A 72,089-nucleotide genomic window follows, 5' to 3' on the forward strand; every position below is an offset into this window, starting at 1 on the left:
TACAGGGATGTGATGCTGGAGAACTATGGGAACCTCAGTTCATTGCGTAAAGGTGGCTTCTATGTATTTACCTAATCTGCTCATTCGTAATCTCTTCATCTTCTGTTAAATACTGTAGGGCTGCTGAAGTGATTTGGGTTGAGGTTCAGGTTTCCTAATATCCTTTGGGCACAATAGCAGATTTTCTTGCTGTATCTGGTTGAAAATCCTTTTAGTGGTACAGTTAGAATACACAGGTGTGGTGATTCTAGCCTAATCTTTCAACAGCTCTTAGATTATTATGTTGGGATGGACTTACTTTTCCTATAAAAATGTCTGAAGTGTCATGTATGTTTGTTTTTGTTTGTTGTTGTTGTTTTCATTTTCCCCATGAACAGAGTTTCTGTTTGCCAAACCAGTTGAGGATAAGAACCCGGAGTCAGAGAATAAGAAACAAATATGGATAATGGAGCAAGAAATTCCAAGAATAGCTGTATTTGGTAAGAAGCAGGCAGATATGAGGCATTTATAAAAAACTTCTGTTTGTTAAACTGACATTGTACAACCCAGTCTTTGACTGATAGTTGGGGAGATGACGAGAAAACCACCTAAACTTTAAAGAAAAAAGTCATTATTGCTTTTCGTTCACAGATTGTTTCTTGTGTGGACAGGCAAAATAGTGTCATGGGTTAGAAACACAGCCACTTAAAGCTCTGTGGCCTGTCTGCTAGTTTCCTAATCTGTAACAGAGAGTGAGTAATAGTATCTACATTTTACTGTGTAACGTACTTAGAGCAGTACCTGACACCTGGAAAGTGCTATATAAGTGAATGTTAGCCAACATAACATTAAATAATACTCTTTCTTTTAAAGAAAACTCTGCTTTATCTTAGAGTGGCTTTACTATTTTTCCTTTTTTTTTCTCCCTTCTTTAACATAGAACTCCTTAACTTATGACTCAAAACCCTACCCTCATCATAATCTCTTTATTCTTATTAACATTTTGTTTCTCAGAGATTATAAATTATTGTGGGCTTAATATACATTTTAGTAAGTATAGAAAGTATGAAAAGGAATATAACCCATCTTATTACCTCACTACCCAGAGCTATGTAGTATTAACATTTGCTTTGTTTTCTTAAGCCATTTATTTTGTCTGTGATGATGTATTTCTGTGGCTTATGACAATTTCTTTTTTCTAAAATTGGGGTTATCAGGAATGAAAATGTAGTTTCTAATTTACATAGAACATTCCATCACATACATCTATCAATATATTCAACCTGTGCTCCCTCCCACCCCAACTATTGGACATTTAGGTTATTGTCAATTTTTCAGGCATATCTGATAACTTTAATAGGATATAGAAGAGGAACTTCAGCATTGGGGGGGGGGGTGTATGTATGTACATACTTAGGGAGATGTTCAAAGATGCATTTTGTTCATTTAACAATTTTTATTCAATTACAGCTGACATTAATATTATTTTATGTTTGTTTCAGGTGTACAGCATAGTGATTAGACATTTATATAATTTAAGAAGTAATACCCTAGCCCTGGCCGGTTTGACTCAGTGGTTAGAGCATTGGCCTGCAGACCAGAGAGACCCAGTTTTGGTTCCCACTAAGGGCATATACCTTGGTTACAGTATGTTCTCGGACCCGGCTAAAGTCGTGTGGGTGGCAACCAGTTGATGTGTCTCTCTCACATCAATGTTTCTCTCTCTCCCGCTCTATCTGGAGATAAATGCAAAAGAAAGAAGTGATACCCTGATAAGTCCAGTACCCACCTAGCACCATACATAATTATTACAATATTATTGTGTTTCTGTTTTCTTTTCTTTTTCTTTTGGTACGTGCCCCACGCAGGAACCGAACTTGGGACTCTCTGGTCTGCAGGCCAATGCTCCAACCACTGAGCCAAACCGGCCAGGGCTGTTTCTGTTTTCTTTTATCACCCTGGCAAACACTAGGTATTTTTTACCTGAAATCTTTATTAATGTGATAGGCAAATTACTCTGTTTCTTCCTTTCTGAGGTAAATCCTCTCCCTCAGTTATCTTTTGGATCCCATTTCAATAAAAGGCTCTTTCTTCCATTTTTTGCCTTGTTGGTGTCAGAACCTTCTTTTTAATACTTGTATCTCATTTATTTGTTCTGTAATTCTCCTTTTCTAGTCTCACCTTAAATTTCATTCTGTATTTAAGATGCTTAAAATATGCATATCCTCTTACATGGTTTAGCCTTCCTTTTCTAATTAAACCATTTCTCTAGTTTGTGTCATTTTTTTTTTTTCTTTCTAGACAGACAGAAAATTTCAGAAAATGAGGATTCAGTTTCAAAGCGGAGAATTTCTGGAGAAGCATCATCCCATGGAGTGACAATGACAAGACTGACCCAAAGTGGACTTCCTCCTGTAGCTGCCTGGAAAAGTGGTGATTGGTTCTATGGGAACCAGGAACTCTGGGACAGAAATCTGCCACAAGAAGCTTTCATTCATAAGACAACCTGTACGGAGGGGGGCGACTTTGAATGTAGTGAAAATAAGAAAAGCTTTGATGTTCAGTCAGTTAATTCAGTTTTTGATACTCAACAGGGGGTTCCTATCAGGAAGGGGTCCCCAAAGTGTGATATGTTTAAAACTAGCTTCAAATTTAATTTTGACGTAGTAGGTAAGCAACATTCAGAAAATAATGAATATGGGACTGCCTTGAGCCTGAGTCCAGATATTCAGCACCCAGAAAGGCATACCACAGTGAATTGCTATGAGTGTTTTCAGTGCGGGAAAGCCTTCAGCCGGAGTTCATCCCTTGTTCGACATCAGATCATTCACACAGGAGAGAAACCCTATAAATGCAGTAAATGTGGGAGAGTCTTCAACCGACAAACAAACCTTGCTAAGCATCAAAAAATTCATCCTGAAGTAAAGGCCAATGAAGGAAATAAATGTGAAACAGCCTTCAGTGAGAGTGAAGACAGTAATAAAAATCCAAGTCTCCATCCTAGAGAGAATGCCTATGAATGTGTTGACTGTGGAAAATCTTTCAGCAGGAGCTCCTCACTTATTCGCCATCAAATGATTCATACAGGAGAGAAACCATTTAAGTGTAACAAATGTGAGAAAACCTTCAATAGGAATTCAAACTGTATTAAACACCAAAAACTTCATACTTGAGCAAAGCCCTATTACAAGTCAATGTGGTATTACCTTCAGTCTGAGTGCCGAACTCATTTAACATCCATGAATTTATACTGGAAGGAATCCTATGAAAATAGTAAATGGGAAAAAAAACTGTCAGATTATTCTTTTTTCTTTTTTAATCTTCACCCAAGGATATTTTTTCTGTTGATTTTCAGATAGAGTGGGAGAGAGGGAGAGAGGGAGGGAGTGAGGGAGAGAGAGAGAGAGAGAGATGTGAGAGAGACACATTGGTTGCTTCCTGCACAACCCCAACCAGGGCCTGGGATCGAACTGCAACCAAGGCCAGAATCAAACCTTGGCCAGAATCAAACCTAAGACACTTTGGTCCTTGTGTCGGCGCTCTAACTGCTGAGCCAAACCGGCCAGGGCAGAGATTACTCTTTAATTGATAGTGCTGGAATTAATATTGGAGGGAAATATGTTATTGGATAGAACTCTTAGGGAGATTTCCCAGGCTTCAAGATAAAGCCACAGAGTTTGGAGCTAGACATATCACCATACAAGTATTATCTATCATTATTCTGATGATCATTACCATTATCTTTCTCTAGTTCATAAATAGGACCAATTCACCTGATCTATTGAGGAAGTCCATATGAGGGAGAAGCGAAGCAATACCCTTGGAGTTGATATTTAATAAAACTCAAATTTTTAGTTCTTATAAGAAGGTCACAAGAAATCAGGAGCTCATGAGTTTACAGATGGACATTTTTAAGAACTGAACCCTCTGAATTAAAGGCAAAGACCACAGGGACAGCCAATTACTCCACCCTGATTAATATTCTTGGCTGTCCTGGTGCCCAATGGACGCTACAATTGTAAAAGGGTTATCAACTGCAATGGGAGGTGGATGTGTCATTAATCAAAGTACTCTGGGATCTAGGCTGGAGAGACATCCATAGCCCTAGGTCTATCATTTATCATAAACATTAAAGGTCAGTAAAGTGTTCTAATTCTCTGTGCACCAGAACTCCCTCCTTGAATAAATGGAAAGATGTTTCTGGATGAGAAGACTGTTGTAGAGATGTTGAATCTTCCCACATTAAACTATAAAAAATGTCTAATCAAGTATTTCATTGAGAAAACTATTTCACAAATTGATTATAAAGTTTATCTTGTAGTTGCCATTTAGTGAGAAAAACCAAGAGATGACTCTAAGTATATATGACAATGAGATTGGTGGCTAAAGAACAAAGCTAAGAAAGAAAAATAAAATTATGTTTATTTGTGTGTGTATGTGTTTTATGAAAATGCTTCTTATAAAACACCTAAAAGAGTTTCAAGACATATGGCAAATTGAACTAGGTTTTAATCCTGGATTTGCCAGTAATTTGTTCTATAATTAGTTATTTAACTAATATAGTACTCATTTCTTAAATACAGGAATTGCAAATTAAATACAAATGTATGATTTTAGTATTACTAAAGCTTAATGATTGCCCTGGCCGGTTTGGCTCAGCAGTTAGAGCATTGGCCTGCGGTCTGGAGAGACCCAGGTTCGGTTCCCGCTAGGGGCGCATACCTCGGTTGCAGTTTGTCCCTGGCCCTGATTGGGTCGTGTGGGTGGCGACTACTCGATGTGTCCCTTTCATGTCGATGTTTCTCTCCCTCCCTCCCACTCTATCTGAACAAAATATCAAAAAATGTCCTTGGGTGAGGATAAAAAAAAAAGCTTAATGATTTAACACAATGTTTGGCTCATAGTAAGTGCTCAAAAATCATAGCCATCAGTTATAATTACCAAAGAAGCAATGGGCTGGCTCAGCAATTAACAACCTTCCAAAACATCAAATACAGTAAATTCTAGTTTTAGGGATGAAGGACTCCCCAACTATGCATGCTCAATAGGTTTTCTAAGTCAAAATTATGATTTTGTGAAAGAAATTTCAGCACCAGAATTAAGCATCACTGTGAACACTTTTAAACAGGAATAGATCCCACCATACCCCCACCATTTAGGTTAATATGAAATGGTTACTTTTCCTATCCTTAAACTGGAAAAGAAAGGTAACAACTCTTGGAGATCTATTCAAAGATAAATATAAAGTATGGAACAATCCATTCACAAATCCTGTGGTAACAAATACTCAAAAATCTGGATGCATGTGAGTGTCTATGTTTATGCATGTGAGTGCAGTCTTACCAAGTATAGCAGATAATTGACCATACCAAAGCAATGTTTTTATAACAAAATCTAGCAAAAACTAACACGAGCTATATTCACCAGTTGCCTAACAATCTAAAGGTGAGTACTGATTGGCATGTGCTGTGGGAGACTACAGGAGAACAAAGGGGCTTTTGCCCACTGGAATATAAAACCAAAGATAATTGGTCTGATTGTAATATGCACATCATACAGGAAACCAAGTAATAAGAAAAGGAAAGGAGTTAGAATGGTTGAGCGAAGAAAGGGGAGAGGCTATCGGAAGATTAAGCTTCCAAGAATAAGAATTTTCTTTACATCTTCAAGGATGGAAAATGGTAACATCTCAGTGGTTTGACTTCTGAATGAGAATATATAAGTTTGGAATCAATGAAAAATCTAAATATTCTGCACCAGCCTCTGGCCAGGTTAGAGCGTCGTCCTGATATGCCAAGGTTGCAGGTTTGATCTCGGGTCAGGGCACATACAAGAAGCAACCAATGAATGTACAAATAAGTGGAACAACAAATTGATTTCTGTCTCTCACATCAATTAAAGAAGATTATTCTTCACCTACTCTTTATCCCTTTGATTCCAAAATAATTTGTGTTCACTAGTAGTTAATAAGTGGAGAAAGCTGACATGAGGACTACCTGGAGAATGTACAAGACTTGCTTGATGTTTTAAAATTTTATTGTCAGTTTCATTAACATAGTAATTATTAGAGTTGTATAGTTTAAAGAGGGGACTTTTTCAATCAGGTTCTCTTCCTGTGATGAATCAGTTTTCATATAAAAGCAACTGAAAATATTTCTGAGTGGGACACCTGTAAACTTTTTAAAGGATTATTTGCTCCTAAACCCCAAAATTCTAAAAATAAGTAAAAAAAATTCAATGTATTTGGAATCATCAGAGCCTGTGACGTTATGGCGATGCTGCCTTTTCAACTTCCATCCCTTAAACATTTACATCATGTCAATACTGCGCTAGAAGCTGGAGACACTCCAGGAACTACTATTTAAACTTTACACTAGGTGTCAGGTCCTAGACAAATTGATGTGGAGGCACAGGATTCCGGAGACCAAATTTGGCAGACTTGAAGCCCTCGGCGTGGAGGCAAGATATCCGAGACGACTACGACGTAACTGCATTTCGGGAGGGAGAACAGGCGCCTATTAACCTAAGCCCTGGCTGTGAGGGGCTCCCTGTCCATCCTCCTTTTCCCTGCGCCCCTCCTGGGGAAGGGCAAGAGGAGAGGAGTCCAGGGGCAGCCCCTTTCCTCCTCTGAAGAGCTCGCCTAGGAGATCTTCAGAATGTGCGTCTTCAATATGCAGCTTCAGTCTATTAACAAAAATAAATCAAGTCTAACCCTCTGCTCGCCCACGGGAGCCCCTTGGATTTTAGGAGGCAGGGCAGGCTGGGAGGCTGGAAAGCCTGGCACTGCAAGAACGAAGCCGGAGCCCATCCCTAGGGAACTCCTACTCCAGGTACCCAGGAGCTCCTCCTAGTGGAAAGCACCCCTCCAAGTGGCGAGCCGGCTGGGGAAGTGGGGGCGCGCGGAGCCCGTGGAGTAATCTTGGGCTGAGGCTTTCCTCCAGCGTGCGCAGCAGGGTTCCGCCAGCGGGGTAGCCTCACGGATTCTTTTTTTTTTTTTATCCTCACCCGAGGACATTTTTCCATTTTTTGTTCAGGTAGAGTGGGAGGGATAGAGAGAAACATCGATGTGAAAGGAACACATCGAGTGGCTGCCACCCGCACGACCAACCAGGGCCGGGGACAAACTGCAACCGAGGTACATGCCCTTAGCGGGAACCGAACCCGGGTCTCTCCAGTCCACAGGCTGATGCTCTAACCGCTGAACCAAATCAGCCAGGGCTAGCCTCGGGGATTCTGACTTCCTGTGTGCTCAGCCGACAAGGAATGCACAAGCTTTCTCCCAGGACACCGGGTAACCGTTCTGTCTTTGGGGCTTCTCTTCAATGGGTGTTGTAAGGGCACAAAACCTGTAGTCCCCAGCACCTGGGAAAACGCTTGGCACTTGGTGCCCGAAGACGTGGTGAGATTTCCCGCGGGGCCTCGTCGCTTGGTGTCTTGGGGCTAATTGTGAACCTTCCAGAGCCAGAATTTCTCTGGATGTAGTGTGCGCTTAGTAGGCCCTTTTTTGAAGTGATTGTGAGATTAGAATGACATTAGACTTTTGAGAAGTCTTCTTAGAATCGGTGTGTTGTGAAAATTAATACTTTATTTTGTGGTAGGCAGTTTTTTTCTAGGTAAAAGATGGAAGGACCTTAGAACTCCTATTTCAGTCCCTTTAATTTACAGCTAAGAATGCTTGAGCTGAGATGTCAAATGTTTATCCTAATTCTATACCATCAATAAAAGACAAAAGGCCAACAAGTTCTCAAGATATTTCAGCCACTGTGCTTTTCACTGCTCACCAGGACACTTTTGCAAAGACTTAATGGGCTAATTCATTTGCCAATTAATTTTAACGTTTGGTGAAAGATACCTGCACACATGGTGGTCTGTATGTATTCTAAATTCTAGTGTCTAAGATGATGAATAAAAATACACCCCTGTGTTACCATTCGGACTGGATTGTATAATATTTCAGCCTCTGCATACCCTACGATTTAATCAGTTAATTTGGTGGGCATATCTGACAAGATCTGCCTGACTCTGATACCAGGATTGCTGATGACAGTCTGCATTACTCCAAATTTTTATTGACCCAGTGATTATAAAGTTTTTTGACATTAGACGGAAATAAACTCTGTCTTCATAAAAACTAATCTGAGCTCAGGCCGCCTAGCTCTTAACCACTAGGCTGTACTTATTCCCAAAACTGCTGGAAATACCCAGGTCCACCTACCGCCCCCCTTATTTCAATTTATTCTGGGCTAAGATTAGAACTACTCCTTCTGGAAAAGCTCCCCCCACCCCCAGCCACTCCTCCCAAGGTTGGGCTTGACCCATTCCATGGCACAATTACAGCTTTATATTATCCAGATGAAAAAGCCCTAGACCTTGAGGAGTAACTCAAATCCCAACGTGAAATCATTAATCTGAATAGACGGATTTCACTGTCCCTAAAACACTGTACTCTACTACAAGTTTTTCCTCTTGTCAACTACAAGCAGTTTTTCTTGTCTGTAAACTATTTTTGGCCTTCTTTTTTATCTATTAAAATACTATCTAAGCCCTGGCTGGTGTGGCTCAGTTGGTTGGAGCATTATCCTGTGCATTGAAAGATTGTGGGTTGGATTCCCTGTCAGGGCACACACCTAGGTTGTGGGTTGGGTCCTGGGTTTGGTCAGGCTCCTGCTGGAAGTGGACCAATCAATGTTTCTCCCTCCCTCCCTTCCCCTCTCCCTAAATCAATAAGCATGTCCTCAGGTGAGGATTAAAAATAAAATACTATCTAAAATCCAGTTTTAATACTACCTTCTGATATACTCAGTATACTCAAAATCTGATGATTTTTCTCATCTGCATTATTAATACTATGTAAACACCTTATCTTTCTTAGGAATTACTGCAGTAGTTCCTCAGTAGAATCCCTTTGTTGCTTGCCTCTACCTTCAGTCAATTCTTAACTCAGCATTCAGAGTGAGCCCTTTAAAATTTAAAGTTATATCCTATGACTTAAAACCCTCCAATGGCTTTTCATATGACCTTTAACTTCAGTATTTTAGTGAATATATTTTCCAGATTTACTCTGGTGAGCACACTAATTAAGGGGAAAAAATAAAACCAACAATTTAAAAAAGGAAATTGCCTCCTACTATCAAAACACATTGATCCCACCGTAGTTGTCTACTAAATGGTCTGATGCGCTCCATTCTTGATCATTCTCTTCCCCTCACTTTCCAATATGTCCAATATGTCCAAACTCTTGTTAAAGTCATCTTTTAAAAAATGATGCCCCTTCATTTAAGCTTCATTAATTTTTAGCTTGGCGTGGGAAGTCCTTTGTGATCTGTCCATCTTCTAACCTCTCCTTCCACTTTTATACTTGATACTCAGTGTCAAGCTACTTGTAGCTAGCTGTATACATCATATAATTTTATTATTCCATTTATTTGCACAAATCACACCTTCTGCCTCCTATCTTTTAACCTAATAATTTAATATAGAAAATTATTATAAAAATTACCTAACAAAACTAACATAATGACATTTATGGCAGTTCGACTTATGATATAAAGTGAAAAGTCTAAATCCTGATAAAAGATAATTATAGTACAGCCACACAATGAAATATCATGTAATGTTTTAAATAAGTTATATGTAAAAAGGTGATTTTTATTTTTTATGAAAATAAGATACCAATAAAAATACAAAAAAATACAAAAAAGTTTGAAGAAAATAAAGGTAACCACAATCCATTTTATCAAAGAGGCACACTAATAACATTTTTTAATATACCCAGTATTTTCCCTATGGAAATATCCATATAAATATATGTAAATATAATCTTACCCTATATGCAGTTCTATATTTTGTATCTTTACTACCATAAGTATAGTTTTATTACAATATTCTTGGAAAATATGTTTTAATGACTGCATAACATTCAATCATATAAATACATCATAATTTATTTGACCTTTCTCCTATTTTGGGGAGAGGGCAACATAAAAAATACTGCAGTAAGTATCTTGAACATTTCTCTTTGTGTGTGTTCTAATTTGGTTTAGAGTGCTTGGCTCAAACCAACCACTTTCTGGGGAAACCTATTTGAACATCAGTCCTCAATGACCATGTTTTATGCCTTATCACCCCATGCCTGAGCATGTCTTAAGGGACAAGAGTGACAATTTGATACAAAGATAGCCAAAGGCTTACTAGTACCCTGTGGTTTAGCCTGGCCTCAAAGGCTTGTCTAGAGGTAGTAATTATAATCAGTTAATCATCTTCTCCCATTCAGAAATCTGAATAGCGACCCTGAAGGAAGTTCCAAGTTAGTAGTGGGCAACAAAAAGAAAAAATATATTCAGGCATGTGATGGCAATGATAAGCATACACAGAGTGAATAAACAGGAGGTCAGTCTGTAGAGAGAAAAGAGAATACCCAAAGAGAAATAAGTCTTGAAAGAATAGCCTTATTGTCTAATGGCTTTGTAGAGTAAGTTCCCATAGCGAAGCTTCTGTCCTTGGACTTTTTTGGTGGTATTTTAAACCATAATATTTTATAACTATTTTATAATGAGATAACCTAAGTAGATCACTGTTCTCTGCAAATAGATGTTCCTTAATAGTGTGTAACTCTATTTCCATAGGACATATGCCTAGATATGACTCTATAGGAAAGGCTATCGACAGTTTTAAGACTCATAATTTGCCAAATAGCTTTTCCAAAAAGTCTGTATTAATTTGCCCTCAACATAAGTAGTGTATAAATATCCATCATGCCATACTCACACTGAAAATAGCTTATAATTTTTAATAAAAGTGGTGTTTCATTTCTTTAATGTTGATATCCTTTGCCAAATTTTTAACTAGATGTCCATGTTAATTTATAAAAGTTCATAACTGTCATAATCATGAAATATTGTTTCTATTATTGCCTGACTTCCATATGTTCTTAAAATTAGTTTAAAAAATTAAGTGGTCAAATTCCTAGGTATTGTTTCTGGGTTCTTCCATTTCACCTCTCATAAAATGCATGTGTATTCTTGTGTTTTCAACTATAAAAAACAAACAAACAAACAAAAAACCGTCCTGGTCGGTTTGGCTCAGCGGTTAGGGCGTTGGCCTGCGGTCCCAAGAGATCCTGGTTTGGTTCCCGCTAAGGGCATGTACCTTGGTTGCAGTTTGTCCCTGGCCCTGGTTGGGTCATGCGGGTGGCAGCCACTCGATGTGTCCCTTTCACATCGATGTTTCTCTCTCTCTCTCTTTCTCCCACTTTACCTGAACAAAAAAATGGAAAAAATGTCCTCAGGTGAGGATAAAAACAAAACAAACAAAAAAAACTTTAGCGAATTTTAAACATTTTGACTAAAGTGGTAGAACCTCCTTTAAAAAAATAATCTGTGCTAATCTTGTATATGAATCATATAAAAATGAGGTTAAATTTAAGGTTCATGTTTCTGATACACATGGAGGTTCTTGGAACACAGCTTGAAACTTATATGTATATACATGTATATGTTTGTATATATATACATATATATGATGTAAGTCATGAGATGAAAGCTTTTATTTTTCATGAAAGAAATAATTTTCTTAGCATTATTTACTGAATAATCCTTTTCCTAGTCATTGGTCTTTATCATATGTAAAGTATATAAGCATATGCACTAAGTGTGTTATTTCTAAACTATTTAGTGACTGAGCATTCTGAACATTTTCTCAAATGTACAGTCAAGTTCTCTATTATTTTAACTTCAACATGTCATTTATTATAAGGCCATCTCATTATTCTTTCTTATAATCGTCTCTGCTATTCTTCAATGTCTATTTAAAGACTTTAGAATCTCTTTTTTATTTTAAATGTCATTGAAATTTAGATGAGATGTTAAATAAATCTATACATTTACTTAAGAACATTCCCTCTAAAACAAATTAAGACCTCTACTCAAGTCCTCTTTCAATTTCATGTTTTGTTTTTTATTTTCATTCTACATTTTTATATGCTCCTTAAGACATTTTAGTATTTTTAAATCATATTTTTTTCTACCCATTATATTTCTGATTATGGCAAGAATTTAAGAAACTATTGATTTTTTTGTATTTTTACCTGCACTAAAATAAGTTTAATTAGTTCACTTTAATTTATAAAGACACATCGCAGGCACTCCTTTATGTTTGCCTAATGAACGTTACTTTTTTATATTAATAAATCAATATCGATCAATTAATAATAAATTAAGGTCATTTTGCTGTAATATTTTCATTTGTAATAGCTATAAATAAAAATTTTAACCAAATCAAGGGTTTCAAAACTTTTTAATGGAGGATTTAACCTATTTTGATTAATTTGGTTTTCTTTTGATTCATATTCTCTAATGCTTTAGGCCATCTTCTTGGTTTTTTTGGAATTTTTGTTGTCTTTTGCTATAGGGACTGAATATTCTATTTTCTCCTGTTTTGAAGGTCTATTTGTTTTTAGTAGTATTAGCTGAAATTTCTAACGTTGTAAACATATATATATACATTAAACTTTATTTCTTGAATTATTCAAGTCAAGAAGAAAATGTAATGAGTCCCTGCTACTTAAGATCAGAAATGTAGCACACTTTCTTGTGCTATCCTTTCCCCATCAGTTCTGGATTTAACAAATAAAAACACAGGATGCCTTGGTAAATTTGAATTTTATATAAATAATTTCTTAGTATAAGTGCCATGCAATATTTGGAACATATGTATACAAAACAAAATTACTCATGTATACCTAAAATTTGAACTCAATGGTATTTTATCTGACAACTCTACTCTCCTACCTAAACTTTATATTCTGCTTTTATACATAGCATTGGTATTTTAAATATTTTCTTGCACAACTATTTTAAAAATTTGAAGTTTTGCAAACAAATGAAGTTATTCAGACTTAATGGCATATTTAACTAGTTTTAGTGCTCATCACGTCCTTTTATACCATAATGTCACATTCTTGAGTTCTTTAAAAAAGGCACACGTGTTTTCTTGTTTATCTAGTTTGTTACCTACACATATAATGTAGTTGGTTTAAAAGAAAACTGTAGTAATAACAGATTTTTTAATCTCACAGTTCAGAAGGTGGTGTTCTTGTCTTTTGACATTTACTATCGCTGAGGTCTTTATCCATCCTTCCTTTTTGGTTTTGTAGATAACCAGAATTTTTCTTTCTGCATTGTTCTTTTTTTCCTAAGCTGTTTCTAAGCACGGTTTTTATACTTCTTTTACCAAAAAATCTACAATTTCTTTGATCATTGATTCTATTGCAAATGTTCTTTTCTCTTCCTTAGAAACACCTTTCTTACATTGGAATCTTCATTCTCTATGCTTTGTATGTTTTTTGTTTTGTTTTTTATCCTCACTTTTGCATTTATCTTCAGATAGAGCAGGAGGGAGAGAGGGGGGAAGAGAGAGAAACATTGACATGAGACACATCGACTGGTTGCCACCCACACAACCCCATCCGGGGCTGGGGACGAACTGCAACCAAGGTACGTGCCCTTAGAGGGAACCCAACCTGGGTGTCTCTGGTCCACAGGCTGACTCTCTAACCTCTGAGCCAAACTGGCCAGGGCTTTTTCTTTTCTCTCATTGTTCCCATTTTACTTATTTATACATTTAAGATCATCTCAAGTTTATTCATTACAGCATTTGATATTCTGCAATGTCAATTCTGCTCCTTATTGCCTTTTACTTTTACTTTGGTATAGTATTTTAAATTTCCCTGTAGTCCTTCTTCAATTTTATATATTTTTCTTTTTATCTTAGAGGTCTTTCTATACTTATGGATTTCTACTCTAGTTTTACTGATTTCAGGTTTTCTGACAGACTACTAAGTATACCTTTTTTTTTTTTTTTAATTTCTTCAGATCAGAATAGCTCATTTTTAGGGTAATGCAATTCTAAGTCTTTACAACTATATTCCCTTCTTTGGTACTACCGTTTCCTCTTATTTCCCTAAACAACGAAATTTTTCTTGGGAAGTGATATCCAAACATATTTATATATTAATAGTTAAGACTTGTATATTCTTATTGAGTCTACTCCATTTTTATAATGGCCAAATTCTCTCCTTACATAATTAGCTTGATTCATATTTGATATATCTTTGAGTTCAATTTTGTTTCTAGCATATACTTATTACCACTCTATTCTACTTAGATTAAATAAAATTCTACTGCTTGGATCTCTAACTCTAAACTGATAGGAGTTACCTTCAGTTTCTAACATTCACTTCTATCAGCTTTTGCCCACGTCTTTTACAGCATTCTTAGAGAACTAAATCTTATATTTCTAGTTACTTGGTGTCTGAACCTATGAATAAGTATGGAAAACTGGGGAGAGAAATGGGTGAGAATGCACTGTTGTAACCTCAAAGTGCGGCACCCCTGTAATAAAAGGATGGTTCTTGAGTTTTCTGGTTGACAGATACAACATCTCTAAGACATCCTATCTCGGATCAAGGGCCATACACTGTTTTTCCTATCTGTTGTCATAAGCAATTGAATTTTACTTACCCTATATTAATTCTTCCACATTTGAGCAAATAGGCTGTCTACCAGTTTGAGTTTCAAGTTTTGTGTGTTTTCATTTTTTTTCCTGTGGCCTCCTAGGGATATTACAGGAGTTGAGATGCTATTTCATAGCTAGCTAGTCAATTTCAGTTCAAATCAAAATATAAGTGAATGTTTTGAAGTCAGTGAAAACATAAAGCTGAACATACAGTATGATTTCATGCACATGAAAATGCACAGAAAAAAAATGACTAGAATGAAACAAGATGAAGAATTTTGACCTTAAATCTTTTATATATGACTATGTATAATATTTATAGTAGTACAAAAGGAAAATACACTTTAATTTTAATATATAAGGAATCCTCCTAAAGATCTCCTCTTGAAACAAATTATTCTTAGTGGGTATTAGGGGAAACTGTAAATGTTGCTTGGGTTACTTATAGAATTTTCTTCCCAGAAGCATTTATTGGGCTTAAGGTTAAGCTTTGATTAAAGTTAACTAAATGAACAGATTTATAAGTTTTCTTTTCTATGGTTAATGTGAACATGTGAATTCTGATCAAATCCCCTATAATACTCATGGCATTTATGGAGTTTCTCTCCTGTGTGGACTTTTTGATGAATTCGAAGAGCTGAGCTATGACTGAAACCCTTACCACACTTAGCACATTGATAAGGCTTCTCTCCTGTGTGGACTCTCTGATGAATGTGAAGATTAGAGCTGTGACTAAAACTCTTTCCACAATCATCACATTTATAGGGTTTTTCTCCTGTATGAACTCTCTGATGGATGAGAAGATGTGATCGCTGACTAAATCCCTTACCACACTGTTCACATTTATAGGGTTTCTCTCCAGTATGTACTCTTTGATGAGTGTGAAGCTTTGAACTCTTGCTGAAGCCTTTCCCACATTCATGACAAATATAGGGTTTTTCTCCCGTATGGACCCTCTGATGAATGCGAAGATCTGAGCTGTGACTAAAGTCCTTCCCACAGTCGCCACATTTGTAAGGCTTCTCTCCTGTATGCACTCTCTGATGAATTTGAAGATTGGAGCGCTGGGTAAAGCCCTTACCACAGTCATCACATTTATAGGACTTCTCTCCTGTGTGAACTAACTGATGAATGCGAAGATTTGAGCTCTGACTGAAGCCCTTACCACACTCATCACATTTATATGGTTTCTCTCCTGTGTGGACTCTCTGATGAACATGAAGTACTGAACTCCGACTAAAACTCTTGCCACATTGATCGCACTTAAAAGGCTTCTCTCCTATATGAAGTCTCTGGTGAATGTGAAGTAATGAATTTCTACTGAGGTCCTTACCACACTCAAGTTTATAGAGGTTCTCTTCTGTGTGGACTCTTTGATGACGGTGAAGACTAGAGATCTGACTGAAGCTCTTACCACACACATTACATATATAAGGAACCTTCCCTGTGTGGACTCTCTGATGAAAGTGAACACCTATGCTCTGATTAAAGTCACTGTCAACTTCACAACTGTACAGCTTCTTACCTATATGGATTCTTGGCTGTCTGTATAGGTCTGATCCCTGAAAGACACATGCTGTGTTGATGGAGCACTGATAAAACTTATCTCCAAGTTGATTTCTCTTGTGGAGAACACACTGTGAGTTCCAATAACAAATTTCCTTACATTTATTACATCCACAGTATTTCTCTTCCACAGAATCTTTCAGAGGGTCATTTTGGCATATCTCCTCAATGTACTCTGGAAAAGCTTCCTCCACTGGGACATAAGAATGCTGAACTATGAGCTTCTGTTCTTTATCAGTGGAGAGATTTTTCCTGGATATTCCAATATGGTATTTGCTTCCTTGAAAACCATGTAGATCACTCACATAGATTTCTCTACCACTGTCTTGAGTGTGTTTTGTTTCTAAGGATCGCCAAGGTATAAACTTTGTATATTTTAAGTTCCTGGGACTTTTGCCTTCAAAAGTTAGTTCATAGTTCCCATAACCTGGTACTTGTGTGGAGAGTATTAACCATTCCTGACAGTGTAAAAGGTCTTTAGAATCTATCCCTTGAATGGTTTCCACATAGTTTTGGTTCTCATATGTCTGAGGGCTAGCATTCTTCCAACTTTGCCAGCAGGAAAGATTTTCTTGTTCTAAATATCTGAATCTTTCTTTTTGGGAGTTGTAGCTCTCTTTCCAGTTTCCTAGAAGAATAAACAGATAATCCAGTGGTAAGATAAAGGCTGTATTTAAAAATTTCTAAGTATCTCAATCAATGACCTTCAGAATAGTGTCACAGACTGTGTTTTCAAAAAATGGCTGCATTAACTCTCTACTTTATCTACAGCTTTCAGTGTTCTCCTTCCACACTGACTTTAGTCTTGCCTATATGGTCACTGGGACAATAGCAAAAGTGATATAAGCAGAGACTTGAAAAGTCCTTGTGCACTGCTGCTTGCCCTCTTTCTTGCTGGCTTTGAAAATACTGTGACCACCAGTATGTAAACGAGCCTGAGCTAACCTGCTTGAAGAGAGACCTATGTTCCACCGATTCCCATTATCCCCACTGATGCTGAATGTGAGTCAGGCTATTTAACCTAATCTTAGACCATCCACCCTCAACCAAGTCACTACATGAAAGGAGATCCTCTAACCATTTTGAATCATAAAACATAATAGTTTGTTAAGTCACTAAGTTTGGGGTAGTTTGTTATTTAGCAAAAGCTAACTTATACAAATAGTATAAAGCAAGAACAAATTTAGGAGCACACAAAATTGATTAAGTGTGTGACAATCTGTGCTATAAGTGAAAACCATAAAATCAGTAAGAATAACAATCACAAATGCCTATAAATTACATAGCCTAGGTAGGTGTCTTGGAAGATGACTTGCTTTTGTTTGTCTTCTATTTGTCATCGGATTTAAGACCCATTGTTGAGACTATTTCTTCTACCTGAATACAATACCCAGATAAAGAACCAAAATACTCAACAAAACTGATCCCAGAAGAAACAATTCCCTGAGAGCTGGGATAACTTTACCTACTGACATGACATTTGTGTAGTTCTCCCACATGACTTCTCTGTAGAGCTTTTTTTGAGAAAAATCCAGGAAGTTCCACTCCTCCCAAGTAAAAATAACAGTCACATCTTCAAATGTTACTGCCATCTGGTCAAAGATCAGGCTTTCCAGGAAGAAGAAATCTAAATGAGAAAATGGACAAAGAAAAAGACATTTATCAGGTAACAAGTGGCAAATCAAACAGAAAAAGAAAGAACTTCAATAATGAAGAAAAACAAGAAAGGTAAGAGGAAACATAATAATAGTAGTCAATGTCTAAATAATGTATCTAGTCATTGAACCCTATCACCATCATAAGAAACATTTATATAGCATTTGTCTGCTAACCATTGGGCTAAATACTTCACATATATTTCAAGTAATCCTCACAGCAATCCTATCTTGTAGATACTATTATTATCCCAATTTTGCAAGTTAAGAAACAATGGTTGTAAATGATTAAATTCTCAAGATCCATACCTAAACAATGAAACATTAATCACAAATAACTAAAAAAATTAGAAAATTCAGTGTTATTTATGTTTAAATATTAAAGGTAAGTCTACTTGAACACAAATGAATATATAAATAAGAAAATTTGGATGTTCAGAAACCCAGACTATAGGACTGAAAACTGTCAGTGTGGAAAATAAATGAACTTGTGGTCCCTTATTTTGTAAAAAGTACAGAAAAAAAAAAAAATGAAAATTTAACATTATGCTAAAGAAACCACTGACAGAATACATACAGTGATTCCATTTTTATAATGTTCAAAAACAGGCAAACTAAACAATTTTATTTAGAGATACAGACACAGGTAGTTAACACTCCAAAAAAAACCCACCAAGATTTAAAATAGCAGTTGCCTCTAGAAAGGGAGGAAATGAAATTGTGAGGCCATCAGGGGGCTTTGAAAAGTATTTGCAGATCTGGATGATGGGTGTCCAAGTTACTGTATTTTAATTGTACGTATGTGTTTTACTATATTCTTTTGCATTATGGAATACATCACAATAAAAGTTCAAATTAATTAATATATAAAATCCAACTACATAATTTAGAAAAAGAATTTAATAAATACTAATCATTAAAAGTTATTTTTAAAATAACGTAACAGTAATTTAAAAATATCTTTAAAAATTACCTTAAAAAAAAACACTTAAAATCTATATAAAGAGAGCTTCAGAATTTAGAAATACTCCATACTCTTAGGAGAAATAAATGTAATTTTGTTCTCAATAAACCTATCTATATTTTTAATGGGCTCTCAAACAAGATTGGGGGGAAGGGGTATCTGACAAACTGATTTGAAGTGCTTTCATAAGAAAAGAAAAATTGTGAAAAAGGAATAATGAGAGGAGACTAACCCAATGGTATGTTAAAACTTTAACCAGGCCTCTGTAATTAAAACACCACAGGGTAGCATAGGCATAGAGAAGATCAATGAAAAAGACTAGAAATCTGGATATGGGCTCAAATATAAAAACGAATTCTAAACATGATATATATAGGTGATACTAAATTCATGGGGGAAAGATGGCTTGATTAATAATGCTTGGAGAACTGATCAGCCATCTGGCAAAAAAATTTTTAAGCTACATTCTCTGCCTCAATTCTTGTCTTGATGACTAGAAAGAGTTATATCAGACATGCATTATATTTTAAATATAATAGCAATAGTTTGTTCTATTTGTCAAGCACTATACTAAGATTTTTACATTTATGATCTCATTTAACCTTCTTAACATTTCTATATAGTAGATTCTATTTTCCCACTTAAGATGAGAAACTGTTTAAGTAATTGAATCTAGTTTCCATAACCAAGATGTTATAGGGGCATGCAAGTTTAGGTAGTGAATCCAGCACCTGTATTTGATCTAATATGCTATACTAATAAAATGTACATAAAGATTAATATATTCAATATCTGAAAGTTATTAACTTTTACTTCCTTTCCCCAAAATAGAAATCATCATGTTATTCTATGGCATATCCCACTATGTAAGCAATCTCCCTGCCGTTTCCTTATCCTCACTCAGTGAAGAACACTCAGTGCTTTTCTTTTTTCTTTTCTTTTCTTTTTAGAATATTGAACACTTTTTACATTTTATACATGATTTACAAGATCAGATGATTTTAAAATTCAGTGTGACAAATTAAAGTAGCAAACTTTGTGAATTCTTTTTTTTGTTACAGATGTTTCTCCTTTTTTTACCCCATTGGCATCCCCCTACCCATCCCCCCGCCCCATCCCCGGCTTAGTTGTCCATGTCCATTGGTTATGCATACATGCATATAAGTTCTGTGGTTTATCTCTTCCCACCCCCCACCCACTCTTCTGAGGGATGTCAGTCTGTGCCCTACTTCCATGTTTCTGGGTCTACTGTATTCCTCAGACTGTTATGTTCATTATATTCCATATATAAGTGAGATCATGTGGTATTTGTCTTTTTCTGCTTGGCTTATTTCACTTAGGATAATACTTTCCAGGTACCTCCATGTCCTCTCAAAGGATAAGAGATCTTTCTTTCTTACAGCTGCATAGTATTCCATTGTGTGTATGTACCACTGCTTTTTATCCATTCGTCTACTGATGGACACTTGGGCTGTTTCCAGATCTTAGCTATTGTAAATAGTGCTGCTATGAACAAGGGGGTACATATATTCTTCCTGACTGGTGTTTCAGGCTTCTTAGGGTATATTCGTAGAAGTGGAATCACTGGGTCAAATGGAAGTTCAATTTTTAATTTTTTGAGGTAACACCATATTGTTTTCCATAGTGGCTGCACCAGTCTGCATTCCCACCAGCAGCGCACAAGAGTCCCCTTTTCTCCACACCCTCGCCAACACTTGTTGTTTGATGATTTGTTGGTGGCAGCCATTCTGACAGGTGTGAGGTGGTACCTCATTGTTTAAATTTGCATCTCTCTGATGATTAGTGATGTTGAGCATTTCTTCATATGTCTCTTGACCATTTGTATGTCCTGGTTGGAGAGGTGTCTCTTCAGCTCATCTGCCCATTTTTTAATTGGGTTCTTTGTCTTCCTTTTGTTGAGCTGTATGAGCACTCTATATATATTGGAAATTAACCCCTTATCTGATATATCATTGGCAATAATGTTCTCCCATACAGTGGGTTGCCTTTCCATTTTGATGATTGTTTTGTTTGCTGTGCAGAAACTTTTTAGTTTGATGTAGTCCCATGTGTTCATTTTTTCCTTTGTTTCTGTTGCCTTAGGTGATGTATCAGTGAAAATTCTGCTGCATATGATGTCCGAAATTTTCATGCCTACATTTTCTTCTAGAATTTTTATGGATTCACGGGTCATATTTAAGTTTTTTATCCATTTTTTGTTTATTTTTGTGTATAGTGTAAGTTGATGATCTAGTTTCATTTTTTGCATGTAGCTGTCCAATTTTCCCAACACCATTTATTAAAGAGGCTGTCTTTACTCCACTGTATGCTCTTGCCACCTTTGTCAAATATGAATTGAGCATATTGCCTTGGGTCCACTTCTGGGTTCTCATTTCTGTTCTACTGCTCTATATGCCTGTTCTTGTGCCAGTACGAGGCTGTTTTGATGACAGTCACTTTGTAGTATAACCTGATATCTGGTATTGTGATCCCACCTACTTTGTCCTTCTTTATCAAATTGCTGTGGCTATTCGGGGACTTTTTTGGTTCCATATGAACTTTTGAAGTATTTGTTCGAGTTCTGTAAAATATGTCATTGGTATTTTGATGGGGATTGCATTGAATCTATAGATTGCTTTGGGTAGTATGGGTAACATTTTAATGATGTTAATTCTTACAATCCATGAACAAGGTATGTGCTTCCACTTTTTTATATCTTCCTCTATTTCTTTTTTCAATGTCCAGTAGTTTTCTGCAAATAGGTCCTTTACTTCTTTGGTTAAGTTTATTCCTAGATCTCTTAATTTTTTTGCCGCGATGGTAAATGGGATTGTTTTTTCAGTTTCTCTTTGGGTGAGTTCATCATTGGTGTATACGAATGCCGTCGATTTCTTGACGTTAATTTTGTATCCTGCTACTTTGCTAAATTCATTTATTAAGTATAGTAGATTTTTGATGAGTCTTTAGGGTTTTCTATGTATAATATCATGTCATCTGCAAATAATGACAGTTTCACTTCCTCCTTTCCAATTAAGATCCCTTTTATTTTTTTTTTCATGTCTGATTGCTGTGGCTAAGAATTCCAGTACAATGTTAAATAAGAGTGGCGAAAGTGGACATCCCTGTCTTGTTCCTGTTCTTAAGGGAAATGTTTTTAGTTTTTGCCCATTGAGTATGATGTTGACTGTAGGTCTTTCATATATGGCCTTTATTATGTCTAGATATGATCCCTCTATTCCCACGTTGCTGAGAGTTTTTATAAGAAATGGATGCTGGGTTTTCTCGAATGCTTTTTCAGTGTCTATTGATATGATCATGTGGTTTTTATTCTTCATTTTGCTTATGTGGTGTATCTCATTTATTGATTTGCAAATATTGTATCAGCCTTGCATCCTGGGATGAATCTCACTTGGTCATAGTGAGTAATTTTTTTGATGTATTGCTGGATCCGATTTGCTAGTATTTTGTTCAGGATTTTGGCGTCTGTTCATCAGGGATATTTGCCTGTAGTCTTCTTTCTTTGTAGTGTGTTTTTCTGGTTTTGGAATTAGAATTATGCTGGCATCATTGAATGAGTTTGGAAGTCTTCCTTCCTCTTGAATTTTTTGAAATAGTTTGAGGAGAATGGGTGTTAGTTCTTTTTTGAATCTTCGGTAAAACTCCCCCGTGAAGCCATCTGGGCCTGGGCTTTTGTTTGCTGAGGAGTCTTGATTACCTCTTCAATTTCCTTAGTTGTTACTGGTCTGTTCATGTTTTCTAGCTCTTCCCGGTCCAGCTTTGGGAGACTGTGTGTTTCTAGAAATTTCTCCATTTCGCTTAGATTGTTGAATCTGTTGCCATATAGTTGTTTATAGTAACTGTTAACAATCTTTTGTATTTCTGTGGTGTCGGTTGTTACTTCTCTTTCATTTCTGATTTTGTGTATTTGAGTTCTCTCTCTTTGTTTCTCAGGAGTCTTGCTAAGGGTCCATCAATCTTGTTTATCTTTTCAAAAAACCAGCTCTTTGTTTCATTGATCCTTTGAATTGCTTTCTTGTTCTCTATGTCATTTATTTCTGCTCTGATCTTTACTATTTCCTTCCTTCTACTTGCTCTGGGGTTTTCTTTTTGTTTTCTTTCTAATACTTTAAGTTGTGAGGTTAGACAGTCAATTAGAAATTTTTCTTGTTTCTTGAGGTAGGCCTGTAGTGCTATGAACTTCCCTCTCAGAACTGCTTTTGCTGTGTTCCATAAATTTTGTGATGTGGTGGTCATTTTCATTGGTTTCCAGGAAGTTTTTAATTTCTTCCTTTATCTCCTTGGTAACCCATTCATTGTTTAATAATATGCTATTTATTATTGTGTTCAAATGTCTTTGCATGTTCTTGTTGCAGTTGATTTCTAGTTTCATGCCATGGTGATCTCAGAAGATGCTTGATATGGTTTCAATCTTCTTGAACTTGTAGAGACTTAGTTTGTGCCCAAACATGTGGTCTCTCTTTGAGAATGTCCCATGTGCACTTGAGAAAATGTGAATTCTGTAGTTTTGGGGTGTAATTCTCTGTAGATATCTATTAAATCCATTTGGTCTAGTGCTTCATTTAAAGTCTCTGTTTCCTTGCTAATTTTTTTCTAGGGATCTATCCAGTGCTGTCAACGAGGGGCTGAAGTCCCCTGCTATGATTGTATTGCTGTCGATTGCTCCGTGGAAGTCCTCCAGAAAATTTTAAATATATTTTGGTGCACCTATATTGGGTGTATATATGTTTATCAAGGTTATATCTTCCTGTTGGATAGATCTTTCAATATTATGTAGTGGCCTTCTTTGTCTCTAGTTATGGACTTCATTTTGAAATCTATTTTATCAGATATGAGTATTGCTACCCCAGCCTCTTTTTTTTTTTTTGCTTTCCATTTGCTTGGAAAACTTTTTTCCATCCCTTCACTTTCAACCTATGTGAGTCTTTTGTTGTGAGGTGGGTCTCTTGTAAACAACATATAAATGAGTCATACTTTCTTATCCAATCAGCTACTCTGTGTCTTTTTATGGGAGGATTCAGTCCATTTACATTTAAGGTGATTATTGATATGTACTTGTTTATTGAGATTTTTGTTTAGTGTGGTTATATTTTTCTTCCTATTTCTTCTACTAATTACAGTATCCTTTTACAGTAGTTCTTGCAGTGCTGGTTTGGTACTAATATATTCCGTTAGCCTTTTTTTTTTTTGTCTGGGAAGCTCTTTATTTGACCTTCTATTTTGAATGATAGCCTTGCTGGGTAGTATAGTCTTGGATTCAGATCCTTGTTTTTCATGACCTTGATTACTTCATGCCATTCCCTTCTGGCCTGTAGTGTTTCTGTTGAGAAGTCAGCTGAGAGCCTTATGTGGGTTCCTTTGTAGGTAACCTGTTGCTTATCTCTTGCTGCTTTTAGGATTCTCTCTTTGTCTTTAATTTGTGGCATTTTAATTACTATGTGTCTTGGTGTGGGCCTGTTTGGGTTCTTCTTACTTGGGGCTCTCTGTGCTTCTTGAACTTGAATGCCTTCTTCCTTCACCAAATTAGGGAAGTTTTCTGTCACTTTTTCTTTGAATATATTCTCTAAACCTTGCTCATTTTCTTCTTCTTCGGGGACTCCTATGATGGGAATATTATTACGTTTCCAGTTGTCCAACAGTTCTCTTAAGCTGTCTTCCTGTTTTTTAACTTTTTTTTCCTTTTGGTTTTCTGATTGGTTGATTTTTTCTACCCTGTCTTGTAATTCACTGATCCGGTCCTCAACTTCCTCTACTCTGCTTTTTAGACCTTCCAATGTGTTTTTAATTTCTGATATGTCATTTTTTATCTCCTCTTGGTGGATTTTAATTTCCAATGGGTTTGTTTTCAGCATCTCTATGTCCTTACTCATGGTTTTGAGCTTCCTCAAGATCATGGCTCTGAATTCTAGCTCTGTTATCTTGCCTAACTGCTCCACATTGATCTCATCTTCGGTGGATGTCTCTTGTTCTTTCATTTGGCTTCTGTTTCTGTGTTTCACCATTTTGGCTATCACAGTGGGCTTTAGAGCCTGTCAAGTTTTCCCTGTGGGGGTTGGTGTTCTGCTCCTTGTGGCTCCCTCTCCTGGGTTTAGATGAGTGAGGGAAAACCCACGTTAAACACCACTGTCAGGTCTTACTTTCCTGGTTAAAGTTGCTAGCACAGTAAAGGTACTGTTATCCTCTAGCTTTTTGCCTGGAGGCTAGCAGTTGAGGTTACTTGAAGAGTTTTGGGTTATCAGTTGATTGAAAAACTCCCTCAGGTGCTCAGCATAAGGGGATTTCCCTAGGGTGGGGCAGATGCTGGTTGTTAATGAGCCTCAATTAGCATTTCAATGGCCCACAGGGTGGGGTTGGATCTCCAAGGGAGGGGCTGCTGCCTCTCCCCAGAGCCCTGGGAAGGAGCAAATGGCCACCGTCCTGTGTGGCTGCAACTCAGCAAAATCCCTGAGTGCCCTCCAAATCCCGAGTGTCCCTACACATTTCCAGTCCAGTCTGCCCTCCCTCTGCCAGGGCCCAAGGTGAGTGGCTGTGGCTTTTTTAGCCTCTGTCCCAACTCTGCCCTGTGGAGCCGCTTGGGAGTTTAACCCAAGGGCACTGCTCCCAGCCCCCGTCCTGAGTCTTCGCAATCCTACCAGGATTGAGTCAGTGTCCCTGGTTATATGGTCCTTGCAAGCAGCTTTTCTGTTGCTTTTTCCCGTCGATTTGTCTGTGTTATAGTTGCAATTCCAGTTTGGTTCTGGGAGACGGTCTGTGTAGCTTCCGTTCACTCTGCCGCCATTTTGGAATCTCTCTCAGTGCTTTTCATTACCTCTTCATTAGCATTAAATACACTACATACACAGGAAGAAGATTAAATACATTCTGATACCAGTATAAGCATTGAGAAGTGGGTCCATATAACAGGACAGCCCCAAAAGTGATCTGTGTTACGTGTATGTGTGTAAAGAATTTCGTAATTGGTTGAAAAGACAGCACTGCTGTCGATGGAAAAAGGAAATGTTATGAGAAAAATAAATGGGAAGAAAAAGAATACTCAAGTTTCAGAGTTAAATTTTTAAAATACTTGAAACTATAAAAAAATTGAAAATATAAAAGTAATTATATATTAGATTTGGGGATGAAGAAGAGCTTTCAATGCAAATCTATATAAATAAAAAGAACAAGACTTCCGGTCAAGATGGCAGCGTAGGTAGAAGCGATATCGCGTCCTCCCACATATACATCAGAGTTATAACTAAACTACAGAACAGACATCATTCAAAACCACCTGAAATTGAGCTGAATGGAAATCCTACAACTATAGAATTAAAGCAGTAGCCACACTGAGACTGGTAGGGGTGGAGGCGTGGACAGGCTGGTCCCACACCCACATGTGGCAGATAAAAATCAGGGGGCTACCTCGGCTGGGAAGGTCCTCCCTGAGGACTGAGGGGTCCCCGACCCACACCAGGCGCCCCACTCAGGGTTCCAGTACCAGAAAGAGAAGTCTCCATAACTTCTGGCTGTAAAAACCAGCAGGAACTGAGGTTGAGGAGGCTAAGGCTGCTGAAGCCCTAGGCAGCTCCTCTTAAAGGACCCACTCACGAACTTACTTGGACTCGCACCCTCCAGGCTCCAGCATCGGGGAGGCAGCTCAGAAGGTATCAGGGACATATGGGGATGAACTGAGTTGTTTGGCATTGGGGCAAGGGCTGGAGAGGCAGCTTTCTCCTGGACAAACGTGCTGTCAGAGGCCTTTGTTCCTTTGGAGAGCCCTTCCCACACAGGGCAGGCAGATGGCCACCATATCTTGGATTACAGCAACCTGGTTCACACTGTTTGCCCCACCCTGGTGATTCCCTGAGGCCCTGCCAAACCCAACGTTCAGGCCCACGCAAGCTATTGGCAATTGCTTTACCAAAGGAATGGCCTGTCTCGGATCTTGCTTCAGATTTTCCTAAATGCTTTCAAACAAATAGCATCCAGTCTCAGAGAACCCCATACCCCTCGTTAAGTGGCCTCAGGCCTGGCACTAGAAGCAGCCAGCCTTGGTTCACAACTTGCCTTTTCCTGGGCACCTCCAAGCCCAGCACAAGAAGCATCCATCTGTAGACTGCTTTGTAGCTTACGCCTGGTGGCCCTGGGTAGAACATCAGGCAGTGGCTGACCTGGCCCCAGAGCCAGCACACCCAGTGGACAGCTTCAGACCACATCAAAACACCACCACCCAACCACCTCCACAAGTGACACACTCAAGGAGTGGACTCAGTGGGTAACAGAGCCCTGCTGAAGTAAGTCTTGCTCTGTGTAGTGGACCCCTACACAGCTGATCATCCAAGGTGGTCAGAAGTCGGTAGATAGTGGACACAGCCAATCCTTACAGCTGATCAGCTGAGTAAACCCCTCTCATCAATGTGCCAACAGCAATCAAGACTCAATTACAATAGATGGGTGTAAAGTCCACATGTGGTGTGCACCTTGGGGGCGCAGCTGGGAGATCAGGGAGGCCGTGCCACTGGACCTACAGGACACCTACTACAATAGGCCACCATAGGAAGCCCAAGAGACACAGCAACTCTACTTAATACATAGAAATAAACACAGGGAGGAGACAAAGAAACAGGTTCCAAATGAAAGAACAGAACAAAACTCCAGGAAAAGAACTAAGCAAAAAGGTGATAAGCAACCTAACAGATGCAGAATTCAAAGCACTGCTTATAAAAATGCTCAACAAACTTAGTGAGAACTTCAATGAACTTAGGGCCTCAAGAGCATAAAAAAGGACCAGTCAGAATTAAAGGAGGCACTAACTGAAATAAAGAAGAATGTACAGAGTTTCAATAGTAGAGTAGGTAAAGCCAAGAAGCAAACCACCAATTTGGAATATAAGGAAGCAAAACATCCAATCAGAACAGCAAAAAGAAAAAAGAATCCAAAAAAATGAGGATAGTGTAAGGAGCCTCTGGGACAACTTCAAGCATGCCAACATTCGCATCGTGGGGGTGCCAGAAGGAGATAAGAAAACAAGAAATTGAAAATCTCTTTTAAACAATGACAGAAAACTTCCCTAACTTGATGAAGGAAACAGACATACAAGTCCAGGAAGCACAGAGTCCCAAACAAGATGTACCCCAAGAGACCCACACCAAGACACATCATAATCAAAATGAAAAAGGTTCAAGACACAGAGAATCTTAAAGGAGCAAGAGAAAAAGCAGTTAGTTACCTACAAGGAAGTTCCCATAAGACTGTCAGCTAATTTGTCAAAATAAACTTTGCAGGCCAGAAGGGAGTGGGAAGAAATATTCAGAGCAATGAAAAGCAGGAACCTATAACCAAGATTACTCTATCCTGCAAAGCTATCATTTAGAATCAATGGCCATATGAAGAGTTACCCAGACAAGAAAAAGCTAAACAAGTTCATTACCACCAAACCATTATTATATGAAATGTTGAAGCATCTTCTTGAAGAAAAAGATCAAAAATATGAACAAACAAAATGGCAATAAATACATATCTATCAACAACTGAATCTACAAGCAAAATGAACAAGCAAAACAGAAATATTCTCATAGATACAGAGAACATTTTGTTGATTACCAGATGGTAGGGGGCTTGAGGGAAGGGGTGAAAAAGATGAAGGGATTAAGAACTACAAATTGGTTGTTAGACTGATAAACCTCAAAGGGAAGGGGGCTGGGGGGGGGTTAAACCAAAGAACTTATATGCATATATGCATAACCAATGGACACAGACAACAGTGTGGGGAAAGGCAGGAGGGGCGGGACTGGGGAGGAGGGGATCAACAGGGGAAAAGGAGGAATATCTGTAATATAGTATTCAACAATAAAGATAAGTTTTAAAAAAAAAGACATGATTTCACTATGTAAAGTTTTTAAATTTAAAAAAATTGTATATATACTAATTTTTCTGTATACATGTATCTTAGATAAACCCATGTGTGTATATTTGTTCATATATGTATGTGTATGTATGCATTCATATTAGTGTTTGTACAGATTAGTGAGTATGTATATTAAATATTAGATAAAGGACTATAAGTCAATAATGGCTGCCTCTGGCTGATGTGCAGGGAACTCTGAGTGGTGCACAAGAGTAAGTAACCAATTGAATATTAATAGCCGTCAACAATATGGCCTCACTTTATACATTCATACTTACCCTCTACTGCAACTAGCCCAATTTCCATATTTGACCCTTCAAATTCTACATGAGATTAAATGATGGTCTTCCTGTCTGCAATGACATCTTCCTATACATAATGATTATCCAAATCTGAGTTGCTGGTCCTGTCTTTTAAGTGCCACTCATTCTGGCACTGTTTTATGTGCAATAACTTTAGAAATCATTATTAACTTCATATGGTTTATTTCCCTCATGTTAAGGAAAGACACTTGTATTTATATCAGAGCACCAAGAACAATATGAATTATATAGTAGACTTTAAATTTTTTAAAAATATGTTTTTATTGATTTTTGTTTTTTGGAGAAAGAGAAACATCCATGTGAGAAACATCAATCTGCTGTCTCCTGCATGCCCACTACTGGGGATGGAGCCTGAAACCCAGCATGTGCTCTGACCTGAATCCAACCGGGATCCCTGTCCTTGGGATGACGCTCAATGCTCTGAGCCATGCTGACGGGACTTTAATGACTGAGTAAATGTTGGTAAAAGACACTGGGAAGGAGGAAGGAACCTGCTGCAAAGGAGGCTTCGCAGGCAAGTGAGGAACATACAGTATTCTATTTTGTTTCCTCCACTCATTCCCATGACCACTACTCTAATTATCCATGAAGAATTCAGGGGCATTTTATAAATGAGAAAAGACAATCCTACTCACCTGGGATCAGACAATGAGGAAAATAGTGAACATTCCTTCCTACTTTGTGCTCCTCTTTTGGGTAAGAGTAGAGTGTTGAGAAGGCTAAGCTGAGGAGAAGAAAGGAGGAATGAAAGACTAAGCATGAATAGAAATTTCCAAACGTACCACAACACCTCCATACTAATGGGGTATAACTACCCCACGTCCCCTACAAGGAGGTCAGAAGGAACTCAAGAATGTCTCTGTTCCCTTTCAAGGACCAGGAGAGCTAGGAGGGCTGGCACCCAAGACCTTATTTCTGACCCTCTAGAAACTTCAAAGGTACAATTCTAGTTTGAACATGACAACACAAATTTGACCTCATAGTTTAGTCCCTCCAGGGATGCAGATGCCCTCTATATAATTTAACCTTTTGAGCCTCAAAGCAGTCCTAGCTTGTAATTAACAAGAAAGAACAGTAAAAATAATAGAAATTAATAGCAGGGTAGTTAAATAGTTTATATTCGTCATTTTTCTTATTTTGTTCATCAGTTAAATATATAATCCCATTGCTCTCCCCTACTTGTTACATGAGATACTCTCTTTACTACCAGAGCACCCAGTCTTAGGGAAGGGTCCCAGATTCTGATCACAGCCTCAGCTCTGGTCACCAACCACTTGTGGAATTTAGGAAAGAACCAGATTTGTGGATCTCCCAGGGCCTCACTTTCCTCACCTGTAAAACGGAGGCATGAGCCTTCGCCACCCAAATCCTGCCTTGCTGATCACAGGTCCCTGGGGAAAATGATAAACTATTAGCGCCCTCTTTCTTTGGTGAGAAAAACGATTCACGGGTGTCCCAAGAGCAGAACAGGTTTGGGCTCCCCCAATGCGCCACCGGCTGCCCGAGCGTCCCCACGCAGACGTACAAATTGTCCTCCAGCGGCAGGACCTGCGCGGCCTCTGCTCCCGCAGCGAGGACGTGCATGGACTCCGTTCCGCGTCCAGAGCTGCACCCCAACACCCACCCCAGCCCCGAGCACTCCGGATCCAGGGCCCAAGTTGCCCCTGCCCTCCTCTCCTTCCCTGATTCATCTTTAACATGGGAGGGCGGCCCTGAAGAATCCACCCCACGGTGTCGCCAGATTTCCAAGCCCGACCCGCCTCTCGGCCCCTGACCCTCCCTTGGCTGCCGCTGGTTCTTCAGCCACAGCTCTCCCGGCCCCGGTCCGCTCTGGCTGGGAGCTCCCGAGAGTCACTTACGAAGCCTCCGAGGGGGACGGGGGCTGACCAAATCACTCCGGCTACACAAACAATGGCCGCAGCCCCGCTGGACAGAACCAAAGCCTCAGGCCTCGGAGTAGCCACCCGCAGCGTTACCATGGAGACGGGAAGGGGCGGGAGGGAAAGGCGAGCGCAGGAGGACGTAGCTCCTGATTGGCTAGAAAGATCGGGGCGCAGTCTGGCGCTCTGAGCAGAGGATGTGGCCGAACCGTCCTGATACTAAAGAAATAGGACTATTACCGATGTTTTTAGGGGTCCTGGAAAGTGGGGCAAGGCTAGGAGTTCTGAGAAATGAGCGGCCGGCCTTGGAGAATTGTGGGAGCATTCGCAAGTGCGGAATCCCCATCAGGAACCCCGGGAAACACTTGTTGTCAGGTCGCCTTTAGGGGCGAGTGGTGGTATCGAGCCCTGGGCGTAGTGGGCACCCCATTAGCTCTGGTCCTAGCAGCATCACTAAACTCGAGGTTGGAGTCACGCAGCCTCAAGAGGACCTGTCAAGTTGCCAGGGACCGCTTCGCGCCGGGGTCCAGTTGGGCTTTGCTCCCTCCCCTCTTCCTGCCAATTCCTGGGCTCCTCTGGTGACTCCTGGCAGAGAGAGGAAAGGCAAGGTGGAAGCCAGGTGGCACCCTGGGAAGGAGCCCCTTTTGGGTATCCTGAGAACAGCAGAAAGAGATCCAAGCATCTTTTCTATTATCTAGTTGAATGTTTTCATTTCCTTAAGTACTTTTCCTCAAACTTGAGCTGAATCCTTAGTATTCAACAATTTGGTAGGCAAGGAACCTTTATTAGGGGAGCCTTTAAAAGCAAGGGACTCCGTGGATTCTAATCTGACTACACTACTTTTACTGGTGATGTGACCGTTGGCTGAATGACTTAACCATTTGGTGTCAGTGCCCCCACCTTTAAAAGAAGAGTAATAACAGTAACCATTTTGCAGGCTTGCTGTCCCTGACACATAGGAAGTACTCTATAAATGTTAACTATGTATTTACATTTCAATGTTTAGCAGGATTCCTTGGACCTGAGCCTACCCTTCTCACCCCCAACAGGGAATGAGCCCCTGAATTTCTTATGAGTCCCAAGACAACATTTTGAAAATCACTGTGCGTGGACCACCAGTTCCCGGTTTAAACATTCCGAGGCAACATACCCTAGCGTTTAAGAGCTTGGGCTTTGCTGTCAAACAGAACTCACTTAAAAACACGTCATTGTGCCTGCAGGTGTGGATCACCGGTTGGGCGTGGACCCATGCACCAAGAGTTGGTCTAGGTTGGATTCTGTCTCAGGGCACATGCCCAGGTTATAGGCTCAATCCCCACTGGTGGGCGTGCAGGAGGTGGCCAATTGATGTTCTCTCGCATCAATGGTTCTCTCTAAAATCAATAAAGAAAAAATCATTAAAATATTTTTTAAAAAACACGTCTTTGTTACCCCTTAGGTGTTGGGTTAGTTAATCTTTTGCTCTCCGTTTTCTTATCTGTAAGATGAAGATCTTAATGTTTAAATAGATATAGTTGAGAAGATGCTGAGTACACAGACACCAGTACGAACAAGTACTGGAAGTGGGCTGCTCTGCCATGCTGCTTCCAACCAGTAGAATATCAGTTTTGGTTGTTAAAGGATAAGTGAAATAATCCGTGTAATTTGCTTTTTCAGCATTCGTGGAACATAAAAACATTAAATATTAGCTGTTGATGTCATTATTTACCTTATAGTCTCATTTTAAAAGTGTGCTTTGAGACTAAACTATTGTGTATTAGAGGATTTTAGAGGTGTAGCTTAGTCTCCTGGACTTTGAGCTTTTGTGAATTTATTTTGAGATGGCCCTGGAACCCAGGGTTTTGTTTCAAACAACTGATTGTGTGCTAATTAATTAATTAAGAACACAAATCCTTAAGGACTTTCACCTCAAACACACTGATAATGCCAAGGTTGGGATGTACTGAGAAAAAGTGTGGCTTTTTCATGTAAAATAAAGTGAATGGGTTTCCCATTTCATAAGGTCATTCACAGAACAGGGCAGCAGCTCTCTGTGAAAGTTAGATATGGATCATGGTGGAGATTCTCAGAAAAGGCTACCTAATGAGCTCTTCTATTTCCTGCTCTAGCTGTCTGCTTTTCCTAAACAGAGAACTGGGGCTTATGGAGAGAGAACTTGAACTTAGAGCACTGGTTTAGAGACTTGATGCTGGACTTCTCTCCATCCTTTTGGGTTGGATAGGAATGTGGAGGAAAGCATCAGAGCCTAGGAATGAGGACTTGAAAATTGCCACTTCAAGAAATGCCTTCTTGAAAAGAGCCTGGATTTCTGGTCTGTGGACCCCTTAGGAGACCTGTATAAATTTACTGGGGTTCTTTAACTCTCAAGAGACCAAGAAGATGATGCACATGTAGGCTGACTGATCCCTGTGTTGAATCTGAGATATTATAAGGGGACTAGGGAGAAAGAGGGTTTTATCCAGGCATGTCATTTGGAAAATGGCAGGCTTCATGCTTCTATTTAATAGCCAGCAGTGGTAAACACCTTTGCCTCTTTGTCTTCCTCTAACTGTGGGACTGCTGCTGCTTAAAATATTCCAGTAAGCAGACCTGAACCTCAATGAACTGACAAAAACAAAACAAAACAAAACAACCAAGGGGAAATTATGAGTAGAAACAAACAGAATGTGCATCCAGGAAAATATAGCGGCTAGAACAGCAGATTATAGTATCAATGACAAAAAAAAAAAAAAAAAAGAGCATCAAGTATAGCATAAAGACTTTTTGGAATTTCAAAATAATATATATTTTTAAAAATAAAATAAATGTAAAAATATCTATATTTATATCTATCTATAAGCATCTTCTAATTAATCAATTTAGCAATTGAATTGAAGATGGTCACTTTTGAGACCCAAGAACTAGATAACTTAAAGAAATAGCCTGGCCAGTGTGGCTCAGTGGTTGAGCGTTGGCGCCATGCACCAAGAGGTCGCCAGTTCGATTCCTAGTCAGAGCACATGCCCAGGTTGTGGGGGTCATGTAGGAGGTGGCCAATCAATGTTCTTTCTCATCGATGTTTCTATCTCGCTCTCCATCTCTCTCTAAAGGCAATAAAGAAAAAAAAAAATACCCCAAAGCATGGAAGGAAAAAGATGGAAAAAAGATAGAGATGGAAATCATGAAGAAAAAAGACAATAGACTTAAAGGATAGATCTATGAGACCTAATATGAAAACACAAAAGTCCCAGAAGAAAAAATGAAAGGAGTGGATAGAAGTGAAGAAATAGATAAATAAATAATAGAATTTTCTCTAGGTTGAAAATTATATTTAAGATTTTTACATTGATTTTTAGAGAAAGAGGAAGGGAGAGGGAGAGACAGGAAGAAACATCAATGTGAGAGTGGAAGAATGATTGGCTGCCTCCTGCTAAGGATTGGCTATCGCCACCCACCAGGGATAGAGCCCACAAACTGGGCATGTGCTGACTGGGAATCAAACTGGCAACCCTTCAGTCCACAGGATGACACCCAACCAACTGAGCCACACTGGCCCGGGCAAGTAGAAAAGTTTTTAAAAGGTCTGAATCTAAAGATCTAAAGAACTCATGACATTTCAGTCTGTACTAGTGAGTAAAGACTCAGAGTAGGCATATACAGATATAATTCCTACATACTAAGGATGAAGAGAAAACTCATAAACTTTCAGGCAGAAAGGGCAAAATATCTAAAAAGAAAAGTGATATTAGACTTCTCATTTATAATGTCAGAAGCTAGAAAATGGTTAAATAACAGCTACAGACTAGTAAAATAAAGAGGCTGCAATCTATCAGTCAAAATATAGTCATCTGTCCTGGTAAAATAAATATTTGAGGATTTGCAAGAATTTGGTTTGCATCATTTAGTTCTCCCCCATCTGAAGAAACAATTCAAGAAAGGACTCTAAACAAAGCAAATAAACTGAAAACAGAAATAAATCAGAAAAATGATGGAAAAGGAAATGGAATACATTTCCATAAATAAGAAACAAAGTACTACATAAAGAATGCAATAAATTATCAGTCATTGCACTAAAGATGAATAGACTGAATTTCCTTATTTAAAGGCAGAGGCAGGGTCAAGCTACAAAAATCCAGCCATATGCTATTTACAAGAAACACCTGTAAGGTTGGTTAAAAAAAAAAAGAGCAGAAATTTTATTATTGCAGAAAAATCAAGAACCAAGAAAGCTGGAGTTTATAAATTGATAAAAGACAATTTATGGAGAAGTACAATAGTATAAAACATGCTAAATGCATAGGGCAAAAAATGTATAAATTTGAGAACTTGATGAAAAATACAGTTCTTTGCCCTGGCCAGGGTGGCTCAGGTGGTTGAACTTTGTCCCATGCACTGAGAGGTCACTGGTTAATGGGTTACCAGGTTGAAGGCTTCATCCCTAGTAGGGGGCATGCAGGAGGCAATCTGATGTTTCTCTCTCTCGATCTTCCTTTCTCTTTAAAATCAATAAAAACATATTTTTAAAATATGTACTTCCGTGGGGAAATTCAATACATTTGTGTCAGAATTAGATGTAGGAGACAAAAAATAAGCATACACTAATCAAATAGTGTAATTAAACATCTTGATTTATAGAAACATATATCCTGAGAGTAGAGAGCACATTTTTGTGTCCATAGAAGTTTAACAAAAACTAATTATGAGCTTTGCCATGCTTGTCCTCAGCTGATGAATGTGCTTTTAATTGACCTTATTAACTTTGTATACCATTTATTTTTATGAGGAGACATCTTTAAATTTTTCTGAGATGACTTTTTGATAGTAACTGTTAATTTAAGAGACTTGCATTTTCTATTTTATTATTTATCACTTTGAGAAAAAGTTCTAAAAAAAGTAACTTTTAGCAAAAACAATAGAGAATAGAGAAAATTTTCTTTAAGAATAATACAATAAAGAGCAAGTAATATTTTTGCTTTTTATGGGAGAGCTTCTGATCAAAAGGGGAAAGAAACAAAAAAATTACACTAAAATATATGATATTGTAAAATGTGTTAATGTAAAATTAAATATTGTCGGGTATATATAAATTAAAATGAAAAATAGCTAATTCATTTTTAAGGTACAGTTTTGGATTTTCAGCTTCTAAAACTGTGTTATTTTAATTGTCTCCCCAGATTTATATTTTTCATGGAAAAAATGTTCTAATTCATGGTTTTATAAGCAAGTTAGAAATGGTTTTAGAACCAAAGCCTGAAACTTCCATAGCTTTATTTTTTAATTTTTTTTTTTATTTATCTTCACTCGAGGACATTTTTACATTTATCTTCAGATAGAGCGGGAGGGAGGGAGGGAGGAAGAGAGAGAGAGAAACATTGTTGCGAGAGAAACACATCGACTGGAACCGAGGTAATGCCCTTAGCGGGAACCGAATCCGGGTCTCTCTGGTCTGTGGGCTCACACTCTCACCACTGAGCCAAACTGGCCAGGGCTCATAGCTTTCTTAAGATATATATATGTACTTGTGAATTTAATATTCAGCACATTACTTGAATGGCTCGTATATAAGCAATTAATATAGTAGTCTGGAGCTCAAACAAGAGAGTTTACCTTGTTTTTCTCTTCTATGCTGTTGGTTATTCTTTTGAGTTAGTTTTTATATTAATCTTATAATCTAGGGTTTTGATTCCCTGCTAAATCCATCTTGTTAACTAGCATGCCTAGAGGTTACAACAGTTGTTTAATGCCAGTAAATAATAGTCCCTACTTTGCCGATATGGCTTTAAGCTCTCTATGAAGATTCCCTCTCGAGAAATGCTACTTTAACAAAGTTATGGACAACTCTAGAATTTCCCAAATCTTGCAGCTATGTCCATTAGAATAGGTCTTTGGAATGGATAACCCTGAGAAAAAGGAAGCCATCCTATGAGAACACACATTTGCCCATTTGATCTAGAGTCCTTCCATCTGAGAGACAATTCCAATTCCTGAAGCTGCTGGTCCTTGTAGGGTCTAAGCAAACTTTGAGATCCCATAAATTCACACACAAGTTCTAGTCATGTGGTATTTGGATTAAATTGCACTATCCACGTAGCAACACAGAGTCATGGTGACCATGGTCCTTGATTAGACTCAAATGTTCCTCAAATATTATCAAGCAGACTCTTATCGGAGGGCCTTTACACTTACTCTTTACTCCTCCATTACTCCATTTCCCATGTCTCGCTTTCTGCAAATGTCACCTTAACAGAGTGTGTTCCCTTTCCACCCAAAGAGAAGAAGGGTCCAACTCTTGGTTCCCATCCCCTGCAGAAGGTCCCTTAGCTCACTCTGTTTTTCTTCACAGCAACTATCACCATCTGGTATATTACCGTTCATTGTTGATTATCTGAGATCTTTCAATACAATGTAAACTCCATGGGAGGTGGGTGGGGGAGGTGGAAAGCAAAACTTTGGATGTTTTGTTCACTGCTAGAGAGGGCCCAGAAAATGGCCAGGCACGAAGTAGGTGTTCAATAATTATATGGATTATTGGATAAATGAAAAGGGAATACTGGTTTTTGAGAATCAGCCAGTCTGAGAAAGGTCATCCGCAGCTAGGGCCCGACTCCTAGATCCCCTCTTCCCCACAGGTTTATTGGTTGTCAGGAAAGGAAGGAGGCTATGTACCCCCAGCTATGTTGCACTTATGGGATCCTACATTGAACAATGTATCTTCTTGCAGAATCAGTGCGTGGTAGAGCTGGTCTGTAGCGAAGGCTGAACACAGGGCGCGGGAGCAGCCCCTTGCCCGGCCAGCCAATGGGAAGAGAGCTTCTCTGGGCGGGCCTGGAGCATCCACCTCACCCTTGGCCCACGCAGGGCTCTTGGCGCGTTTGCTCTGCGGCCCCTGCGGAGGAGGGAGATCAGGAGGAAAGGGGCAAAGAGCGAGTTCCCCTTCGGCATCACCCGCAGTTCCTTTCCCTTTTTTGATTCGTGGTTTTCAGTGCTGAGATTTAACCTTCGTCACCAACTCCCACTGTGACCCCAGGTATGGAATGACCCTCTTCTCCAGGTGTATTTTGCCCGCTCCCAAATAGGAAGTTAGATTCCGCAAGAGTCTTTGAGCGCCCACATAATGTGTGGGAGACAAGGAAGGGGATGTGGTCCTTGGGCCCAGGCCCCAAGAGGAGGAGCTGCCAGGACCCCAGGAGTGGATGACAGGGGCGGAGAATGGGCAGGAGAGGCCGCCTTTCGTGGCGAGGCCACGGTCACCTGTTGAAGTGGGGAGCCCAGGACTGGGTAAGGACGTGCATAAGGAGTCCACTTCGGGTGGGGCCCGAGTTCAGGTGTTTTGATTATTCCAACTTTCGTCAGTCCCGATGAATTCAGCACGCCTAGCACATGCCCGCCCGGAGCAGGTGTCGGTCATTCAGTCGGAGACTACTACTTCCACCTGTGCTCTGCGGTGATTCTTCCACGCTGTGCCTCCTCCAAGGCCCACTCTCACTGAAGACAAAGCAACCTAAAACTTGACCGTCCCTGTGCTCCACGACACCGGTTTCTCCCCTCCTTCCTAGCAAATTTCCAGAAAGAATAGTGCTTGCTTGCTCCCTGTATGAAGTCACTCGCTACTCATAGTAGTGGGGCTTTATCACCCTCACCCTCTCCTGGGGCAGTGGCCTAAAGGTTGCTTTCTCTGCAGAGGTTACTAATGAGCTCCCACCCGCCAAATTCAGGTGCAGTTAAGGCTTTCATTTGTGTCGTTTGGGATTTGACAAATTGATACTACTTTCCTTTTACCTTTTTATTATTCCATTTATTGTATTGTCAGTAAAGAAAGTTGTCACAAATTGTCCTAGACCCCAAACACAATCGTAGGCAATATTTTAGTATATTTTCTTGTCTGTTTTTTAATTTTTTTATGGAGAGGTTTGGTTTTAATTCCGTGGTTGTAATCCTCATACTCCCACCATATGCTCTCAACCCTGCACGTGTTACATATTGTTCATGTCATTTTAATGACCGAAAAACCAAGTTGCCAAATTTTTGTGCATATATTTCATTAATCATAATCGGATTTTAATTTGTTGACAATTATTTACTATTCTAAATAAACACACCGAAGCACAAAACTTTCTTTTCAGTATTTGGAATACATTCGATTTGATAATTTCCCAAAGAAGAGGCTAGTGGTTGAAAAGTCATGCATGGTTGATTTTTTAAATATGTTTTTTATTGATTTTATTAGAGAGAGAGGAAGGGAGAAAGAGAGAGAAACATTGATGTGAGAGAAACATTGATTGGCTGCCTCCTACACAACCCCCATTGGGGATCAAGCCAGCAACTCAGGCATGTGCCCTGACTAGGAATCCAACTGGCACCTCTCAGTCCATGGGACAATGCTCCATCTACTGGGCCACACCCGGCGGGCAAAGGTGTAGCAATTAACATTTATACTAACAATATCTGCTCCATCCCATTCTCATCCTTATATGGTGTTATTTTGTAAAGCTTATTTTTGCCATTTTTATTAATGGTGAAGTGGTACCACCTGGTTTGTATTAGTTTTTATATCTGCTCAAATTTGAACTTTTTCTGAAATATTTGTTAGCCATTTATTTACCTTTTTTTCCTCTGTGAATAGGTTATATGCAATAATTTGCTTTTAATGTTTTGCTTATCTTGGTGTGTATTATGTCTTTCTGGTGATATGAACCTCTTTACAATTATATTTAAAAAAAATAGAACTATATTTTAGTGTGAACTATGATTCATATAGAAGAATGCGTTAAACATAAATATGTCATTTAGAGAGTGATTACCAAGTGATCATCTATGTAAACCATCACCAGGTCGATGAACAGCACATTACCAGCATTCAAAAGTCCCAGGGACACCTTGCTGATCACAGATACCTCCTTCCCTGTAGAGGAAACATTAAACCGACTTTCATGGTAGTTACTACCTTACCCCTGGCCCATTTTTTAAAAATGGCTTTGACACATATACATGCATCCATAAACAGTATAGTTTAGTATTCTAATTTTTAGTTTTGGGCTTTTAATAAATGGAATTATATATGGTATATCATCTTTTTGGGCTCGACTTCTTTCACTGATGTTTTTGAGATACATTCTAGTGGTATGTGCAGTAGCAGATCATATATTTTCATTACCGTCTAGGATTTCTTTCTTTTTTTTTTTTTTTTTAATCTTTATTGTTGAATGTAGAATGTATTACAGATGTTCCACATTTTTTCCCCCATTGACTCCCTCCTCCCCACTCCCGCCTCCCTCCCGCCTTTTCCCACACTATTGTCTGTGTCCATTGGTTATGCATATAAATTCTTTGGTTTATCTCTTCCCACCCCCACCCCCCAGCCCCTTTCCCTTTGAGGTTTGTCAGTTTAGCAACCAATTTCTACTTCTTAATCCCTTCACCTTTTTCACCCAATCCCCCAAACCCTCTCCCATCTGGCAACCAACAAAATGTTCCCTGTATCTATGAGAATGTTTCTGTTCTATCTGTTCATTTTGTTTGTAGATTCCATTGTTGATAGATATGTATTCATTGCCATTTTGTTTGTTCATATATTTTATCTTTTTCTTCAAAAAGACCCTTCATCATTTCATATAATAACGGTTTGGTGGTGATGAACTCCTTTAACTTTTTCTTGTCTGGGAAAGTCTTTATATGGCCATCGATTCTAAATGACAGCTTTGCAGGATAGAGTAATCTTGGTTGTAGGTTCTTGGTTTTCATCACTCTGAATATTTCTTGCCACTCCCTTCTGGCCTGCAAAGTTTCTTTTGAGAAATCAGCTGACAGCCTAATGGGAACTCCCTTGTAGGCAACTAGCTGCCTTTCCCTTGCTGCTTTTAAGATTCTCTATTTGTCTTGAACCTTTTGCATTTTGATGATGATGTGTCTTGGTGTGGGCCTCTTGGGGTTCATCTTGTTTGGGACTCTCTGTGCTTCCTGGACTTGTATGTCTGTTTCCTTCCCCAAGTTAGGAAAGTTTTCTGCCATTATTATTTCAAACAGGTTTTCGATTTCTTGTTCTCTCTCTTCTCCTTTCGGCACCCCCAAGATGCGAATGTTGGCACGCTTGAGGTTGTCCCAGAGGCTCCTTACACTATCCTCATTTTTTTGGATTCTTTTTTCTTTTTGCTGTTCTGATTGGGCGTTTTTTTGCTTCCTTATATTCCAAATCGCTGGTTTGCTCCTTGGATTTACGTACTCTATTTTTGAAGCTGTGTAAATTATTCTTTATTTCAGTTAAAGCCTCCTTTGTTTCTAACTGTGCATCGATCATTTCTGACTGGTCCTTTTTTATGCTCTTGAGGCCCTCACTGAGTTCATTGAGCATCCTTATAAGCAGTATTTTGAACTCAGCATCTGTTAGGTTGCTTATCTCCATTTCCCTTAGTTCTTTTCTTGGGGTTTTGTTCTGTTCTTTCATTTGGAACCTGTTTCTTTGTCTCCTCATTTTGGCTGCCTCCCTGTGTTTGTTTCTGTGTATTACTTAACGAGCGGTATGGGGCTCGCTGAGACCAGATGCTGCTCGTTTGAAAAAATTTAGGAAAACCTGAAGCAGGATCCAAGTCAGGCCAATCCTATGGTTAAGCAAGTGCCAACAGCTTAGGTGGGCCTGAAAGTTGGGCGGGGTGGGGCGGGGCCTCAGGGAGTCAGCAGGGCGGGGCTACCAGTGTGAGCCAGGTTGCTGGAGTCCCAGATATGGTGTCTGCCTGCCGCCCCAGGGAAGGGCTCACCAAAGGAACAAAGGCCTCTGACAGCACGTTTTTCCCGGAGAAAGCCCCCTCTCTAGCCTTCGCTCCAGTGCCAAACAGCTCTTCCCTGTATGTCTCTGGTGCCCCTCCAGCTGCCTCCCCTCCAAGCTTAGAGGGAGAGAGTCCAATAAGTCCATGCGCGGGGCCCTTTAAGGAGCTGCCTGGGGCTCCAGCCCATCAGCCTCCCTGAGCCTCAGTTCCTGCTGGTTTTTCCAGCCAGAATTTATGGGGACTTCTCTTCCTGGCACTGGAACCCTGAGCAGGGCACCTGGTGTGGGACGGGGACCCCTCAGTCCTCAGGAAGGACCTTCCCAGCCGAGGTGTCCTGATTTTTATCCACCACACGTGGGTGTGGGACCAGCCCGTCACGCCGCCGCCCCTCCTACCAGTCTCGATGCAGCTTCTTTAATTCCGTAGTTGTAGGACTTCCATTCAGCTTGATTTCAGGCGGTTTTGAATGGTGGTTGTTCTGTAGTTTTGTTGTAACTTGGATATGGTTGTGGGAGGAAGTGATACTGCATTTACCTACCTGCCATCTTGACCGGAATTCCCCCCGTGTAGGATTTCATTGTATGAATTTACCAGTTTATTTATTGATTCTGCATAGGTAAACTCTTGGATTTTTTCCAGTGCTTTGAAATTACAAATAATGCTGTTGTGACCATTCTTTTTTTAAATTATTTTTTCTTTATTGATCTTAGAGAGAGAGGAACGGAGAGAGAGAGAGAGAAACATTGATGAGAGAGAACATCAACTGGCTGCTTCCTGCATGCCCCCTACTTGGGATCAGACCCACAACCTGGGCATGTGCCCTGACTGGGAATCGAACTGGCGACCTCTTGGTGCATGGGTCAACTGAGCCACACCAGTGGGGCGTGCTGTGATTATTTTTGTATATCTCTTGGTTTACCTGCATATACATTTCTATTGAGTAAATTCTGAGGAGTGTAATTGCTAGGCCATGGATTATGCAGATCTCCGGTTAACAAAATAACCATTTAGCCCTGGTCGGTTTGGCTCACCGGTTAAAGCAACAGTGAAACTTCAGGTTCAATTCCCAGTCAAGGGCACCAGTAGGTCAAGGTCTTGCAGGGGGCAACAAATCTCTCAAAATGACACTCTCTCTCTCCCCCCTCCTTCTCCCTCCCCCCTCCCTCCCTTTTTTCCTCACTCTCCTCCCTTCCATTCTATCTAAAACTCAATGGAAAAATATCCTCCAGTGAGGATTAACAAGAAAGAATAAACATTTATTTTTTAATAGTTTTAGATTTACAGAAAGAGTTTTCATATACCCCTCCCCAAATTTTTCCAATTTTTAACTGTGTTACTATAGTATATTTATAACAACTAAGGCAATTAAAATTATTAGTTAGGTCACAATTCAGCTTTCACTAGTTTTATCCTGGTTCACTTACTTTACAGGTGTATCTCACTTTATTGTGCTTCACAAAGTTTGCTTTCTAAAATTAATTTTTTAAAATGTATTTTATTTAATAAATAATTTTTAATAACATTTTATTGATTTATTTTTTAGAGAAAGGAGAGAGAGAGAGAAATATTGATATGAGAAAGAAACATCGATGGGCTGCACGCCCCCTACTGGGTATCAAGCCCACAATCTGGGCATGTGCCCTGACAGTAATCTAACCCTCCCTCTCAGTCCATGGGACGATGCTCAATCCACTGAGCCACACCGGCTGGGCAAGGTTGTTTTAAAAATAATAATAAATTGAAGGCAAGATTCCACCAGCAAAAAAGATTACAACTCACTTTATTGTGGTACTTTACTATGGGGGTTTGGAACCAAACCCACGATATCTCCAAGGTATACCTAAGCTTAGATCCTTTCTAGGATACTATATTACATTTAGTCATCTTTTCTCCTTACTCTGGTCTGTGACAGTTTCTCTCTCTTGTTTTTGATGACCTTGATAGCTTTCAGAAGTATTAGCTATTCATTTTGGGTTTGTTTGATGCTTTCCTCATAGTTAGACTGGGATTGTGGGTTTTGGAGAGGAATATCACAGTGGTGGCATATCACTCGCAGCTCATCTTAGCAATAGTGCATACTGTCTGCAATGACTACCGACTGATACTAACCTTGATCACCAGGAGGGGCCAGTGTTGATCACGTTTCTCCACTTAGCAAATCATTAAGCACTGTCTACACTGGTGAGAGGGGGGTGGGTTGGGGTTATAATCTACCTCCTGGAGGAGGAAATAGGTACAGTAAAGCATTTGTAATTAAGAGACATTTGTCTCTCTCCCAACGTATTTACTTGTTTATTCAGTCATTTATCTATGTCAGTATGGACTCATGGATACTTAATTTTTTTGAAGCCAAAATATACTCAATGTGACGTTTTATTATACTTCTTGGCTGTGGTTTCTTCCTTTTTCTTACACCAGTTTATTATGAAATTAATTTTTCATTTATACATTGCATTTTAATTGTTCCGAAAGCCCAAAACTGTAGGTTACAAATGCATATGAGTTTATGACAATAAAATGATGTACTTTTAACACAACCTATTTTGTATAGTAAAATTTATTTTATTTATTCTGTCATTTAAAGTTGCCTCATTTAAGAAATTTTGTACACATTAAGTAAAAAAAAACTGTCAACTAGTATATCAGTACTTCCAATGTTGAGTTAATTGGGTATTACCTAGCATTGAATTTTTACAACTACTCATGTTAAAATTTTTTTTTTTTTTATCCTCACCCGAGGACATTTTTCCATTTTTTGTTCAGGTAGAGTGGGAGGGAGAGAGAGGAACAGAGAGAGAGAGAGAAACATCGATGTGAAAGGGACACATCGAGTGGCTGCCACCCGCACAACCGACCAGGACCGGAGACAAACTGCAACCGAGGTACGCGCCCTTAGCGGGAACCGAACCCGGGTCTCTCAGGACCGCAGGCCGACGTTCTAACCGCTGAACCGAACCGGCTAGGGCTCATGTTAAAATTTTTGCAACTACTCATCTTATAAGTTCAAAATTGCTACTCAAATCCACGATCTAAAGTCTGCACTCTGGAAATACGTTTTTGGATGGTGACAACAGGGAATGAAAGAAAGAATGTTATCAAACATAAATACAGCTACGTAAATTAGAAAATAGTCCCTTTTCTTGGCTTTATATGTAGATTTCTGCCTTCATACGTTTTATCAAAATTCATAGAGAACAGCTGGGTAACTGGAACATACAGAAAGACTCTGAAAAGAAATTAGTTGGAGCTAGGACTTATCACTGACCAAGATGATAGGCAATTTATTCAAAACATCCATTAACTGGAAAGCATTTCTTTTATTCACTCTTTCTCTCCTTTCCTTTCTATAGTTTTAACAGATATTGTGGTCTTTTATCCCTAAGTTCCATTATGTCAAAAGAAAAAAGTGTTAACATTTCACTTCAAGAAATATTATAAATACTTTAAGGCAGTAAAGATAAATTAGTGCGCCTCAGCAAACTGCATTCATGCTGAAATTTTAGTCTTCTTAACAGGTGATGGCCAAAATCCAAACTGTAGAATAATACTCAGAACTTTGAGTTCAATTTAGATATTATCAATGTCGTCTCTCTCATCTCCAGTATCATCAAACTAGATTTCATTTTAATCTCCAGGACCAAATGTATCTGTTTCATTGATTTTAGCATCTTTTGGAAGCTTGCTGTATGCCTTCAGACTTATAGCTTTATATGCATTGTACTTAAAAAGTATATCAGCTTTATTATCCTGATAGTCTAGCAGACTAACCATTGTAATGTCTGAGGTATTTATCCAAACCTTTCTTCGCAATTTTCCTCTAATATGACATAACCTCTTTACACCATAAAAGCACATTGCTTCTAATGGTCCACTTACCAACATTTTGATTACCTGAGCATACTCTTGTCCATCCTCTTTAAAGACCAATCCTCTTTTATTTCAGATTCATTCTCATCCTTACCTCTATGCCTGCGTTTTACAACTCCTTTACCTTTAGTCTTGGGCATGGCAGTACCAGCTGCTTCCTGGCGTTGCCAACTCTTATCCAGTGGTGCCTAAGCAGGGGCGACACCTCCAAGGGACCTAGGAGACTTACTTAACAGTTGCTGATCTTCTGTGCAGGGACACTATTGCAGCTGAGTTCTAGGGAGCTCTGTAGGCATCAACGCTCCTGGATAAGCAAATGTCCGATACTTTATAGTTTGAGTTATAGTCCAGTATTATAATTTACTTTGACATTGGGACCTCTTTTGGGTTGGCTCCTGTGTCTTTTTGATGTGCCCCGCCCTTTTCCTTATATTCTGGCACTGCAAGAAGCTCTGGGCTCAGCTTGTATATTCCCTGCCCCAGCCCTAGAATCAGCCATTTCTCCAAGGAGCCCTGTTTCCTCTTACTGGAGAATGGTATTGAAAACCAAGATCTGGGTCTGGGGGCATATCTCCAATTTTAGTAGTTAATGTCAACAGTTCTAAAGTGTTTTTGCCTATTTATATTTCAACTCTATTTGTCCAGTTTTCAATAAACATTTTTGCTGGTTTTGTTTTAACTTTTGGGTTTGGATTCTTATGGACAAGAGGTTTTAATTTCAACATAGTTAATATATCTCCTAATATTCATCCTGATTCTTGATCATTTCTCTTATTGTGCCCATCACACCTCTCCTAAGGTGTGATGAATGTCCTCTGCTATTTTTTCCTCTCTGGTTTGAAGTATTTACTATTTACTGACAGTATATCTGAGATTTATTCTGTGAGAATACCAATTAATTTTTATTTAGTTATTTATTAAGTTTATCCTTATTGTTGAAAGTATCACAGATGTCCTTCCTTTTCCCCTCCATTGACCCTTTCCTCCCCACTTCAGCTCCCTGCCCCCTGCCTTCACCACTGTTAATCTGTGTTCATTGGTTATGCATACATGCATATCAGTTCTTTGGCTTATCTCTTTCCTCCCTTCCATCCCCCTTCCCTCTGAGGTTTGTCAGTCTGTTCCCTACTTCCATGTCTCTGGATCTATTTTGATGGTCAGCTTATTTTGTTCATTATATTCCACAATTAAGTGAGATCATGTGATATTTGTCTTTCTCTGACTAGCTGATTTTACTTAGCATAATACTCTCCAGGTCCTTCCATGTCCTCTCAAAGGTAAGAGGTCTTTCTTTCTAACAGCTGCATAATATTCCATTGTGTAAATGTACCACAGCTTTTTTATCCACTTATCTCCTGATGGACACTTGGGCAGTTTTTGGATCTTAGCTATTGTAAATAGTGCTGCTATAAACATAGGGGTGCATAAATTCTTTCTGATTGGTGTTTCAGACTTCTTAGGATATATTCCTAGAAGTTGGATCACTGGGTCAAATGGCAGTTCCATTTTTAATTTTTTGAGGAAACACCATAGTGGCTGCAGTAGTCTGCATTCCCACACGCAGTGTACTAGAGTCCCCTTTTCTCCACACCCTCGCCAGAATTTGTTGTTTGATGATTTGTTGATGGCAACCACTCTGGCAGGTGTAAGATGATACTTCACAGTTATTTTAATTTGCAACACTCTGATGATTAGTGACGCTGAGTATTTTTTCATATGTCTCTTGGCCATTTGCATGTCCTATTTGGAGATGTGTCTATTCAGTTCCTCTTAAGTGTAAGTCGTGAAACCATAAAAATCCTAGAAGAAAATATAAACAGCAAATTGCACACATGACACATAGCAGAATTTTCACCGATACATTGCCTAGGGCAAGAGAAACAAAGGAAAAAAATCAATAAATGGCACTACATCAAACTAAAAAGCTTCTGCACAGCAAAAGAAATGAGCATCACAATGAAAAGGGAACCCAGTCTTTGGAAGAACATTGGTTCTTTGATACATTGAGCCAATGACACATTGGATAAGGGGTTAATATCCAAAATTTGTAAAGTACTCATACAACTCAACAAAAGGAAGACAAGCAATCCAATTAAAGCAATCCAATTAAAACATGGGCTTTAACTTTGAACTTATCCAGGATAATTCTGATGGGGAATGGAAGTGAAAGGAGCTTGTGAGCTGGTAACACAGACACTCAGTGACTGCATATGGGTTCATGACCAGAGTTGACAGGACAAGAAGAGGTAGATAGTGGCACACTCCAGTTGCATATGCTTCAGGAGTAGTGGTGTACTTGGTTGGGATACAATATCAATGTTTTATAGTCTGAGATACATGTTGGGTGTTGGTGGAGGAAAGTTGGCAATACTTAGAAGGATCCTGTTCATGCACTCAACCAGATTTAATTTATACCATGGTCCTCTGAGGTTGCCTTTGATATCAGCACTTTATAGAGGAGTAAACTGAGGTCCAGAGAGATGAATTGTATTTATTTCTTACAGCTTATACGTGGTGGGACTGGGAGTAATTTTTAGGAAGGTGGGAGAAATATACAGTGGTCTATTTTAGAGGAACGTTTTTATGATAGAAAATGTTTTACAGAGGACATTGGCTCAGCACTGAGCAGAATATAGTGGGCTTCACATTTTTTTGTTGAATTAATCTGTATTTTTATAGGTATTTCATTTTCTAATCTTTTCCATAGGTCCATTTATTTCAATTATTTTTCCCTACTGAAGCCTGAATATTGACCCTTGGAAAAGATGACAGATTCATCATCATCTTCCTTCTTTTCTGATTTTGGGCTGCTACTGTATTTGGAAGAGCTAAACAAAGAGGAATTAAGTAAATTCAAGTTCCACCTAAAGAATGAGACCATGGGCCCCGGGCACTGCCTGATACCGTGGGCTGAAGTGAAGAAAGCCAAGCGGGAGGACCTGGCTAACTTGATGTATAAGCATTATCCAGGAGAGCAGGCCTGGGATGTGGCTCTGAAAATCTTCAGCAAGATGAACCTGAAGGATCTGTGTGAGAGAGCGAAAGCGGAGATCAGCTGTGAGTGATACTAGGGACATATCTGGGGGGAGGGAGAAGGAAGTGCTTCCTGGAGCCTGCTGGGATGATTCTGTGAAAGGGACTTAGAGATTAAACCATTCTGTGGGACACATTCTGATGGTCAAGTACATTGGGAGCTTGTTGGATTATTTGAGAAACACTGAAGAGTCGGGAAAGTTTTGAGTCCTGTCACTAAGGTTGGCTCATTAATTGGGGGGTAATTCATCCATTTGGTAACAATTAGCATAATTAAAGCAATTACCCCATGTAGTGTGCTTTTGCCTAAATTACAAATAAGCTCATATGTTAGGCTAAATTTTAAGGAATCTCAAATATGATTTAAAATTTTTGCTGAGATAAGAGGAATGAGCAAAAAACATTAGGGGACATGAGCCAAGTCTTTATTTTTAGTCATTCTGAAGTATGAAATATTGTAGACATCTAAAATTCCTTACTCATAGTTCTTTGAGCCCCACCATATCACTAGGAGGTCAGTACAGACAAGGAAACTTAGACTAGACCCCTTGCCCTGTTACAGGGTGGGGCATGGCAGGATGTCTCCTGCTTCATTGTTGTTTACATCACATCATTCTTCCTTCAGCTAAACTGGTGTAGTCTGAGGCTCTGTTGGCTCTAGTTTTTCAACCCAGATGGTCATAGAATTGGACCACTGAGGAGAGTTCTGGCCCCTGTTCTAGCCATTACCAAAGCTCTCCTTGTTTTTGGTAATCTCGTGATCCTGTTGGAATTTGTTTTAGCGGCAGCCCAGACGATGGCACCAGAGGACACCAGGGCTGGAGAGGCACAAGGTGACCAGGAGGCCATGCTGGGTAAGTAGACGGGTTTTTGTCAGAATTGGGAGGAGTTTGGGCTTTTGAAGCATGATGGGGTTTATCTGCCACGACACTTTTGTTCAGTTCTTGTTAACTTCTAATATCCTACCTGTTCACTGACGATCACTCAAAAAGAGTTAACAAAACTGGCTCTTTGGCCAAAGAGTCAGGGCCATGTTGATTAAGAGCCTCAAGAGAATGGTGTTTGAGAATACCCAATCAAAGATGAAAGTCTAATGAACAAAGATATATTCATGTCTATAGTTTATGGACTAAAGAGTCTCCGAGTTGGAAGAGACTATTTGTCTTATCATATCTCTTCCCTTCCTTTAGAAGTGATGTGATAATTGAATTCCGAAGGTGGTGATTGAGTAGTCCATATAAAATGTAATTTCTAGAACCAGGACTTTTCAGTCTTAGTTCAATCCCATTTCCATTCCCCCTACTTTGTTTTGAACTCTATGTAGTTGAATTCTAGTTTATATAAATGAATGACAGTACAAAGAAAACTGGAGCAGGTGAAAAAGCTTTATTCATAACTCAGCTATGCTGGTTTTTAACAGGCCACAGAGTTTCATTCAAGAAGTAGTTGAGCCCTGGCCAGTTTGGCTCAGCGGTTGAGCATCGGCCTGCGGGCCACAGAGTCCCAGGTTCAGTTCCTGCTAGGGGCACATACCACAAAAAAAAGAAGTAGTTGAGGCCCTGGCCGGGAAGCTCATTTGGATAGAGTGTCATCCAGATATGCCAAGGTTTCAGGTTCAATCTCCATTTAGGACACATACAAGAAGCAACCAATGAATGCATGAATAAGTGGAACAACAAATCAATGTTTCTCTCTCTCTCCCTTCCTCTGTCTCTAAAAAAAAAAATCAGTAAATTTTTTTAAAGAAATAATTGAGAACCTACTTTATTCCAAGGACTAATAAATAAAAATGTGCTTATTGCATTAAATGATCTTGAAGACCTTAATTTTCAATTCAATATAAGGACCTTTATTTTTGTGGTATAAATTTAAGAAACCAGGGTTCTGTCGCCATAGAAATTTACTGTCGGAAAATTTGGAAGATGGATAAAAGTAAATGAAGTAAAAATCATCTTTATAATCTCAATTTTTTAAAAGTACTGCACTGTACTAGATAGTATACCATAAAAAGAAAGAGTGCCTACATTCTAATACCATAACTTCTCTTGGAGGAGAATTAAGCATAATTCAGTGGGATATGAACTATGTTAGATGTTTATGCTGAATGCCCTACTAGAACAGAGAAAAGAATTACAGTTGTGTATCCAAAGGGGATTGGTTCCAGGACCCCCTGTGGATATCAAAATCCATGGATGCCCAAGTCACTTACATAAAATGGGATAGAACAGTGCATGCAGTCAGCACACCTCATCCACAGGGTTCCAACTGCAGAGCAAAAATAGTATTTTCCATCTGCATTTGGTTGACTCTGTGGATGCAAAACCTTGGGATATGGAAGGCCAACTGTATATTTATTGAAAAAAATCCATGTACAAGTAGACCTGCACCATTCAAACCTGTGTTGTTCAATGGTCTATTGTTTTTACTTAAAAAACTTAAATAATTGCAGCTTATGATATGTGCTATGAATGAAAAATATACTGTGTTTTTAGAATATGTGAGAGAACTGTTCTAGCACTGGGGTTCAGAGAAGGCTTTCCTCCTGAGATAGTGACATTTAATTGAGATCTAAAGATGGAATCGGGCTTAACTAAGTAGGATGAAACTATATTTTCCTTCTACTTGGACATTTGGGAATTTTTTTCTTCTTTTTGTATAATTTTATTAACTAGTATCATCCCAATAAATTCAATTAAAAATAAATTAAATAAAATGAAAAAAGTTATTTAGGCTATGTTTCAATGTTCACTTGTATTAATGTTTTACCTGTATGAAGTGAATTATTTTGATCTGTAGCTTCAGATCTGTCTTCAGGTCCTCTCTGGCTATTAGTGTTAATTGTTGCCTATGTTTCTTTTTTAAAAATTGATTTCTCGGAGAGAAAGAGAGAGGGCAAGAGAGAGATAAATATCAATGTGAGAGCGAAACATCAATGGGTTGCCTCCTGCATGCACCCTACCAGGGCATCCAGCCCACAAACCCAGATATGTGCCCTTACCCCGAATCAAACTAGCAACCTTCCTGGGCACAGGACAATGCCCAACCAACTGAGCCACACCTGCCAGGGAGCCTGTGTTTCTTTTTAATCTGGACATAACTCTGTCTTACACATATATCATCTTTTTTCTTTTTCTTTTTTAATTTTTTGTTAATCCTCATCCAAGGATATTTTTCCATTGATTTTTAGATAGAGTGGAAGGGAGGGAAGGAGAGAGAAAGAGGGGGAGGGGTGGAGAGACTTCAATGTGAGAGAGATACATTGATTGGTTGCCTCCTGCAGACCCGACTGGGGCCAGGGATCCAACCTGCAACCGAGGTACATGCCCTTGCCTGAGAATCAAACCCTCACCCCTTGGTCCACAGGACAGTGCTCTCTAATCATTGAGCCAAACCAGCCAGGGCTGTATCATCCTTTTTTCTCTGTGTAGGAAAAATACAAAGAGAAAATATTTTTGGAATGGACTTAATTTTTATTTTCTATCACAAATTAATTTTTCTGCATTGCCAGTTCTGTTTTTTCCATTTCTGATGTCTGTTTTAAATCTACAGGAATACTTTTGTTTTGTTTACATTTTTTTTCTTACCTACACCAGCTGCTCTTTTATTTCAGCCTATACCATTTCCTGTTCCTAAGTCCACGTCCAGGATTCTTAACATTGCAAACCATAGAATTTGTCTTGATCACGTATGTCTTTGTTTTGTTCCTGCTCTATTCTGACTTAGGTGACAGAACAGAATACAGACGTCAAATACGGGATAAGTTTTGCCTCACGCAGGATACGAAGTGTGTATTTGGAGAACCTAAAAATTTCTGTCATGAAATTGCTGAGGAAGGTAGAGAGCTGCTGGAACATTTGTTTGACGTGGATGTCAGTACCGGCAAGCAGCCACGGACAGTGGTGCTGCAGGGTGCAGCTGGAGTTGGGAAAACCACCTTGGTGAGAAAGGCAATGTTAGATTGGGCCCAGGGCAATCTCTATCAGCAGAAATTTACCTATGTTTTCTATCTCAATGCGAGAGAAATTAACCAGTGGAAAGAAAGAAACTTTGTTGAAGTGATATCAAAGGACTGGCCCAGCACAGAGGGCCCCATTGAAAGGATTCTGTCCCAGCCAAATAATCTCCTTTTTATTATTGACAGTTTTGATGAGTTGAACTTTGCCTTTGAGGAACCTGAGTTTGCATTGTGTGAGGACTGGACCCAGGTACACCCAGTGTCCTTCCTCATGAGTAGTTTGCTGAGGAAAGTGATGCTCCCTGAGTCATCCTTATTAGTGACAACGAGGCTCACAACTTGCACGAAACTGAAGTCCTTGTTGAAGGACCAGCGTTCGGTAGAGCTGCTAGGTATGTCTGAGGATGCAAGAGAGGAGTATGTTTACCAGTTTTTTGAAGACAAGAAGTGGGCCTTGCAAGTACTGAGTTTACTAAGAAACAATGAGATGCTTTTTAGCATGTGCAAAGTCCCTCTAGTGTGCCAGGTCATTTGCACTTGTCTGGAGCAGCAGATGGGGAAGGGTGTTGATGTCACATTGACCTGCAAAACCACCACTGCTCTGTTTACCTACTATCTCTCTAGCTTGTTCACACAGGTAGATGGAAGCTGTCCTAGTCTACCCAACCAAATCCAGCTGAGGAGACTGTGCCACTTGGCTGCCAGAGCAGTATGGACTATGACACATGTGTTTTACAGGGGAAACCTCCGAAAGCATGAGTTAACTAAATCTGATGTCTCAGTTTTCCTGGACATGAATATTCTTCAGAAGGACACCAATTATGAAAACTGCTATGAGTTCACCCACCTACACATTCAGGAGTTTTTTGCAGCTATGTTCTATGTGTTGGAAGACGACAGCCCGGAACCCAAGGACCATTCCTCTGAGCCTTTTGCAGACTTGAAGCTGCTACTTGAAAGCACCAATTATAAAGACCCTCATTTGATGCAGATGAAATGCTTTTTGTTTGGCTTTTTGAATGAAGATCGAGTAAAACAACTGGAGGAAACTCTTAACTGTAAAATGTCACTGGAGATAAAAGGGCAGATACTTCAAGAGATGGAAATATTAGGAAACAGTGACTATTTTTCATCACAGCTGGGATATCTGGAGTTGTTTCACTGTCTGTATGAGACTCAAGATGAAGCATTTATAAGCCAGGCAATGAGATATTTCCAAAAGGTTGTCATTAACATTTGTGGGAAAATCCATTTGATTGTGTCTTCATTCTGCCTTAAGCATTGCCGGTGTTTACACACCATGAAACTGTCCGTAACTATGGTATTTGAGAAGATGTTCGACTCAAGCCTCCCAGTTGAAACTTGGTAAGGGTGGTAGCGTTTACTGAGAAATGCCCTGTGGGGGGAGTGAAGGAAGTAGATTTTGTCAGGGGGAGGGAAGGAGTTGTTTAGTTGAGGTCCCAGAGTCAGAATAACATTTCAGAGTTGTCCCACCTTCAGAAAAGGAGGCCAGGCACTGGCCAATCACGGCTACTGGTAAGGCATGGGCAAAAACTTGCCTGAAGTGGCTGTCTTGGCTTGAGGATAATCCCAAGAGAGGGACTTGGCTGAGAGCTGTCAGCTGTGAACACTCCCAACCGTTAGGGAACAAATGCCTCAGTCCTGAAGAAAGGATGTGGCATAGCACAAGCTTACATCCACTGACCTACTTGTATTTACCTTGTAAAAACTATACCTTCCAGGAATTTCATGCCAGACTGAGTATATGTAGGTCATCTCTCTGGGCTATGTTCCACTGGACTTGACTGACCTAGCTCACTTTCCCTATTGCCTAGACAAAGTCTGCCTTTGTATGAAAGGTCTCAGCCATTTAACACCTGACTGGAGACAGTCAGATGTAGGTAAGAAACAGTAGGTGCCAAAGGAGTGTTTTGAAAGAATAAATGAACAGTCAGCATTTTATGCTTATTATTATAGCCTCTCCCCTTCCTCAAGTTGCCTTTCTGACTCTACCCATCCAAAAGTCTGGGAAAAGAATTGAACTGTGGAATTAGTTCTAGATTTAACTAAAATTAATTGAGGGCTTACTGTGTGACATATATAGAGCACACGGGACATTGAACATATCCAATTTAAGGCTGGTCAAAACCATATTTCAGTTTATTTTTAAGATTACAAAACAGATTCAGGAAAGTTCACCTAGAAAGTAAGTGTATAGTCGTTCATTTAAGCACACATCAAATAATAGCTAACATTTGCTTCACACATACCTGATAGACTTCCAAGTCCCAACTCATTTAGTCTCCTAAAAATCCTAGGTAGATGCTCCTATTTATTTTCATTTTACTTATTAAAAAAAAAAAAAAAAAAAAAAAAGCGGAGGTACCAAGAAGGTGTGTAACTTGAAAGAGGTCATACATCTGATTATAAATCCTTGGTTTTCCAACTTTACCCAAGCTGTCTCATTGCTGTTACATAATTGCAGCATTCCTCCTATAAGGATACATTTCATTCCTCTGAACTGTGGGAGTAGGAATTGTAGGCTGGAATGCTGTGACCCTCACTCACTCTCCTTAGGAAGTTGTAAGTAATCTCTAGTTTTCTTGATTCTGATTTCATAGTTCTATCTAAAGAAGACGTGACCAAACCCAGTTTTCGTGCTGCCTTCTTCTTACTTCTGTTGTAGTGTCATCCACTACTAGAGTTGGCCATGTTGTTAAAATAAACTCTGAAAACCCAGTGTTTTAAAGAGGACATTATGGGTGACCTCAGTCTCTTCTACAACCTAACTACATTATGAACTTAAGAGTAGGATTTCTATCTTGTTCACCATTTTATCCATAACATTTGTACATAGTAAGCACTTGAATGTTTGAATGAATAATATATTGCCTTGTTTTCTCAAATTTTAGACTTCAGGGGATGTAGAGGCCACCATTCTGCAATGTCATTCATTCCAGTTTAAGTAAGGCATCAGGGGAACCATTGTTTATTGAATAGTGACAGGGACCAGGATCTGCTACTCCAAAGTGTGCCACTTTTACATAAGAATCTTTTTGAGCTGAAGGCATTTGAGTTCCTGAAATCCCTCATCTGCCTAAAAGCAGAGCTTCTCCAAAGTACTCAACTGTCATAAACTCCTCCCAGGAACAGCTCTTATCTCTAATTTTACCGAGCCCCAGCCAGGGAACCTAGGAGGGCAGAGTGAAAAGGATATATATGTTTTCCTCTCCTACGGTACCTATTATGCATAAGGTAACATACTGGACTTATATATATTTTAATATAAATAGTTACTAATTGGTAGGATCATTTATAACATGAAACATTTGCTAAGCATTTTCTATAGTTTGTCTTACTGAATCTTCACAGTAATCCTAAGAAATAAATACTATGATTTTCATTTTTTAAGATGAAGAAGGTGAGGCTTACATAGGTTAGTAATGTGGACAATCTCCCAGTTTTGTGAATGGCACAGTTGGGACTCGGGACTATTCCATTCTGAAGCTTATACTTATAATCACTAGATTAGCTTCAGTTCTATTCCTTATTACTTTTATTTTTTTACACTGACTTTTGTGATAGTGTGCCTAATAATTAAATTACATAGCATTTTAAAATTTGCAAAGTGTTTTTGTGTTCCAACTAAAATTGACTATGAAATCTTTACAATCCTGTGCGGGGAAATGGCATTTCCATTTTATAAGTGAAGAAAACTCTGAGCTCATAGAATTAGTGGGACTTGCTTAAAGTAATATAGCTAGTAAATAGTAGGACTGGGGCTCAAACCTGTGGTTCCCTAATGTCTACCTACTGTTCCTAATCTTACTCTTTGTGGTCATATATTATTTGTCTTCTTGATATTGGCTCTTCAGGTATTTGAAGACTTTCTCTTGTCCTTCCTGAATGTCTTTCTCCCAAGTGAAGCCTCTCTCATTTTTATTTTGTGTGTTGGAGGTGGAGAAGCTATTGGGCAAACAAAGCCCCTGGAGTGCCTAGGGGAGGACTTCCTGGTGGACTGCCTAGACCAGACCTGCACTGGGTGCTCTCAATATTTCCAGAGTCCACTTAATTTTACCCACTACCATCTTGTGAGAGTTTCCGGGACTGAAATAGGTTCATTGGTCTTTTCTTTTCCCAACTTTTTAGGCAAAGGGATGCCTATCACTGCTGGCAAGATCTCTGTTCTGTGCTTCATACAAATGAACACTTGAGAGACTTGGACCTGTGTCATAGCAGCCTGGATGAATTGGGAATGAAGACTTTCTTTCAGGAACTGAGGCACCCAAACTGTAAACTACAAAAGCTATTGTAAGTCTGTCCTGAGAAATTGAAGAGTTGTTCCGATTTCTTTCTTTGTCCCGCCTCCCATTCCTACCTATCAGGGGAGACCAACAGTGTAAAATACTCACGAACAGTGGAAACCTCTGGGAATGTGGAAGCATAACTAACCTGTTCTGGGGAAGATTACACAGAGCATAGTAGCTGTTGACGGGTTTGGGGGGCTTGATTAGGAATTTTCTAGATGAGGAAGAACACAGAGGTAAGACATTCTAGGCAGGTCAACAAGCATTTTCAAAGATAAGTTCTGGAGCATACTATTTTCTCTCTTTAATTTTTTTTATTGAGGAATAATTTATGTTCAATAAAATGCATAGATATTAAGTATCAGGGGAGGAAGAGAGAAACCAAAGAACTTATATGCATATATGCATAACCAATAGACACAACGGTGTGAAGAAGGCAGGAGGGGGGTGGGAGTGGGGAGAAAGGGGTCAAGAGGGGAAAAAAGAAGGGACATTTGTTACTTTTTTACATTTGCTTGTGTAATGTTTCCCTCTTGTCCATGGGCTCTCCTAGGAGCTGGAGCTGATCCTGTTGTCTTCTGTGTTCAGTGCCCATCAATGCATACAAGGCCTAATTGGTGCTCAGTAGTATATGCAGAGTGCTGGACAAATGATAGATACTTGCTTCCATTAGCACTGAAGATGATTGGTGGTGTTTTTTTTAAAACTTATCTTTATTGTTGAATGTATTACAAACGTCCCTTCTTTTTTCCCTCCTTGACCCCCTTCTCCCCACTCCCACCCACCTCCTGCCTTCCTCACACCATTGTCTGTGTCTTTTGGTTATGCATATATGCATATAAATTCTTTGGTTTGTCAGTCTAACAACCAATTTGTATTCTTAATCCCTTCATCTTTTTCATCCAACCCTCCTCCCATCTGGCAACCAACAAAAAGTTCTCTGTATTTATGAGTTTGTTTCAGTTCTGCTTGTTCATTTTGTTTGTAGATTCAATTTTTGATAGTTTCATATTTAGTGCCATTTTATTGTTCATATTTTTTCTTCTTCTTCAAGAAGACCTGTCAACAATTCATATAATACTAGTTTAGTGGTGGTGAACTTCTTTAGCTTTTTCTTGTCTGGGAAACTCTTTATATGGCCATCGGTTCTAATGATAGTTTTGCAGGATAGAGTAATATTGGCTGTAGGTTATTTCTTTTCTTTCTTTTTTTAAAAAAATTATTTTTATTAATTTGTTTTTGTTACAGATGTTTCTCCTTTTTCCCCTTTTGACACCCTCCTCCTCATTCCCCCACCCCTACCCCATCCCCAGCTTTTTCAAATAGTTTTTCAATTTCTTGTCCTCTCTCTTTCTCCTTCTGGCACTTCCATGATGCAAATGCTGGTATGCTTGAAGGTGTCCCACAGGCTCCTTATACTATCCTCATTTTTTTGGATTCTTTTTCTTTTTACTGTTCTGATTGGGTGTGGTTTGCTTCTTGGCTTTACCTACTCTACTATTGATTCCCTGTAAATTATTCCTTTTTTTTTAATCCTCACTTGAGGACATTTTTGCATTTATCTTCAGATAGAGCAGGAGGGAGAGACGGGGGAAGAGGAAGAGAGAAACATTGATGTGAGAGAGACACATTGGCTGGTTGCCACCCACATGACCCCAACCAGGGCCAGGGGCAAACTGTAACCGAGGTACGTACACTTAGTGGTAGCTGAAACTGGTCTGTGGGCCAGTGCTCTAACCACTGAGCAAAACCAGCCAGGGCTCCCTGTAAATTTTTCTTTATTTTAGTCAGTGCATCGTTCATTTCTGACTGGTTTTTTATTATGCTCATGAGGTCCTCACTAAGTTCCTTGACGTTCTCATGAAGTTTCTTGACATTCTCACTAAGTTCATTGAACATCCTTATAAGCAGTGCTTTGAACTCTGCATCTGTTAATTGCTTATATCCATTTCGTTTTGTTCTTTTCTTGGAGTTTTGTTCTGTTCTTTCATTCGGGATGTTTCTTTGTCTCCTCATTTTGGCTGCCTCCCTGTTTTGTTTCTATGTATTAGGTAGAGTTGCTATGTGTCCTAGGCTTCCTAGGGTGGCCTGTAATAGTAGGTGTCCTATAGGGTCCAGTGGCACAGCCTCCCTGGTCACCCAACTAGGCCCTGAAGTTGCACCCCTTGTGTGGACTTTATACTCTTTTGTTGTAATTGAGTCTTGATAGCTGTTGGCACATAAATGGGAGGGTTTTACTCAGGCTGATCAGCTGCAAGGACTGGCTGTGCCCACTGACCACCGACCTCTGACTGCCTTGGATGATCAGCTATGCAGGGGCCCACCACACAGAGCAAGACTCACTTCAGCAGGGCTCTGGTACCCACTGAGTCCATTCCTTGAGTGTGTCACTTGTGGAAGTGGTTGGGTGGTGGTATTTTGATGTGGTCTGAAGCTGTCCACTGGGTGTGCTGGCTCTGGGGCCAGGTCAGCCACTGCCTGTGTTCTACCCGGGGCCACCAGGCATAAGCTACAAATTGATCTGCTGATGGCTACTTCTTGTGCTGGGCCTGGAGGTGCCCAGGCAAAGCCAAGCTGTGAACCAAGGCTGACTGCTTCTAGTGCCAGGCCTGGGGCAACTTAGAGATATGGGGCTCACTGTGGCCATATGCTGCTTGTTTGAGAGAATTTAGGAAAATCTGAAGCAGGAGCCAAAACAAGCCAAACCTGTGGTAAAGCCACTGGAAACAGTGTGGGTGGGCCCAAAAGTTGGATGGACAAGGTCTCAGGGAATTACCAGGGTGGGGCAAACAGTGTGAGCCAGGTTGCTGGAGTCCCAGATATGGTGGTTGTCTGCTGGCTTTGTGCGGGAAGGGCTCACCAAAGGAACAAAGGCCACCATCAACATGTCTGTCTGGGACAACGCTGCCTCTCCTCACGCCAATACCAAACAACTCAGTTCTTCCCCATATGTCTCTGGTGCCTTTCAAGCTGCCTCCCCTATGCGCTGGAGCTCAGAGGGAGTGGGTTGAAGTAAGTCCCTTTGCAGGCCCTTTAAGAAGAACTGCCTGGGGCTCCTGAAGCCACAGCCTCCCTCAGCCTCAGATCCTGCTGGTTTTCCCAGCCAGAAGTCATGGGAACTTCTCTTCCTGGCACTAGAGCCCTGAGCTGGGAGCCTGATGTGGGATGGGACCCGTCACTTCTCAGGAAGGACCTTCCCAGCTGAGGTGTCTTCCTGATTTTTTTATCCGCCACACGTGGGTGTGGGATCAGCCTGTCCATGTCTCCGCCCCTCCTACCAGTCTTGATGTGCTGCTTCTTTAATTTCGTAGTGTAGGACTTCTATTCAGCTCCAATTCAGGTGGTTCTGAAGGATGTTTGTTCTGTAGGTTAGTTATAATTTTGATGTGGTTGTGGGAGGAGGTGAGTACCGCGTCTACCTACGCTGCCATCTCAACCAGAAGTCGAGGTTGTTTTGAGGGTGGAGGGTGGGCTTCATTTTAAATATTTCCCTGGCTTAGAACCTCAGTGTTTTCAGTGAGATCTGACTTTAGATTTCAGGTAACTAGATTAGGTCTGGATTTGCATATTGATATGGTAGGAAACTGTATATACGTTATGATGAAGGGGTTCTTGGAACTTACCCCCAAATATCTTCCCACATTGTCCCTTTACTGAATGTCACCAATCTAAATTTCAATGCTTGCTAATGCCATCTTTTGGGTTGGATAGTTTCTTTTAGAATTCAGAAGTCCCTGGAATGGGACTAGGGTGACATCATGAAGGCAGCTCTTAGCCTTTCCCTGCTTGGTGTGGCTCTACTTACCCAAGTCCCTGTTCCCTAATAAGTGAGACTGTACTTTCAGTTTTATGTTTAGTGAGTGCATTAGGTACTTTTCTGGGATGATGATGCTTAGCGCTCAAAATGGCTAAAAGCTTTATTTTCTCATGCTTGGCTGGGAGGGGTGTGAGGATGAAGGGTAAACAGTGAGCAAAGGGAGGGAGGAGAGGTGATATTATGAAGAGGGGGTTTGAACAGTTAATGAGCAGTGTGATCATGCCTGGCATTTGGGGGCTTGGAGAGGCTCTATGGAAGAATTTGACATAACTAATAGGGACTGAGTTAGGAAACAGGAAATCGGAAGAAAAATAGGCGATATAACTTCCTTCATATATTGCTTTGGGCCACCCATGAGATGATAGAGCATATTCGGCAATAATGCTTTGCTGATGATGCATGTTAGAACAGTTGATATTAACAGTGAACTCACCTCGGGTTATTTAAAAGGTTAAATATTGTGAATTAATTTTGTAATTGCAGTATTTGGACTAGTGCCAATAATTTCTTTTTAATCCTCACCCGAGGATATTTTCCCATTTATTTTCAGACAGAGTGGGAAGGAGGGAGGAGGGGGGGGGGAGAGAGAGAGAGAGAGAGAGAGAGAGAAAGAGAGAGAAAGAAAGAAAGAAAACATTATGTGAGAGGGACACACTGACTGGTAGCCTCCTCACAACCCAACCAGGGCTGGGGATGAACCACAACCGAGGTACATGCCCTTGACTAAAATTGAACCCACAACTCATTGGTCCTTGAGCTGACGCTCTAACCACGGACCCAAACCGGCCAGGGCGGTCCCAATAATTTTTGATAGTCATTCATGGGGTTAAGAGTTCAAAAACTTTTCTTCTGCTTTTCCTGATGTTACTACCTTCTTTTCTTTCAAGGTCAAAAAAAGTTGAGAGTATCATTTGTCAGGATATCATGAACATCCACATTGTAAGCCAGTTGTTTTTCTAAGCAACATCTAAAAATTGGATTTATGACCTGACCTGGACTACAAGAAACCCAGAGGAGAATAAGAGATGGCAGGAATATTTAGATAATGTCTGAGTTAGGTTTGAAAAGACAAAAATGATGATTTTGTAATCCCTTCTGCATATTTTTCGTCTGCAGGTTGAGGTTTCTGTCTTTTCCTGATGAGTGTCAGAATATGGCTGGTTGTTTGACTCACAGCCAGAATCTGCTGCACCTCGACCTGAAAGGCAGCAATATAGGGGACAATGGAGTGAAGTCGTTATGTGAGGCCTTGAGACATCCAGACTGTAAACTACAGAATCTGAGGTAAGTCGTGATGTTTTGTATTACAACTTAGACTTTTGTCTGACCAGATAGAGCCTTCCAGCCTGAACTTGCTGTTCATGGGGCTAGCGTAAATCTACTTCCGTGGTATGGAATAGTGGGGATCAGTAGATTGAGGCTGATTTCCTGCAGGTAGGACTTCTGACTCCTCCCATTGCCCCACTGAAGGCCCCCTCATTGTACAGTTCTCTGTGTATCCAGCTCCTAAATGTGGGGGGGAAGAAAAAAGAACCAGAATTCATAAAGATTTAAGGTGGTGTTGTTTTTTCATATTTAAATGCAGGAATGTGTGTATTCATTGTATCTTTGGATACTCAGAAAAGAAAGCACTAATGGTAACTGAGGGCAGTGCTGGGCAGGCTCAGTCTTACTTAATTTTGTTGTTAATCCTCACCTGAGATTTTTTTTCCATTTCTCTTTTAGAGAGAGTGGAAAGGAGGGAGGGAGGAAGGGAGGGAGAGGGAGAGAGAAACATTGATGTGAGAGAGACACATGGCTTGGTTGCCTCCCACACACGCCCCAACTAGGGCCACAAATCGAACCTGCAACCCAGGTATGTGCCCTTGACTGGGAATCGAGCCTGCAACCCTTCCTTGCGTGGGCTGACGCTCTAACTGCTGAACCGCACCAGCCAGGGCACTTTTACTTGATTTTTGATAGTGAATCCCCCTCACCTTATAATACAACTCGGCGGCCAGTACAGAACACTGGGGAAGAGCAGTGTGGCAGCTGTGCTCTCCCCGTCACACACCACTGATCCTCGTGGTGGCCTGATCTTCTGTGAACGTGAGAGGTGTAGCAGTCACACTTGGCGGCAGGTTTCAAGAGAGAGCTTAATTTCCAATGAAAGATATTTAATTCCGTTTCTGGCAAATAAAACCCAAAACAAACAAAGGCAAAATAAAAAATCATTGCAGTAAGTTTTACCTTAGAAGTTTTTGTAATCCCTAGACTCAGTTGGGGCTGGGGGTAAGAATGAGCTTTGATATGTGAAAGGTCAAGATAGGTCTGTATTTGTGGGAAGCAAATGATCATTTGTGTGTAGAAAAAAAAAAGGTAGAATTTGAGACAAAACCTTCTTTTTGACAATAGGCACATGAATTCTGTTACCATGGGTTTTTTGTTTTGTTTTGTTTTTAGGTCTCACTAGTTTGTACATTATGAAATTCACTTATAAGCATGTCTGAAAAGTTGTTGGGTATTTCTTGAACAAGTGTTGAGTTTAGATACCAGCAGGCCAGGTTAGGGTATTGGTTTTACCATTTATGAAGTAGTTTTAGGACATTTTGAGGAATTTTCTATACACTGCAGCCTCTGGTCTGGCACTCAAGTGAGGAGTAGGTCATTGGTTCCTCTTTCTAAAAGTAAACCACATTAATGGCAAAAAGCTGTTACGTGGAGGGAAAGGTATTTTCTTACTGTGGAAACTGTGGATCCAAGACCAAAGGCATTGGCACTTAACAGGGCGGCAGGACTTGATAAGATCTCTTTCATCGGTTGAGGTTTTTAAGTCTTGATGTATGCCCAAGTAACTAGGCTTTTTGACAGGAAACATCTCTCTGGGTCAACTAGGAGAGCTCCTTGCACCAGTGAATAGAATGCTTTGGTGGCAGAAGTCATCAGCGCTTTGAAATAATGAAACATTACATTATGTAGGATTGGCTGCTGTCTCATTGTCGGTGACCACTAAGGAGTAACCAGCAGTCCTGTAGATATCCTGTTGTCATGTCATGTGGGAAAATTCCCAGTTTTATGTTTGTTTAGACCTCCTGTTATAAGAGCTGTGGACAGTTGACTGGTCATGTTATACACATGCTTATTTTCTGCCCCTTTAGAGTAATGTTTTCTTTTGGTTACACTTTAATAATGTATCCATAAATGCCATAACATTGGACTCTTTTTCTGTCTAGAAGAGCTCTTTCCAAACACAATGTATGGGATTTCCTTCATTTCCCTGCCTGCCTGCTTGGCTGCTGATATACTGCACTTTAGTATTAGTCTACTTGGATTGCCATAAAAAAATACCACAGAGTAGGTAGCTTAAACAACAGAAATTTATTTCTCACCATTGGGGAGGCAGGAAGTTCAGAATCAGGGTGCAAGCAGGGTTAGTTGGTGAGGCTTCTCTGCTTGGCTTGCAGACAACTGACTTCTCACTGTGTCCTCACATGGCCTTACTTGTGTTTGCCCATTCCTGGTGTGTTGTCCTCTTATGAGGCTGCCAGGCCTATTGAATTAGGGGTTCACTCTTGTGACCTCATTTAACCAAATTACCTCTTTAAAGGCCTTGTCTCCAAATACAGTCACATGGTTAATTAGGCCTTTAACATATGAATTTTGGGGAGCACTGTTTAGTCCATAACACCTTTTGGGGACAAATTGAGGTTTTCAGCCTTAGGCCATGTTCTAGGTCATACACTGAGGTCTAATTCTGTCCCTACCTTGATATGCCCTGATTTTAATGAAAAGAACCAATTCCTGAGGGACTCGGGTTGAGAAGTTCCTGAATAAACAGAATAACCAGAACAACTCCATGTTCCAGGAACACTGCTGCCCCCAGAACTCTTACAAATAGCTGGTTGGTTTCAGGCCCAGCTATGCCCAACGTCTCTGACTATGAGTCTCCAAAAATAGGGACTCTCCTTGTACTTCTTTTCTTCTGCTTCCCTTCTTTAACTTTATTTTTTAGAACTTTCACTTTCTATTAACTTCTTGTTTTCATTCTTAAGGACTGAATTCCTCAGAAAGTGTGGGTTGACTCCCATTTGTAAATTAGCTCTTGGTAGACAGTAGTGGGAGTCAGAGCTTTTGCTCCTGATTTCCTGCCCATCTGTTTCAGAAGTCAAAGAATGAAAGGATGCAACCTTCCTTCAGTCAGTCCACCTTCATCCATGTTGTAGTTAGAGAACGTTGCTCCCAGATTTTAAAAAATGATGGTCATTTAAAACTATTTTTGAATATTTTCATACATATTTTCATAGGGAATTGGGTACGTGGGGGTGGAAAAGACAAACTTCAAACCCTCCCCTTCCTAACTCTCTATCAGAGCCTTGTGATTGAGATAAACAACTCTCATTCTATGTAGGTAAGCTGGACTGTTGTCAAAAAAGATCCCAAAGATCCAGATCCATGTATCCAAATGCTCTGGTTAAGTGAGTGGTGGTTATAAACCTTCTCTGAGGAGGAGTCATTGCTATTTTTCTGTATCGTTTTCCAGCTTGGAATCCTGTGACCTAACTACACTTTGTTGTCAGAATATCTCCAAGGCTCTCATCAGAAGTCAGAGCCTGATATTTCTGAATCTGTCGGCCAATAATCTATTGAATGACGGAGTGGAGCTGTTGTGTGAGGCCCTAAGACATCCGAAGTGTCACCTAGAGAGATTGTCGTGAGTCTTTTTGATTTGTTTTCTGTAGAGTCATTTTGTTCAGTCTTCTCTAGTTATGATCTGAATACCTGGGTCTTGACAAGAATGAGCTCACTTGTCAATTGTGGTTGAGCTCCTCCTCTTCTCGCTTTACTGCCCTTACTCTTTTACTTGATTTTTAGACATCTCTTCATGATTGACCTTGTATTTTCATGTTTTCCAGGCTTCTCTCCTCCCCTCCTATTTTTTGTTTCATTACACTTTGTGCATAGCTGAAATGAATCCATAATTTAAGTACCTTTGACGAGATTGAGTCTAGGGGTTGAGTTGAGGTGTAGGGGTTGTAAGTACCAGCTAATTTCCCTGTGAAGAAGAGAAGCATGAACTTTGGAATTTGACTGATCCCTTTCCATCTGTGCTTCTCCTTCAGCTTAGAAAGCTGTGGCCTCACAGTAGCTGGTTGCGAGGATCTCTCTTTGGCTCTCATCAGCAATAAAAGGCTGACACATTTGTGCTTGGCGGACAACGTCTTGGGAGATGGTGGAGTAAAGCTTATAAGTGATGTCTTGAAACATTCGCAGTGCACTCTACAGAGCCTTGTGTAAGTGTCCACTAATTTTTAGCCCTGCGATATGATATACATTTTGAAATATATTTAAAGCGAAAAGATAATACGAACACATTCTGTCCCTTGCTTGTTTCCTGCCATTGATCTTCATGATAATGAAGATGATGAGGATGACAGTATTAATAATTGCCATTTATTGTGTTCTCACTGTGTGCTGGGCCTTGTGCTAAATTTTTTAACCTGCACAGAAGTATCTGTTTGTGTCAAATTGGCAACCTGAGCTCTAAGTGCCTCATTGTACAGGTGAAGAATATGCGGCTTAGGAAGATTATGCAACTTGCCTAATGCTCACAAGAAAATTATGGGTTCAGGACTGAAGTCCACCTATCCAGCTCCATATCCTGGGCTAAGAACAGATAAATATGTAGGAATACCATTAAACAGAAATGTAACGCTCCATAGTATGGCTGGATCACACTCTGATTATTCTGTTAGTTGCTGTTAGATAATTTCTTAGATCTGAAATTCATGAGCCAAAATTTTAATTTTGTCAGATATGGTTAAATTGCCTCCAGAGATAGATGGTTTATATTTCCTCATCAGTCTAGGGACCTGTATTTTGATATCCTTACTGGGTATCTACAGTGTTTTTTATCAATGTTAGATCATTGAAAATAACTTTAAAAAGGATTTGATGATGAGCATCTTTTCTAATGTTTTTGGCCCTTAATATTCTAGGAATTGTCTCTTCATAGAATCAGTTTTCTTCTGGATACTTTCTTTATGTTATATATTATGGTTACAATTACACTATTACTATTTATGTGTTGTAAATAATTTACCTAGCATATTGCCATATTTCTTATTTTCTTTATTGTCATTTTTAGAATATAGAAGTTTAAAATTTTTGTGAAGTCTAGTTATCTTCCCCTTCGTGGCATCTAGAAGTTTTGTCATAGTGGGAAATACCTTTCTTAAAAAAAAATCCACTTATGTCATCTTCTTCATACTTTTTATGTTTTGATTTTCAACATGTAAATGTTAAAGTATTCCAAATTAGGTTTGTTATAAGGCTTAAACTCATTTTCCCCCCTGTCAGGTTTGTTGTCCATAAATCATTTATGGTGCAATATATCTTTCCCCTACTGATTGGGAATGCCACTTTCATTATGTATAAAAAATACTTACTTTATGATGATTACTCCCATTCTACTCCATATGACTGCTCCTCTGCTCCATGGAGCTACTTCTGCAACAGGAAACTCTATTTATGTACAGTGGAAAGAAATTACCATTTTATTTATGCTAATAAAAATTCTGAAGAACAGTTTGTAGCCCAATTTGGTGCAAACCTGTGTTTCCCAAGTGGAGAGCCAAAGAGCCAATGAGGGAAGGGGCTGTTTGGCCTGAGATGTAGATGGGGACCACACTTGAAATCTCAAAGACATGAATCTCCGGCAGTAGGGCAATGATTCCATCTTTCCCCACATTGTCCTCCCTGTAGGCTGCGACGCTGCCATTTCACTTCAGTTAGCAGTGAACATCTGTCATCGTCTCTCCTAAAAAACAAGAGCCTGACACACCTGGATCTGGGGTCAAACTGGCTACAAGATGATGGAGTAAAGCTTCTGTGTGATGTCTTTCGGCATCCAAGCTGTAATCTTCAGAACCTGGAGTAGGTCTTCTTTGATCTTAGTTTTGTGTAGCTTTAACTACTGTGGGGGCAGGGGAGGTATGGAAAGAAAGGCTGAAAGCTGAGTATCTGTCGGAGAAAAGAATATACAGCTGATTCCCCCTCTCTCATTCTGCCTGAGACTAGCTGGGGAAGTGTGTTCATTAGATTTTCTTAAATGATTCATACAGAAATTACAGTCAACTTTCCTCAGGTAAGGAGGACCAGAGCCATCAGGCTGAATTCTCGACACTTTATTTTTTCCCTTGGTTGTGCCCCAGTGACTCTACTGTGTCCTTTACATTACGTCCATAAGCCGAAATTGTGCTCTACCAGTTTTTCTTACTTAAATTAAGTTTTAAAATTAGGTCAACTTTTAAAGAAACTGGGAAGAGAATCTTTAAAACTATCCTACAGTCCATTTATTCTTTAATAGCAACTGTGTTTATTCTTCTTAATGTTCTTTCTTACTCTGTGAACAGGTATACATATCTGTGCTGATATGTGTGATTGTGATTGCTGTGTAGACATCACTTTGAGGTTTCCTTTCCATGTGATAGTGTTTCAGAAACACATGTAAATACTTACATACAATTATCTTATTGTTTCAATGGCTGCACAATATTTAACATTGAATTATGTAAACATTGTACCCAGAGTGAAGGAAGATACAGGTGTCACTTAGCCGTCTCAGCTCACTTTCCCACTAGGGCCTCCCGTGGGACTGACTAGTAGCCTGGATGAGTCATTAAGGGTCTAACCCCAGCAGTGTTTTCTTTAGAACTATAAATTCAGGATTGTTGGTATACCCCGAGGTGTTTAGCTTGACTGGACTGACTCATGAAAACCAAATTTCCAAATAAGTTTAACAGTTGATTGTCAGATCTGTAAACACTAAAGTGATTGAACTCTTGGGTCCAATAAGCACCTGTCCTTCCTTTAGGAAAAGGTATGTTATAGGTTATAGTGTGATTCTTTGACATTTCCTTGATTATAACTCAATTGGAAAATAAAGTTTTACTTAATGGAAATGATCATTAAATCCAGGGCCTTCATTTCAGCTACAGAGACATAATTCAGGATATTTCTTTAGCCCAATTTCTCGTCTTAGCATTGCTGGTTCTTTTTTAGCTGCCTTTGTAATCTCTTTGGCCATGCCAACGCTCTCAGCCAATTCCTACAAGTATAAGCTAGATGCTGAGGGGACTAAAGGTTATTACTAAGGTGATGCTCTTGTCCTCAAGTAACTTACAAAATGCGGATAGTAGGGTAATAAATGCTGACTCTAATCTGTTCCATATTTTGTTATAAAAGTAAGACAGAAGTTTCAAGGAGCAAGGGATGGGACAGAGGAGGCACGAGTCACTTCTGGCTTGCAATATGAAGAGGATTTTGTTAATGTAGGAATCCCAAGCAGAAGGAAAGAAGAGAGAAAAGGGGAATGAGGGTAGATGTGGAGTATTTGGAAAACAATAGATTGTATGGTTGGAGAATAGGATGGGGACAGAAGAGGGAAAGAGAAGGCTTGAGGCTAGATTTTTTTAAAGCAATACCATATTAAAGTAATTATTTGAAAGACAGACAGACTCCCCACAGCAGGGAGGGGACCCAGATGGGTTGCCTGAGGCCAGATATTAAATGCCCTTGGATGTCCTACAACAGACATGAAAGAAACAATCTTTTTATACGTAGCTTCTTGATTCTTTGGAGATTAACATTTTGAAGGAGATTCTTGGAAAACATTTTTCTATCAATAATATATTAGAAACTGAAAGTATAGACATCAATGGGTTCCTTGGGAAAGCTTATAATATTTTTTTAGTATTGGTAGGAGTGTTTATATCCTTGATTTGGGAAGCTTTATAAAGTCCTGGTTGTAGGAGAAAGCAGTTTTACCCACTGTTATTTTCTGCTTATCAAGAAATCCCATCTGTTTCTACTGCTAATGTTAGACCTTCTTATGTGCACCCTGGATTATAGGATTTGAAAGGGGTCAGAAAAAAAGTCTCAAATAATGGGCATCTCTCCCAGGAATAAACTAATTAAGCCTCACAGCCAAAGGTCTCACTTCTCTTTTGTATTTCTTCCAGACTGATGGGTTGTGTTCTCACTAGTGCATGTTGTCTGGATCTTGCTTCTGCTGTTCTGTACAACACAAATCTGCGGAGCCTGGACCTTGGCAACAATGACTTGCAGGATGATGGAGTCAAAATTCTGTGTGAAGCTTTGAGACATCCAAACTGTAATATTCAGAGGCTCGGGTGAGTTCAATTTTCCATTAGGAAAATGATAACTATTTGGTAGCTGGTATAGCTAAAAGAAATTTGGTATGTGGAGAGAGAATGGAAAATAAATGGGTTAGAAGGGAAGTTACTTTCAGAAATGAGAATCTGAATTTCACATATACGGATCAATGTGGATTGTATATTGTCAGTTTAGAAGCCATATTTCACATTTCTTTACATCATTCTTAGTACCTTGGACAGAGTATGTATTCAGTAAATGGTACTTAAATTAGGTCTTCCACATTCTCCAGATGTCCCACCTGACCTTGTGTTAATTATTCTTATTAAATTGGAGATTTTACTAATCATCTTCTATCTAGAAAAATGCGATTGATGCTATCAAGGAGCTTGCAATCTAATAAAATCCTATTCTATGTTCTGAATACTTATGTTCAATCAGGTATTGTTTAGATTCATATTTTCTTTATAGTCTTGGACTAATATTGGAGAGTACATTTTTACTAATATTGGAGAGAACAACGCAGCATGAATTACTGACTTCTGGGTCAAAAAAGTTGTGTTACGTGTGGGAAGCCCAGACATTATGGTATGTCTCTGCATCTTCCAAGGAAGTGTTGCCTTTTCCTATGTTTCCATTGACTGTATGTTTTTATCACAGCAATGATAATGTTGTAACTGTTGGGTCTGAAATTTAATTTTATCCTACTTATCACCTAATAAATTAGCCTATTTCTGTCTCGTGGATGCTGGCAGCAGATGTAGAATGCTCACAGAGACAGAGGACCTGATTACTCACAGCATAGCCACACGAGCATTAGGCATGTTTCTGTCAGTTTCCCCTGTGCCCCAAGTCCCACAGGGTCACTGTGGAGGGCCCAGATGGATGCCTGTGCATGCAGTAGGTTGCATCCCAAGAGAGGAACATTGAGTGTGTAGCCTCACCTTTTATAGCAAGCAGTGAGCAAGCCTGCTCCTGGTCCTGGAAGGGGGAGACATTACCTCATCCCTCGAGGTTGCTCATTGCACACGCATCCTAGGAAACAGCCAGGTAAAGAATTGTCAGGGCTTTGCATTTTTGTCAGCAAAAATGTTGGAGGATGAAAGACCCATAGAAAAATGTCTCTCAAAAATATCTGCTCTTTTTCTACACAATACAGATTTGGCTTCTGGTGTATTTTCACAAGGACATGCCACTCCATTCTCCATTCCCCATTCTGATTAATCTGACCAACAGAGACTGGGACTGAATTTGTTCAGTTTGTGTCATACACCATTTAACTTAAGTCACTATCAGTAGGAATCCAAGCACAGGATGAGGCCAAATTGCAGTATTGATTTCAACTATGGAACTAGGGTCCTGGACTCAGCCAATTGAGTTAGACCCAGGGAGGAACAATAGCTCTGATTTTCCATTACAACTCATAAAAGGGAGTTTAGAATGACCTGCTGATCTTGGTGTCATTGGCAATAAATAAAGGGGGTAAAAGATAGACCACAAGCAGTTCTATCCCCAATAAAGAGACATTCAGTGGGCCCACATGCAAACATACAACATACAGCACTGGTCACTGCAGTGTGGCATTTGTTATGTTTGACTTGAGTCACCATCACATTGATTTGGTTATGCCAGGTGGGTAGTATCACTGAGTAGTTACAGCTTCTTTTTTTTTTGCAATACTTTTGGGTTATTTCTTTTATGATTTAGCGGTACTATGAGTATTTTAATAAATAAATTCTGAAGCACATGCATACACATTTATCTAGAGTAAATCATTAGGAGTAGACTTGTTATATCATGGAGGAATATGTCTTCAAATTTATGGGATATTGTCAAAAGGATTGTACCAATTTACTCTACCACTGCCATAGTGTAAGAGTTCCTCTTGCTCTCAATTTTTGCCAATTTGGTCAGACTTAATTTTTAAAATTTTAGTCAGTCATGTGTGCATTTTGGCATGTGATTGTGTAAGACTGGAATTACTTCTTTTTTGAGCTTTGTAGACATTTCTGGTAAAGCTATATGATCTGGAGTTTTCTTTGTGTGGTTACTTTTTTGACTTATGATTGTGTGTTTTTTTTTAAAAAAATAATTATACATTTATGTAACCTTCTCTTACTGAGTAATCTTGGTAATAGAATTCCTGTGCATTTATCTATTCATCTAAATTTTAAAACTTATTGCCAAGTATCTAATATCTGCTCGATTTCTGAGTCATCTCTAGTGATTTAGATATCCAGTGATGTTTAAGTAATTATTGCTTCTACTTTCTTTTCTTCTACTTTGGTTGAGTTTATTTTACCATTCTTTTTCTAAATTCTTGAGTTGGATGCTTATCGCATAAACATGTCTTCTTTTTCAACACAGACTTAAGGTTATGATTTTCCTTTAACTCACTGCATTAACTTCATCTTACAAGTTTTGATATTATGTGAC

At 39.4% G+C, this 72,089-nt stretch overlaps 3 protein-coding genes and 1 pseudogene across 4 annotated transcripts in view; 2 read left to right on the forward strand and 2 right to left on the reverse strand.

Annotated features, from left to right (window-relative positions):
• The window catches only part of ZNF215 (zinc finger protein 215), a 17,670-nt gene extending 11,169 nt beyond the window's left edge, over window positions 1-6,501 (forward strand). Inside the window, 4 exon segments of the mRNA XM_036259579.1 lie at window positions 1-52; window positions 378-479; window positions 2,281-3,178; window positions 6,357-6,501. The exon segment at window positions 1-52 is cut by the window's left edge and continues 81 nt beyond it. Coding sequence (XP_036115472.1) covers window positions 1-52; window positions 378-479; window positions 2,281-3,178; window positions 6,357-6,501 — 1,197 coding nt within the window.
• An 8,044-nt stretch (window positions 6,502-14,545) lies between these two features.
• ZNF214 (zinc finger protein 214) lies at window positions 14,546-30,287 on the reverse strand. Of its 2 annotated transcripts, XM_036258965.1 has the most exons (4): window positions 30,235-30,287; window positions 29,538-29,626; window positions 17,525-17,686; window positions 14,546-16,687 (listed from the first exon to the last, which is right to left on the reverse strand). In XM_036258965.1, exons 1-4 carry the CDS (start codon window positions 30,249-30,251, stop codon window positions 15,012-15,014), a joined length of 1,944 nt encoding a protein of 647 aa, XP_036114858.1. In that variant the 5' UTR covers window positions 30,252-30,287; the 3' UTR covers window positions 14,546-15,011. The 2 variants fall into 2 exon arrangements, with proteins under 2 accessions (XP_036114858.1, XP_036114859.1); XM_036258966.1 differs by lacking the exon at window positions 29,538-29,626 and having other exon boundaries at window positions 17,525-17,667; window positions 30,235-30,285.
• Window positions 30,288-45,088: 14,801 nt separating this feature from the next.
• On the reverse strand, window positions 45,089-45,528 carry LOC118628485 (annotated as a pseudogene).
• A 2,625-nt stretch (window positions 45,529-48,153) lies between these two features.
• The window catches only part of NLRP14 (NLR family pyrin domain containing 14), a 27,626-nt gene continuing 3,690 nt past the window's right edge, over window positions 48,154-72,089 (forward strand). The window contains 9 exon segments of the mRNA XM_036260226.1: window positions 48,154-48,445; window positions 49,204-49,275; window positions 52,145-53,747; window positions 56,532-56,687; window positions 61,617-61,784; window positions 65,020-65,190; window positions 65,600-65,770; window positions 67,242-67,412; window positions 69,500-69,670. Coding sequence (XP_036116119.1) covers window positions 48,154-48,445; window positions 49,204-49,275; window positions 52,145-53,747; window positions 56,532-56,687; window positions 61,617-61,784; window positions 65,020-65,190; window positions 65,600-65,770; window positions 67,242-67,412; window positions 69,500-69,670 — 2,975 coding nt within the window.

This window comes from Molossus molossus, unplaced genomic scaffold (genome assembly GCF_014108415.1).
Source record: "Molossus molossus isolate mMolMol1 unplaced genomic scaffold, mMolMol1.p scaffold_m16_p_13, whole genome shotgun sequence".
In the NCBI taxonomy this organism is placed as follows: domain Eukaryota; kingdom Metazoa; phylum Chordata; class Mammalia; order Chiroptera; family Molossidae; genus Molossus; species Molossus molossus.

What these genes read in the sequence shown, in the direction of transcription:
- ZNF214 (XM_036258965.1), bottom strand. An exon ending in TCCTCATTGTCTGATCCCAG is followed by an intron (nt 17,687 to 29,537) that starts GTGAGTAGGATT and finishes TTTCTCATTTAG; the next exon opens with ATTTCTTCTTCCTGGAAAGC. An exon ending in CACAAATGTCATGTCAGTAG is followed by an intron (nt 16,688 to 17,524) that starts GTAAAGTTATCC and finishes TTATTCTTCTAG; the next exon opens with GAAACTGGAAAGAGAGCTAC.